At 39.2% G+C, this 70,268-nt stretch overlaps 8 protein-coding genes and 2 pseudogenes across 8 annotated transcripts; 4 read left to right on the top strand and 6 right to left on the bottom strand.

The window, feature by feature from the left end:
- Positions 1–201: 201 nt before the first annotated feature.
- On the top strand, positions 202–2,382 carry LOC133709318 (pentatricopeptide repeat-containing protein At1g80550, mitochondrial-like). The gene has a single exon (XM_062135019.1). The coding sequence runs from the start codon at positions 237–239 to the stop codon at positions 1,584–1,586; it is 1,350 nt and encodes a 449-aa protein (XP_061991003.1). The 5' UTR covers positions 202–236; the 3' UTR covers positions 1,587–2,382.
- Positions 2,383–3,494: 1,112 nt separating this feature from the next.
- On the top strand, positions 3,495–4,667 carry LOC133709319 (protein PROTON GRADIENT REGULATION 5, chloroplastic). The gene is made up of 2 exons (XM_062135020.1): positions 3,495–3,880; positions 4,319–4,667. Exons 1-2 carry the CDS (start codon positions 3,602–3,604, stop codon positions 4,421–4,423), a joined length of 384 nt encoding a protein of 127 aa, XP_061991004.1. The 5' UTR covers positions 3,495–3,601; the 3' UTR covers positions 4,424–4,667.
- Positions 4,668–10,873: 6,206 nt separating this feature from the next.
- On the bottom strand, positions 10,874–13,972 carry LOC133709337 (eukaryotic translation initiation factor). Its single transcript, XM_062135048.1, has 5 exons — positions 13,710–13,972; positions 12,839–13,007; positions 12,356–12,481; positions 11,306–11,371; positions 10,874–11,224 (listed from the first exon to the last, which is right to left on the bottom strand). The coding sequence occupies exons 1-5, from the start codon at positions 13,928–13,930 to the stop codon at positions 11,177–11,179; spliced, it is 630 nt and encodes a 209-aa protein (XP_061991032.1). The 5' UTR covers positions 13,931–13,972; the 3' UTR covers positions 10,874–11,176.
- A 2,148-nt stretch (positions 13,973–16,120) lies between these two features.
- Positions 16,121–17,903, bottom strand: LOC133709335 (pentatricopeptide repeat-containing protein At5g61990, mitochondrial-like). The gene has a single exon (XM_062135047.1). It carries the CDS (start codon positions 17,577–17,579, stop codon positions 16,275–16,277), a length of 1,305 nt encoding a protein of 434 aa, XP_061991031.1. The 5' UTR covers positions 17,580–17,903; the 3' UTR covers positions 16,121–16,274.
- A 26,805-nt stretch (positions 17,904–44,708) lies between these two features.
- Positions 44,709–47,081, top strand: LOC133710664 (peroxygenase 2-like). Its single transcript, XM_062136799.1, has 6 exons — positions 44,709–45,066; positions 45,639–45,788; positions 45,920–46,005; positions 46,364–46,458; positions 46,696–46,821; positions 46,927–47,081. The coding sequence occupies exons 1-6, from the start codon at positions 44,955–44,957 to the stop codon at positions 47,078–47,080; spliced, it is 723 nt and encodes a 240-aa protein (XP_061992783.1). The 5' UTR covers positions 44,709–44,954; the 3' UTR covers position 47,081.
- Positions 47,082–47,346: 265 nt separating this feature from the next.
- Positions 47,347–48,631, bottom strand: LOC133711791 (acid phosphatase 1-like; annotated as a pseudogene).
- Positions 48,632–48,931: 300 nt separating this feature from the next.
- LOC133711790 (large ribosomal subunit protein uL14x/uL14z/uL14y-like) lies at positions 48,932–49,786 on the bottom strand (annotated as a pseudogene).
- Positions 49,787–51,985: 2,199 nt separating this feature from the next.
- Positions 51,986–53,858, top strand: LOC133711789 (uncharacterized). The gene is made up of 3 exons (XM_062137878.1): positions 51,986–52,645; positions 52,938–53,742; positions 53,849–53,858. The coding sequence occupies exons 1-3, from the start codon at positions 52,168–52,170 to the stop codon at positions 53,856–53,858; spliced, it is 1,293 nt and encodes a 430-aa protein (XP_061993862.1). The 5' UTR covers positions 51,986–52,167.
- LOC133711788 (uncharacterized) lies at positions 53,859–56,019 on the bottom strand. The gene is made up of 5 exons (XM_062137877.1): positions 55,816–56,019; positions 55,484–55,711; positions 55,178–55,413; positions 55,009–55,087; positions 53,859–53,879 (listed from the first exon to the last, which is right to left on the bottom strand). The coding sequence occupies exons 1-5, from the start codon at positions 56,011–56,013 to the stop codon at positions 53,859–53,861; spliced, it is 762 nt and encodes a 253-aa protein (XP_061993861.1). The 5' UTR covers positions 56,014–56,019.
- Positions 56,020–61,811: 5,792 nt separating this feature from the next.
- LOC133711787 (uncharacterized) lies at positions 61,812–63,996 on the bottom strand. Its single transcript, XM_062137876.1, has 4 exons — positions 63,914–63,996; positions 63,349–63,717; positions 62,010–62,156; positions 61,812–61,922 (listed from the first exon to the last, which is right to left on the bottom strand). The coding sequence occupies exons 1-4, from the start codon at positions 63,980–63,982 to the stop codon at positions 61,812–61,814; spliced, it is 696 nt and encodes a 231-aa protein (XP_061993860.1). The 5' UTR covers positions 63,983–63,996.
- Positions 63,997–70,268: the final 6,272 nt, after the last annotated feature.

Raw genomic sequence — 70,268 nt, 5'->3', positions numbered from 1 at the left:
AGAGACACATGACCATTTAGTTTAGTTTAGTCGCGTACTTCTCTATTTACACTTGAGAAATTTAAGTGAGATTATCCATAAGATGTTGTGTAGTGAAAATAATTGTTAAAAAAAAAAATACTAGTAAAAAGAAAAGAGCTTAAAAAAAATAGGGCAGTAGAATATATACTAGAATTACAAAATTCCCAAACCCTTTGATTTTTGTTTCTCATTTCTCATCCACAGTACAAACTACAATGCTTTCTTCCCTAACCTCTCAACACCTCAGACCCTTTCTTCTTCTTCATCTCTCCCACACTCAAACCCTCCTATTCTCCTCACTTCCTCACACTTCTCCCACCAAACCCATTTCAATTCCCAATCCCACAGACCCAAATCCTCAATCAAATTCACCAATCTACGACTACACCACAGTGCGTGAAACCCTTTCTTCTTACTGCAATGACTGGAAGAAAGCCCTCGACTTTTTCAATTGGGTTGAGACCCAGTACCACTTCCAACACACCACCGAAACCTACAATCGAATGCTTGATATTTTCGGTAAGTACTTCGAGTTTGAGCTTTCTTGGGACTTGGTTCACAAAATGAAGCAGAACCCAAGTTCTGTTCCTGACCATACTACATTTCGTATAATGTTTAAGAGATATGTGTCTGCACATCTTGTAAAGGAAGCTATAGATACTTATAATAAGTTGGATGAGTTTAGTTTGAAGGATGAGACTTCTTATTGCAATCTTATTGATGCTCTTTGTGAGCATAAGCATGTGATTGAGGCCCAAGAGCTTTGCTCTTGGAAGAACAAAGAGTTGGGTTTTGATAAGAGTACTAAGCTGCATAATATAATTCTTCGGGGGTGGTCGAAAATGGGGTGGTGGGGAAAGTGTAGGGATTTTTGGGAAGAGATGGATAGGAGAGGTGTTTGTAAAGATTTGCATTCGTATTCGATATATATGGATATAATGTGTAAGAGTGGGAAGGCGTGGAAGGCTGTGAAGTTGTATAAGGAGGTGAAGAGGAAAGGGATCAAGCTGGATGTGGTGGCGTATAATACGGTTATTCGTGCCGTTGGTGATTCTGAGGGTGTTGATTTTGCAACTCGGATCTTGAGGGAGATGAAGGAATTGGGATGTGAACCTAATGCTGCGACGTATAATACAATTATAAAGCTTTTGTGTGAGAATATGAGATTCAGGGAGGCATTTTCAATGCTTCGAATAATGTCTAAGAACAGTTGTGACCCGGATGTTATTACGTACCAAATCCTTTTTAAGTATCTGGAGAAGCCGAATGAGATTCTTAGGCTGTTTGATAGGATGATTGAAAGTGGGGTTCAGCCAAGGATGGACACATATGTGATGATTATGAGGAAGTTTGGGAGATGGGGCTTCCTTAGACCGATGTTTATTGTGTGGCAGAAGATGGAAAAACTTGGGTGTAGTCCTAATGAGTCTGCTTACAATGCTTTAATAGATGCTCTGGTTGAAAAGGGTATGTTAGACATGGCTAGGAAGTACAATGAAGAGATGATAGCAAAGGGCCTTCCAGCTAGGCCAAGGGTGGAGTTGGGCACGAAACTGGTGGAGTAATGGATCTGATGATGGGTACTTGCAATGTCTTTGGGTGCTTCTGAGATGCTACAGCTATCTGGAATATAAAAACATTTCTACCAGCATTTTGTGTTGAATAGCAAATTAAAGCGAAGGGATACTATCTAAATAATGCACTCAATGTTGAAGGATATGGATTCTAGGGCTGACACATACATATTATGAGGTTGTGCAGCTGAAAACTTGGTTACAATGATGAAAGAGTTTGGGGTAGCTGCCAATAGTTTTGATGACCTTTTGTGCTGGACTTGTTACGATGGATGCACGGCAGCATGGGCATAGTTTCCGTCAAAGCTGATGATTTAGTGTCCAAAAATATGCTTCAACTGGTTGAGATACAGAGGTAGGCAAAATTAATGGAAAGCATACCTATGTTGGCCTTGTTTTTGTTAATGGCATGGAAAATTTTGTGAATTTATTTTCTGAGGAGATAGTAGCTCATTCATTTTGCCTTCAACTCTGACTGAATCTGGTGGAGACTCTGTGCAAATTGCTTTGTTGTTCTTTTCAAGTCTTTCTGTCCAATACCTCATATGGACTTTTTTCAATCAAATCCTATGTGCAATGAAATTTAGGGGGAGAAACTTTTTTGCTCAAACATGTGACTGTTGGCTTGAAGATTGCTCATTCAATTCATGTATTAGTAATTTAGTATGGTTTGTTTTGTACAATTGGCAGCCTAGGGCAGATTCTGTTTACTTTTATTTGCTCTCTTTATATGTCATTTATTGTACCTGTGACTGCTGTGTTCGATATAAACTGTTAATTTGTATTCCAGACGATGCTATATTGACAGAAGTAGGTTTGCTTACAAAGAATTAGAGAAGTTGGTACTCAAGTTAAAAGAAGAGTTGGTGGGAAGAGTTTTGCTTACCCGAAACCTTCCCCTCCATGGTTTCTTGCAGCCTAAAATGCAAGCAAGTAAAGACTTTTGCATTTGAGATGTAATTTGGAGGCCTTATGATATAAATTTAATGGTTGATGCCTCTGTTTTTGCTGGATAGATACTAGTATTCGCAACCTCCAAATTGCTTTTACATTCTCACGTCCGGAGTCCAGACCAGTCGTCTGCCTTAGTGGTTTGAACTCTCAACTTTGGATGCATGTGAAAGTAATTACTCTCAATCACTAGAGCTCTTTGATGTTTTGAAATGGTTAGTCGACGCTAACCTCTCTTAACACGTGGATGGAAGAATAGGCAAAATGTGCTCGCCAAGTCAATGTCATCAACTACATTTCATTAGGCAAACCAAGTTGATACGATTTTGGTATTGTGGTCTCAAGCTGGCAAACTTGGAAACTTTGTTTGACAGCTTGATAGCAGATCCTTTCGGAGCATTTTAATCGTGTTGGTTTCAACACATTTCCTACAACGACACTTGCGATGTTCATCAAACACCGTTCTGAAGAAGCAAATTTGAAGCCGCTCTAGGAATCTTCCAATCACTTCAAACATTCAAGGTTGAAAAATTCGATAGTTCACATGAAGGGTTGGTAGGAACTTAGGAAACATTTGAAGTCCTTGCTTAATATGCACCATACAACTAGATTGAAAGTTTGGTCTCTTTAGTTTCTCTAAATGAATAGTTCAAGAAAGGTTTCTACAATGAACGGCCAGGATCATCCCATCCATGATTCCAGTAGCTACCAGGAAGGTGACAAGTGGACCTAACCCAAGAACACAGCCACTAGAAATTGATTTTCAGATGCTCCAAACAATTTGGGACCGTCCAGCAGTAATAGGACTCTTCAAATAATATACGCTTTGTTGAAAACCAAAACTAAAATCCAAAGCCACCAGTCTGTGTGGCTCTTAATGAACCATGAACCTTCTCCCGCACTGGTAGCCATTTAAAACCAGAGGCTCTCAATGTTACAACCAAAATATCCCATCCCTTCAAATAAAACCCATTGGGGAACAACTATCACAAATTCTTACAAAGCCTACAGAAGAGCCTAGAGTTTTTCCCAGTAAAGCTTCTCTGGTTTGTTCAATGGCAACTTCCATTTCTGCAACTGGGTTCCAAGGAAACTTGAGCTCCTCCTTCCATGGAAGTTGGGGAAGTTCGATTGCGGGTGAAGATTATAGCATGCTAGCCAAGTCAGTAAAAACCCAAGTGAGAGTTGCAAAGCCAAGCAGAGCACAACCCATGATGAAGAACATCAATGAAGGTAAGGGTTTGTTTGCACCTATTGTGGTTGTTGCAAGAGACATCATTGGGAAGAAGCGCTTCAATCAACTTAGGGGAAAGGCAATTGCTTTGCACTCTCAGGTAATATAGTCTTGCCTTTGTCTAAGAGCCAAAGATTAATGTAAACTAGCTTAACTATTTCATGGTTGCTAAAACTAATATGTCACTATGAAAGTACTGAGCAAATTACCTTAGTCCTTTACTAGATTTACCCTTAACCTCTTGAAGGTTAAACATTGCTTCTCTGTTGTGCTTAGTTTTGCTTGTTTCAATCCTAGTCCTTTACTAGATTTACTAGAAATTGAAGAGTTGACACTAAAAGGCTAAAAGTTTTATGAATTCGTCACTCTCTTGCTCACACAATTTTATATTTGTAATACACGGTTATGTTAAAGGTCTAGAAAACACAAGCACAGACCAAAATGATACGGATCCTTCAAACTTTAGTACTCCTTTTAAACCAAAAAGAAGTTTTGGTGTTATAGTTCTTTAAATTTTGAGACACCTATTTCTCTGCAGGTAATCACCGAGTTCTGCAAATCCATAGGAGCTGATGCAAAGCAAAGGCAAGGGCTCATTCGGCTGGCAAAGAAGAATGGAGAAAAGCTAGGGTTCCTTGCATGATACGCTAGATGCAAGTCTCCATTTTGTATTGTCAACATTAGAAATTTGATGTTAATAGTTTGAGGACTTCGACATTCATATACTCGTCCTTCTGGGACTCCCTGAAGATCCGAAAGTAAACGTTGAAGATATGTACTCCATATATATGCACTTGTCATCATCATTCTCCAGTTTAGTTGCAACATTTATTTATCAAATCATCAACTAAAACTCAGCAAGGATCACTTGTGAAAGTTAATATTTACATTTTGAGATGCTAAACCAATCCAAGTTCTGCATATTTTTGTGGAATGATATTGAATTAATCTGTGAACAGGAATGCTAATTATTATTTTCGTCCAGTTCATCTGGTATTATCAAATGAACAGCCCCTTTTACCGCTCCTTAATTTACCGCGCATATAAAATCTGAAGTTTTTTTTTTTTTTTTTTGATAAGGGTTTGGAACCCAGCCTAGTTGGGAGGCTCAGCCCCACGCCCGGTTCCATTTATTTTATTAAAAGTATAATTTTGCATCGGGGGGACATAAAACCTGAACCCCGAGCTACAGAAAAACAGTGACAATAATCCTCGTAGAGAACATCCTGAATAATAGCAGGAGTCTCATCTAACCAAACATCATCAATAGCAACAACACTAGCAAGGTGTGCAAGTCTATCGGCAACACCATTTGCTTCCCGGTAGGTATGTAGAATTCTAACTGATTGAAAAGAAGAAAAGTACTCTTTACAATCATCTAAAATTCTACTTACCTCCGACAGATTCTCCTCCTCACTTTTAAGTGCAGCAATCAGAGTGGTCGAATCGCTCTCAATATCTATGTCCGCCCAACCTTGGTGAATACCAAGAAGAAGACCAGCTCTACACGCCTCTGCCTCCATACTAAGGGCTAAGTGTGCATGTAAAAAAGGTCTAGCCATGGCCGTGATCCCCCTACCCTCATGATCTCTAATAACTACACCAATACCTCCACAACCATCGTTCACACGGAAAGCCCCATCAATGTTGATTTTCAGTCTGCCGCTAGGTGGGTTCTGCCACTTAGTTAAAGGCCTTTTTCCTTGCTTTCCAGCTCTATAATTAACCCTCTGATACTCCTCTAACTGTCTGCTACACCATTGAATCATGCACAAAGGCCGACAAACACCATCATTCCAAACCAGGTTGTTCCTTTCCGTCCACACAGTCCATAACGCCATAAAAAAATAATTCACATGTTCCTCTGCCATACCATCAATTTGGTCAAAGATCCAATCTCTCATACAACTCCCAGATTGCTCCATTGTCACTAGCTTCAATGGCCCACACATCCAAAACCCACTAAGAGCACCACACTTAAAAAACAAATGCATGCTGGTCTCTTATGCTTTATTACAAAAAACACATTTATAATTAGGTAAAGCAACTCTACGAGATTTTAAGGCTGACCTTGTAGGAAGAATATCACGTAGAAGCCTCCACATGAAGACCCGTACTTTGGGTGGGACCGCAGCCTGCCAAATCTTATTCCAATAACCTCGGAGAGCACATTCATTCTTGCTTGATGATGCTACTGATCTTGCAGCAACCTCCATAGAATTCAGAAACACGTAATAACCACTTCTGACACTATACTGGCCTTTCTTATCAAAATGCCAAACATAACGATCATTGGCATTACGAAGGCTCAGAGGGATAGCAGCAATCCTCCTTACCTCATCCTCCGTGAATAGCTCCCTTAACAAGTCACACAACCATTCTTTATTTTCTTCGTCAATGAGGTCAGCCACTGTCCAGTCTTCAGTACCTTCCATAATTGGTGAAAAGGGTTTAAACGAGTACGGCAAGGGCACCCATGGATCCCTCCATAGCGAGATATTTAAACCATTTCCCACTGGAATCCGAAGGCCTTTCTGAAGCACCAACCTGCCAGACATGATGCTCCGCCAAGTGTAAGACGCTCCTCCCTTCAAAACAGCTTCCATGAAGGAGCATTGAGGATAATATTTAGCTTTTAGGAGGCGAGCAATGAGAGAGGCCGGTTTGTGTATGAGTCTCCAACCTTGTTTTGCCAACAACGCCAAATTGAAATAATGCATATTCCGGAATCCCACACCTCCTTCATTTTTAGGGCGGCACAACTTATCCCAAGAGAGCCAATGAATTTTCTTGCTATCAGTGGAATCTCCCCACCAAAATCTAGCCATGATCAGTTGATACATTCCATCACACAAATGTTTCGGTAATTCAAAACATCCCATAACATACGAGGGAATTGCTTGAGCCACAGCTTTTATTAATACTTCCTTTCCTGCAACACTCAAACTTTTCTCCCTCCAGCCTTGAGTTCTGGCACGAATTTTTTCATTCAAAAACCCAAAGGCCTCTTCTTTAGAATAACTAATCTCCGTTGGAAGCCCCAAATATTTATCATGCTTCTCCACCTTTGAAACACCCATTGCTGCAGCTAACTCCTCCTGAAAATTGAGTGCAACGTTTTTACTAAATGATATACAACTCTTCTGGTAGTTTACCTGTTGTCCCGAGGCAAGCTCATATTCCTGCAGAATTCCTTTCAACGCAACACAATCTGCCATTTCAGCTTTGAGAAAGATAAAGGAGTCGTCGGCGAAGAAAAGATGGCTTATACTTGGTGCACCGACACAAATCTCTATTCCATGCAGCAAGTCAGCTCGCTCTGCTTGCATAATCATCCTGGATAGGGCCTCCGCACAAATAAGAAACAAATATGGGGAAATAGAATCCCCCTGCCTCAGGCCTCTAGAAGGAACAACTTTCCCCCTAGGTTCACCATTAACAATAAAAGAATAGCTCACCGCACGCACACAACACATGATCCACTGCACCCACTCCCTACAAAACCCCATTTGCAGCATCACTGCCTCTAGAAACCCCCATTCCACCCTATCATACGCCTTGCTCATATCCAACTTCAAAGCACAATACCCTTTCTTCCCACTGCGACGCCTCTTTAGACAATGTGAAATCTCAAAAGCAGCCAATGCATTATCCGAAATTAATAGTTAGAACAAGTTTAACTTTCTTTCATAAAGTACAACATCTAAACTAGAGCTGTCACTCGATCGGTTCGAATCGATTATAGGTATTACCAACTTCAAAATCAAAGTTTCCGGTTTTAAAATTGAGCTACCAATTATCGACCAAAATTTTCAGTTTTTAATCATTATCTATCAAATTCGGTATTTCGGTTTTCAGTATTACCAACTTTAGAACAATTATTTCTTTGTAATATAAATTAGAATAAACAATACTAGGTTTTTCAATGTTATAGTCATAAATTTTGTATTTATCTACTTATTATAGCTTATATGTACAGACATCAAGTTTTAGCCATTTTCAATAAACTAGGTTATTTAACCATCTTTTTTTGAAAGAAGAAGTCAGCCCTTTATTGCAATGGAAAACCAATCAAACCATACAAAGTTCCGCTGCAACTACAGCTAGAAGAAAGGGAGGAGTAGAGAAATAAAAACAATCTTGCTGCAAAGAGCAAGCATAAGCTGCTAACTGATGGGCTACACCATTAATTGCCTAGCCGGCCTACATGAGCCACCTTCACAAAAGAATGAGACTGCAACATGATCACCATATCGTCATATAATCGTCCCAGAACGGACGTATTGCCAGTAGTAGAAACACTCAACTGACCTTGGACTACCAAAGCATTTGTTTCCAAGATTGCAGGAAAGAAAGTATGGTCCACTACAAACTCCATTGCCTTCTTACAAGCTAGTACCTCCCCGTGCTCTGGTGACAACAACCCAGTGAGAGGGCAAGCACCTCCCGCCAACATAACACCGAGTTCATTGCGAATCACAAACCCCGCTCCACCCTTTCGAGTCACATGATCGAAAGCCCCGTCGACGTTAACCTTCAAGAAACCCACATGAGGTGCAACCCACCGCACCACCCTGCTTCGTCTAACCTGACCACCCCCATTGTTCAGAGTATGGAAACGAAATTCCTGTAACCTGGACATAGAACGAATAACCACATCACTTGCTTCCCCCTTCTTTTGGTCCCAAACCCGATCATTTCTCTCCTTCCAAATCCCATACAGAAGAAACAGAAAGTCTTCAAAGCTTGTTTGGGACAACTCCGTTGCACATGCATCCAACCATTGAAGCAAATCACGGCCTACATGTTGAGGTCCATAGCAAACATGTCTCAAGACCGCATTGGACTGCAACACCCTCTGAGTGAAAGAACAATCCTTACAAAGATGTAAAGTGGATTCCTGAAGTGTCCCGCATAACACACATATCAATGATTCTAACTGCACCCTTCTCGACTCCAATTTAACAAGAGACGGAAAAATATCCAAACATACCCTCCACATATGAATCTTGGCCTTATTGGGAATAGATGATTTCCAAATCTTCGTCCAGAAAGATGCTCCCACAGAAGAGCTGATGGGATTAAAATTAGAAGAAGGGCTAAATACTGGTTATTACCCTGTGGTTTAGGTCCAAAATAAATTCAGTCCCTGGACTTCTAATTTCATCAAAAACACCCCTGCACTTTCAATTTTGATCTAATAGATCCAATTCGTTAATATTCTGTTATGGGTTCAAGTTATAGTTGGATTATTTGTTGAAAAACTATTTATTTTTAATAGTAGGACTCACTCCTAAATTGACTATGCAGACCACCTCGACGCCACATCATAAAACATAGGCCATATATGAGCCACGTTAACAAGTTAAATAACTCAATTGTCGGAAAACTAACAAATTGGACCTATTAGATCAAAATTGAAAGTGCAGGGGTGCTTTTGATGAAATTAGAAGTTCAGGGGCTGAATTGATTTTGGACCCAAACTATAGGGTAGTAATCTGTATTTAGCCCTTAGAAGAATTAGCAAACGAAAAACGGTAGGCTGAGTTCACTGAAAACTGACCATCCTTGGTCAACCTCCAAATCAGCCTATCATCCACCACCCTTCGACTCAAAGGAATATTAATAATCGCCGCCGCTTCCTCCACCGAAAACAGCCGAAAGATTTTAGCTTCATCCCAAGATCCCGTCTCCACAATTAAATCCTCCACCAAAGCTACCTCCCTTTGAGCCAAGACTGTAGCTGTAGGTTTCCCATTAGGTAATGCCGGAACCCAATTAGTAGAGAAAATCTCAATGTCCTTCCCATCCCCCACTTGCCAACAACAACAATCCTTGAGCAATTCCCGAGTAGAAAATATGCTTCTCCAGGAGTAGGAAGGCGAAGCATGAGGAGTAGCCTCCCAAAACGAGACATCCGGAAAATATTTTGCCTTATACATACGAGCAACTAGAGAAGAAGGATTAAGAAGTACGCGCCATGCCTGTTTTGCTAACATAGCGGAATTAAAATCAATAGGACTCTGAAAACCAAGACCACCAGTCTCCTTTGGATTGCACAATACATTCCAAGTTTTCCAATGGATCTTCTGCTTGTCTAGAGTGCTTCCCCACCAAAACCGGGCACACATTTGTTCCATATCATCACAAAATTTTTTTGTCAGCTTAAAGACACTCATAGCATAAGTAGGTAACGCCGAAGCCACCACTCTGATAAGAATATCTTTCCCTTCTCCACTAAGCAATTTTCCTTGCCAACCCGCCAGTTTCTTTGCCAACTTTTCTTTTATGTATTGAAAAGTAGCAGTCTTCTTATGACCTACATAGGTAGGCAAACCCAGGTACTTTTCATGTACCTCCACCACTTGTACCCCCAAATAACTCGAAACTTCCTCCTGCATCTCCACCGAAATGTTCTTACTAAAAGCCACCGAACTCTTCTCAAAGTTAACAAGTTGTCCTGAGGCCCTCCCATATGTCTCGATAACATCCTGCAACTCATAGCAAGCCTCCAGAGAAGCATGCGCATAAATCATACTGTCATCAACGAACAATAAATGATTTATGGAGGGAGCATTGCCACAAACCTCTATCCCAGGCAAGAGACCCAAAGCTTGCTTCTGTTGCAACAACGCAGAGAAACCTTCAGCCCCAAGCAGAAACAAATAAGGTGACAGAGGATCGCCCTGACGTAAACCCCGACTAGGACAAACATAGCCCCTCGGTTTGCCCCTAATCAAAAAAGAATACCGAACAGAATTTAACCATCTTTGACCAGATTACTTAAAATACATGTACTATTAATGTAGTATATGTAGTAATGTTCATACTGTTATGAAATTTTTTATGCTTATTTCTTAATATACATGTATGTGTATTGAAAACCATAATATATAAAGTTAATATTTAGATAATCGATAGATTCGGTATTTACCAAAATCAAAATCAACTTTTTCAGTAATTTTTTATTTCGGTTTTATCAGTCTCGGTTACCAAAAAATTGGTATACCAAACCTAAAACATCGGTTGGTACTCGATCGGTTTGGGACTACAAGTGGCAGCCCTAATCCAAACCAATCAGAAAGCACAGACATCAGTGAATGCGAATATTTAATGGCTCATCGTCTACACAGTATGACAATATTCATCCATCTCTGATATTTTGAAATAGCAAAATATTTTGATTGTCAATTGAAGTAAATCACAAATGCATTACAAACATACTTGGTCAAAACATGAAGAACAAAATCATATTACATCGAGCAAAAAGAGAAAGTTGTAAGATGTATCCTCTAGCTTTTCTCAATAGATGAGCGGACAGCGGAAAAATTGTGACAGTGTTGACAAGCTTGGTAATGGAGTGCTGACCCATTCCACAAAACAACTGAGAAAATGATCACACATTGTATCGAGGCTTCGCTGATCTTTCCCTTTTACTATCATCCTGCAGTATGAGAAGAAGTGAGAAATACAATTAAGAGTACTCTGCATCAGATAACAGTTGGAAACACCAACTAAGACTTACGTGGAAGCTGTAAGTGATCTTATCAGTAACATCGATTATCTCCTTCCACTTCCTCCCAATGCTCATCTACAAGACAAGGTAACAAGACTGCGTCACTTGCCCGCATTTCAAATTTGCAACAAAAAATGCAAAATGTAACAGTCAGACTGTAACCTAAAAGGCAAAATCAGTTTCTGAGACCAAATAGTCTATAACTCACCTGCCCACATTTCAAATTTGCAACAAAACATGCAAAATATAAGGTCACACTGTAACCTAAAAGACAAAATCAGTTTCTGAGATCTACTAGTCTACAAAACTAAACAGAGGAAGTGGCACATAAGCAAGGGGGATCAACCATTCATGCCAAAAACAACACCTTTGAGGAACATGCAACTAGGGAATGCAGAACTGCAGTCAAGCAGAATGATAACCATCTAATCCATTAAGCATTTAACAAGAAACAAATTATAGAAACTAGTTCTAGAAACACTGAGAGGACAACTACATATGGGGAAACCAAAAGATATTTGAAGCTCCATCTGCTTTTCTCAAAGGTTCCTATTAACCACTAAACCCAAGAACATCTGTTATTAAGGGGAAAATAGTCGTTTAGAAGTGGAAGCAGGACACCAAGCATGGGAAAGGCTCTGAATCAACAATAATCAACTGAACCTAATGAAATGGTTGATTATACATCTGACAGGTCAATTATTAGCATCCGTTGGCATGTGGATAAGAAAATTATTTTGCATGGTAAAACTGTACGCTTTGCTATTCAGAAATCTAGACAGTACTAACAGAGTAACAGGTCAATTGTCTCAACTCTGATCTATCATTTTTTTTTCCCCTCTTTTTCTTAGCTTTTTTATTTTTCTTCAGGGAACCCATGATTCCTTTAATGAAATATCCAAACAACAACCATGAGCACCCAGAAGCAAGTCTAACACCAAATAAAAGAGGTCGACAACTATATTTAATGTGCCAAGGTGTAACAATGTCACCATTTGACAGCACAATAGATGGAAAAATTGTTTGAGGCAATCCAAATTGAAGTGTAAATTGTTTTACCTGGGCAGCCTCGTTTGCAGCATTCCTAGTCCACAATGCAAGTTTGTCTTGCCTCTGGCGCACACTTGCTACCACTCCACAAATCTCATCACCCTCATCAAATTGCTCTCCAATCAGTGCCATCAACTACAACATAAAATAACAGTCCAATATCATTGCTAGAGAAAAAACCCAGATATAACAAGAATACATAGTGCTTATTTCAACACAAACAGTGAGCAAGAAACAGCTTGACGCTCACATAACGGTCCTTACAATTGAGGAGACCATGACTATATATACAAAGAAATTTTCTCTTGCCAGACAGTTTGGCATGTTCTGTTGCACTGTTAATCAAAACAGTTATTTGTTTGCCTATCTCTGAACATATGATGTTGATTCAGTCCGGTAACAGAGCATGCCAGTGCTTAATACGAAATAAACATACATGCATACATATACAGATCAATAGGAAGAAAAATGAGGAAGAAAGTGAGATCTCACAGTTTCTAGCCACATGGTATCAAGGTTGGCCTTCCTGCTGCTTGTGACAGTCCACTTCCCTCCATTAGCACATTCAGGATCCTCCCATTTCGGTTCAACCCCAGCCCTGAACAAGTGGAACTCAGCATTTGCTGGAAACTTGCTCGGCTTGAATATCTGATCATACAAACTGCAAAATTAAAGAATCTGAATCAGATTAAATTTCAGCACTTACACCAGAAGCACTTGCATATAACTGTGATTCGTATTCCCAGCATCAGAAACTCATATTCAAACTATGAATTCCAAAAAATTCAAACACATCTCTTCTTGTATTTTCTACAGCATTCTTTATTTCGAACCAGTCTCTTTCTCTTCGCTCCCTCTCACCCCTCTCTCTTTGTTAACAAACCCTTAAGTACCAAAATGAAACTATAACAAGGAAGGGAAGCAACCTAAGAAAATGCTATAAAACCAAGAACCCAAAAACATGCAGAAAATCAAAAACTTACAAACCCGTAAGTACCAAAATGAAACTATAACAAGGAAGGGAAGCAACCTAAGAAAATGCTATAAAACCAAGAACCCAAAAACATGAAGAAAATCGAAAACTTACATATCTGTATCAACACTGAAAATTAAAGCATAAATTCAACAACTTGGAAACAACAGAAAAAAATAAAACACCAAAATTTTGGGTAAATTATACAAAATTTCACAAAACTTTTTCAGCAACCAAACATTAGGTAAAGAGCATATCACCAATCAACAAGAAGAAAGATCAGCACAGACCCACATCACCAAGAACAGTTAAAAAACCCTAAAAAAATTACCAAAAAAAAAAAAAGGAGCAAGATTTATAGAAAGGAGGAGAGATTGGAGCTATGCGTACCACCAAAACTCCTGGACGGTTTCAAAGGTGTAGGCTTTTTTGAGAGAGGAGCCCCAAGCAGCGCCGCTTTGCTTGGGCTTAGATTGGTTGTCGAACCAGAAGGTCCACTTTCTCTCCAGCTTGTGGGGCCCGCTGCTCTTCGTCTCTGCTGCCGCGGCGGCGGTGGTGTTGTCCTCCACGTCGGATAACGGCGGTGCCGGTGCTGCTACTTCCGTCGCCATTTACTCTGGGTTTTGGAATAACGATGAGAGGAGGAGGAGGAAGAAAAGAGAGGCTTTTGTTTTGGAATCAGGTATTTATAGCTGAAGGATCGGGCATTGGATCTGCCCTGGTTTGACCCGATGGGTCGGGTTGGGCCAGGGAACTCATCTAGAGTGTTAAGGCTGGATTCGGCTTCTCTGCTAGAATTCATTTTGCTAGGATCTGCTTGGATAACACTCTCAGCTCGCCACGTGTTACTGGTTCAATCTAAGGGCTATAATGCTTACAACACAGAAAGTCTGAACTTCACTAACGATCTCCAAATAGTTCTTTAACGTCAGTGTTGAATCGAACAAGATCTCTACCCCTGGACTCCTCGCATCTCCCTCTCTCTCTTCGCCCAATTTCCTCCTTCCCCTCATCATCTAGTCGTGAACTGAAGCCGAGTCCGATCTCTCGACGTACTCCTCACTTAACTCTCAAGATTTTCCAGATGATGGGGAAGACTCATACCGTGGTGATGAATGATTTGACCTCAGAGTTCAATTTCTTCTTCTTTTTGCCATCTGTGGTGAAGCATATCACAGAATCGTGTAGATATTAGGCTTTGATAATGAACTATTTGATCCAGTTTTCAGCCGATCAAAGGGGCATTGAGTGGTCTTTAATGGAGAGTATGCCAACCACAGTGGCAGACGTCGAGGCAGAGCAAAGCGGAAGACTTGAGACGCTAAAGCGAATTCAGGGAGGGTTTCCTCTGCCGGCGAGAAGAAGCAAAATCGAACTGCAGGGGACTACATGTCCAATCCGGAGTAATCTCCCACTGTTTCTACGAAGAATCAAGCGCAATCCCCAGGAAGTAATTATTATTTCGTTGTTGGTACTCTGTTTGCTCGTGGGTCATTCTGTTGAGCTTTCATAAAAAAAAATTCTGAGAATATGATATATGCCCACAAGGTGTTTGATGGAATGCTTGAGAGAAATGTTATGTGGAAGTGATATATGCAGACCTGGGGGACAGAACTATTAATCCTCATGTTAGCGCGTCCCTGAGAGATTACCAGAAAATATCAATCCTCCTTGGTCAAGTGCAACGAACAGAGGTTTAACATTTGCCTAGCTCACGCTGGGAGGCACACTCACGTTCTGATGTCCAACACTAACACCAACGCTTGACTTGATTCATTCCAGACTTCAAAACTGTGGGGCACATATGGGGCAGAGAATATAAGCCAATTTTCACAGATTAAGATTTGTTAAAGTATCTTAATATCACTGGGCTAATACTAGTGGCCTTAAAAATTTTCTGAGTTCAAGAAGAATTTTTGAATGATGGTGGGCATCTCAGGTTGTTGACTCCAGTTACATACTTACATGAAGTCTCTAAATTAGATACGAAACGAGAATGTGAGTGCCATAGAGGAGTATGAACTCGCGAAGTGAAGCTACCAAGAAATTTTCAGAGTTTCCCCTCACAGTAGTCTGTTATATCACACTTTGCTTTGCATTCATGGCTGAAGCACTATTGGAAGACGATCTAGCTAAACCAGCAAGTGGCTTTAGTATATGCCAAATACAGTGGCTATAGTTGCAGGGGAGAAAGCATAATTGATTCACGTTAAAGGATCATTATTTCTTTTTGTCAAAGGAGTTGCATATGAAATAGTGAAGAGGTGATTTTTGGCTTTATGTGCTCAAAATGTGCCACACCTGGTGGTTATGTGTCGGCTAGCCAAGCTAGTGGCAGAAAGCCTCAATCAAAGTTATCATGCTCTTTGTTATTAAACAAGGATATTGCAGGCTTTGATAATGAACTATTTAATGGACAATGATTTTCCAGTTTTCTGCTCTATTTGATAATGAACTGTACAAGTTTTAGTTTTCTGCAGAAAGTTGCAGAACTTGAGTAATTTGACCATCAGTTTTTAGTTTTCTGCTCAATTTTTTGTGTATGTATGGGAGTTTTGGTTAGCCACTTTTGAGTTTCAAAGTGGAAGGAGGTAATCACTCTGTTGTGTAATTTGGTTAGCCACTTTTCTGCTCAATTTGTTGTGTAATTTGACCATTAGTAGCTTAACAAGGAGGCAATCACTTAAAACTGGAATTTTTGTTCTTCAAACCTGCTTCTTTGGTACACCAATTGACAAAGCTACTTACTTTACTTCAAGAAGCTTGAGAACTTTGAATAACATGGCTGGTCATTCACCAAGTTAAGATAAAAAATGAAATTCTCATATACTCTGCAGAATTTCTTCATACACAGAAACTTTTCATATTAATTCACTCCAAATTGGAGTCCTGCACAACCTTTTCATACATAGAAACTACAAGATGATGTTATTAATTGACTCCTCACCCCATAACTTACAGCCTTTGCTTCATCTCATTAAGTAATGCATAAGCCTTGTTTACATTTTGCTCCCGACAGTACCCATCAATTAAATAGTTATATGTCTGGGTATTAGGTTCAATTCCCATAGCATTCATCTCATTCAAAAGAGATTCTGCCTTCTCCATCTTACCTATTTTACAGATCCCTGCAAAAATCACATTATATGTGACACCGCACAACTTAACTCCTCGAGCGACCATCTCTTCTTTGATCCTAAGGGCCTTATCCACGTTATTTTCTTTCAAGAATCCATCAATCAAAGCAATGTACAAGGTGCGGTCAGGATTCAAACCTATATCATACATCTCGTTCAATACCAACTTTGCTTCTTCTGATCTCTTCTGTCTGCACAATCCATCAATTAGTATTGAATATGTATACCTATCAGGTGTCAATCCCTTCTCAACCATCGATTTTTTCAACTCAATGGCTTCATGAACAGCCCTACTTCTACACAATCCATCAATCACCACATTGAAGGTACTCAAATTCGGATTACAGCCCTTCTCTACCATCTCAAACAGTAGCCTCTTACCCTGCCTAACATCCCCAAACTTACAAAGTGCGTTGATCACATTGCTATAAGTGTAAAAATCCAGCTCAATCTTAGCCTCTAACATCCCATCATACACTTTCCAGAACAGCCTCATCCTATTACCCTTCAACAACTCATTCAACAGAGAATTACAGCATTCCAATCTCGGCGAAATCCCAACACTCCTAACACCCAAAAACACATCAGCAGCCTCATAAAACCAACCCCCCATCGTAAACACAGTAATCAAAATCTCAAAAACCACCATATCAGACCCCTCAAACTCTCTAAAACACCTAACAACACAATCCAAAACTTCTAAAGCCGGCTTCCGGGTCCTAACCATTCTCTCCAACACACCATGGGCATGCCCAAAAAGCTTGGAATTACACAAAACAACAGCCATAATCGAAAAAGAATGCAAATTTGGGAGCACACCCAATTGGGCACCAGACCAATCAAAGAAACTTAAAAGTCTTTCTGGGTCACCAACCTGGTGGTGTTGTTGAAGAACGGATCGAACCACACAAGGGTTTAGCTTCTTGGGAAACCCTGATGAGCTCAACACGGACTCCCACTCTCTGCTTCGCTTCAGAATGGTACAGAATTCCCTCACTGTTTCATCATCCTCTTGTTTTTTACTCTCTGATTTATAACTGCAGTAGTGGACCCGAATCAAAAGCCTTGATTTTGGATTACCAATCTGAAATGCAAGGTTTCTCCCATGTGAAGCTAAACCCATTTCTCTTCTCTAAGCCACGGTGTGAGTCTTCCCCATCATCTGAAAAATCTTGAGAGTTAAGTGAGGAGTCGAGAGATCGGACTCGGCTTCAGTTCACGACTAGATGATGAGGGGAAGGAGGAAATTGGGCGAAGAGAGAGAGGGAGATGCGAGGAGTCCAGGGGTAGAGATCTTGTTCGATTCAACACTGACGTTAAAGAACTATTTGGAGATCGTTAGTGAAGTTCAGGCTTTCTGTGTTGTAAGCATTATAGCCCTTAGATTGAACCAGTAACACGTGGCGAGCTGAGAGTGTTATCCAAGCAGATCCTAGTAAAATGAATTCTAGCAGAGAAGCCGAATCCGTTAAGGCTACCCCAGTGTATGGTTTGAAACACCCAGCAGTATTGGGCCAATGAAAGGAGATCAATGAAACTGAATTATTTATTTATCTTTATACTAATTAGCTTGATTCTAGGTTTTTTGACTTTGTAGTAATTACTGTCATTGATGTACCTAGACTTAATTTGTGTAATCACATGGCTACATGTCTATAAGTACCAATGCAATCTCAAATTTGAGGTGCGCAACACAATTACAAAATCATTATCTTTCATGGTAATCAGAGCCCTAGTCTAGCGACATTAACAGATATATTTTTTTTCTCCTCTCTCTCATTCTCCTGTTGCGATGGCCACCTCAAGCACCACTTCTAATATCATCTCCTCTTCCATCTCCAGTACCACTTCCAATACCATCTCCTTCAAACACTGCTCCATTCATTACCAACTTCTTGAATATTGTACATACCTCCAACAATATGGAGTAGTAGTCACCAAGCATAAGTAACACCCTCTTTGGGACACCCACAAGCCGTGGTGAGACCCAACCGCTACTTGCATCTTGTAGCCCTATGTTCAAGCTACGCTACGGTATCCGGAAGTCGCAAATCCGTCGCCGGGAAGCCACCTTTCCGGCCTTGCCAAGTTGCCTCCACAATATGTATTTTTATACTAGAATAGTGGGTTCTTGTCCCACATCTAAGAAAATGTAAAGGAAGAGCACTCTTTCACCTATAAAAAGAACTCTCCTCCCACTTAGAAAGACACTCCATTACATCTCTTGTAATCTTGTTAGGTCGCAAGGCTCGACACACTAGTACACATTCAAGTGGATGTAGTCTCCCGCTAATGCGGGAGGTGAACCACTATACTTCGCTTGTGTCGCTCTCTCTCTCTCTCTCTCTCCCTTATCGTTAATTAGATCCCCACGGTTCCAAAGTATTAACATTGGCGCCGTCTGTAGGAAGCCAACACAATGGCTTCGTCACGTACCATGAACTTCGGTAAACATCAAATTAGGGCTCGGTCAACGCCCGGCGGGGTCGGTCAACGCCCATAGGGTCCGGTCAACGTCTGGTCAACGCTGACCAGGGATAGTCACCGCTGAACTTCAAAAAAAAAAAAAAATTGGCGGCAAACTTCTCTGGACACCCAGCCACTTCCGCCAGATCTTCTTCTCCGCTGCAACTTCTCCGGTCGACGCCGTTGCACATCCCTCCGCCCAGTGCTGCGCCGCCCGACCCCCAACCGCTCCGGAGCTCCTCCGCCCAGTGCTCCACTGCCCCGCCCAGCGAACTCGTCACGCTCTACAAGGCCTCGTTGCAGCTCCGCCGGGGATGCTCCGCTACACTGCTGCGCGCCAATCTTCCCTCCGCCCAACTCGTTGCCCAGCGCCTTCGCTCCGCTGCTGACCCACTCTAGACGCAAGGCACCTCTAGCGGCACAGCACCTCCGCTGGCAAGTCACCGCTGAACTCTTCCGCTAGCCAGGCCTCCGTCGAGCAAAACTTCCGCTAGCCAAACTGCTCCTTCACCAACCATCACCGCCGAGCTGCACCGCCGGAACTTCACCGCTGGAAGTTCACCGCCGAACTTCACCGTCGACCTCCGCTGCAAGTTCACCGCCGGATAGCTCCGCTCCGCTAGCAGGCCAAGCCTCCGCTAAACTCCGCTGAGCAAAGCTCTGCTCCTCCGCTGACTCCAACTCCCGCTGGCATTCTCCCCTGAGCGGTATTCACCGCTGAACATACACCGCGAGACAACCACAGTTGGCCATGGTCCGCTGGTCTCCATCGCTGAGCACCCCCTGAGCTTCAACATTGCATTTCACCGCTGGTCTCCTCAGCGGCACCGAGCATGATGGCAAGATCATCCCCATAAATCCATCTCTAACGATAGGCACTCACCGAGCATCGCTTTTTAAGCCACCAGCCATGAACCGATGAGAACTTGGCCCAGTATCGGACAACACCCCAAAAACTTTCAGCTTCCTCTGAGCAAGACAGATGAGTATTCAATCTATACACTGTTCTCTAAAGTCAAAGCATGCATTGTTTGTCTCTTGCTTTAAAATTTTAAAACCTGTTCACAGCGTACAGCTCCTAATAGATAAGATCTGCATTCTGCAGTGCTTTCCTTATTAAACAATCTGGTATACTTTAAATAGCGCCACATATCTAAGTGCATGCTATACTTGTCTCCTTGTGTACATGACCATGCTGCCTCCTCGCACATGATTCTATCAAATACCACATCTATAGGTTAATTACATGGCCAGCATGATTTTACTCTTGGTTCACACCTTTATATGCTAACGCACACGTGGCTCTCCATGCTAGTATATTGTTGTAGATTGACTAGCTGTTAATACATGGCTATAGCTTCACATGACGTCATGACCAGCTTATATAATCCTGTAGAGACACACCTTTACAATATTATATCATGCATATATTACTAGTACACATGCACATGTCGGTTACCACAACCACTCCCACTTGAAATTGTCCGTTGAATCACAAAGCATGACATTGCATATACATTGTGCTACTATATTCGTACAAGTGCATTGTACCATTTTTTATATATGATAATTTCCCTTTTTATATGATCAAATTAATCACACTCCTGAAGTACAATATTTTCTCATGCTTTTCCCCGTCTAAGTGCAAACAAATAATCCATTTTGTTACTTGGTCGATTTATAAATATGGATAAAAAGCTAATCATTTACCTTATGTTAAGGGGACGCCGTCACTTAGTACCGCATCAATTAACGAGGCTTCTACTAAGGAACTTCACCGGAGCAATGGACCGTCACACTCGGCCAACTCCGCTAGCCTCCAAATCGCCATAAGATAAGTCACTATACCTTATCTTTTACGCTCTTGCAATTAGAGCTACTACCATGCCAATACCATGCTTTTACTACTTCTAAGCATGCCTACAATATATCACACTTGATATGCTTTTACATGCTTCCATAAACTTTTAAGCATGCCAACAACATTTTGTAGATTTGGCAACACTTTCTAGATCTCACATACTAGATATGCCATGCTTCACATACCGATCTCAATGATCCTTTAGCATATCTACAAAAATGCAAAAAATGTTATTAGCAACTTTACTACAAGTACATGTATACACATATGCCATGCTTCTATTTTAATTGCAACTCAATTAAATAAACATGGGACACTCAAACAAAATATTATTACTTGCTCTATGTGATTATCATTTTTCATTCAACCGCCAAGCGGTAAGGCAACGCCTCATAATGACAATGACCGCTACGCGGCATTGCAGTCAAGTTTCTCCTCCGAGAAATAGCAAAGGGACTAGTTAACACAGCCCACGGTAGCCATTGATCCAGCAGTTAACCCCGACGCTTGGGTACCAAAGATTGGGCTCGCTACCCAACACCCTCTGCTCCGCGCAGCTCCCCTCATCAAACAATTTTCCGACCATCCGGAGGTCTATAGCCAGGAGTGGGGGACTCCTCGCAGGGCCTGGCAGGGGCCCACCCGAAAGGGCAAAAGCGTTCGCTCCAACCAATTCTAGATGGACGACGCACTCGCACTAATTATGCTTGATATACGGCACAAAGCTACGCTTTGGTATCAACCCGCAAGAACACCCTCCTTGACTGGGGACTTCGGGGACTTGTACATACAGCCCATCATAATTAGCAACGGTCACGCTCATGCCTCAGGACATCACCTCGAGCTACCCGTTAAGGCACCGCCGAGCTTTTCGCGCTCGTGCCTCAGCGGCACCGCCGAGTTTTTCGCGCCGTCGAGCTTTCACGCTCTCGCCTCAGCGGCAAACGCCGAGCTTTCGCACCGCCGAGCTTTCGCGCTTGTGCCTCAGCGGCACCGTTGAACTTTTCGCGCTCGTGCCTCAGCGGCACCGCCGACTTTCGCCCTCGTGCATTCCCGGTACCGCCGAGCTTCCCTCATGCCTTCCCGGCACCATGAGTTTCCGCTCACGAGCTTACCGCTCATGCCTTCGCGGCACCCACGAGCTTCCGCTCATGCCTTCCCGGCACCCCGAGCTTCCGCTCATGCCTTACCGGCAACCCTTGAGCTTCCGCTCACGAGCTTCCCGCTCATGCCTTCCCGGCACCCCGAGCTTCCGCTCATGCCTTCCCTGCAACCCTTGAGCTTCCGCTCATGCCTTCCCAGCACCCCGAGCTTCCGCTCATGCCTTCCCGGCAACCCTTGAGCTTCCGCTCACGAGCTTCCCGCTCATGCCTTCGCGGCACCCCGAGCTTCCGCTCATGCCTTCGCGGCACCCCGAGCTTCCGCTCATGCCTTCGCGGCACCCCGAGCTTCCGCTCATGCCTTCCCGGCACCTCGAGCTTCCGCTCATGCCTTCCCGGCACCTCGAGCTTCCGCTCATGCCTTCCCGGCAACCCTTGAGCTTCCGCTCATGCCTTCCCGGCAACCCTGGAGCTTCCCGCTCATGCCTTCCTGGCAACCCTTGAGCTTCCGCTCATGCCTTCCCGGCAACCCACGAGCCTTCCGCTCATGCCTTCCCGGCAACCCACGAGCCTTCCGCTCATGCCTTCCCGGCAACCCACGAGCTTTCCACTCATGCCTTCCCGGCAACCCTTGAGCTTCCTCTCATGCCTTCCCGGCAACCCACGAGCTTCCCGCTCATGCCTTCTCGGCACCCCGACCTTCCGCTCATGCCTTCCCGGCAACCCACGAGCTTCCCGCTCATGCCTTCCCGGCAACCCACGAGCTTCCCGCTCATGCCTTCCCGGCACCCCGAGCTTCCGTTCATGCCTTCCGGGCAACCCACGAGCTTCCCGCTCATGCCTTCCCGGCAACCCCGAGTTTCCCGCTCACGAGCTTTCCTCTCATGCCTTCCCGACAATCCTCGAGCTTTACGCTCATGTCTACTCGACACACCACACGTTAATGGAACATTGAATTTTTCTACCATTTGTCGTTTACCGACCGCGACAAATCAAATTCTTTTCGCGTTCCATTAATACGACCGAAAACCAAACAGACACAACCGTACGCACGGTCATCGTTCATGAGTTACAAATGCATACCTTCGCAGCACTCATGCAACTTACATCTCACGAGCGTAACCCCGTCAAACTCGACCTCGTTCATCTCCTTGCGCGCGTAACACATTTATCATATGCAATCCATATGCTCACACGACCATGTATCACGCACCTCATACATTCGTATATGCCAACGCATATCAATGCAACTCACATTTGTTGCCCAATGCAACAAGCATTCTACTGTTTCTACATATGCCTATTTTTTGTCTTTGTTGTGCAGGTTAACGAGTCCCTTCTTGCTTACGGAGTTCGGGGACTTGTAGGGGCTCCGTGCCGCCCGGTTACTTATGCTTGGTGACTCCATGTTTATAACTCCCCAACCAAGAAGCTCCTCTTACTTGGGGACTTCGGGGACTTGTACATACCTCCAACAATATGGAGTATTTACTACATCACCAAGCATAAGTAACACCCTCTTTGGGACACCCACAAGCCATGGTAAGACCCAACCGCTACTTGCATCTTGTAGCCCTATGTTCAAGCTACGCTACGGTATCCGGAAGTAGCAAATCCGTCGCTGGGAAGCCACCTTTCCGGCCTTGCCAAGTTGCCTCCACAATATGCATTTCTATACTAGAATAGTGGGTTCTTGTCCCACATCTAAGAAAATGTAAAGGAATAGCACTCCTTCACTTATAAAAGGAACTCTCCTCCCACTTAGAAAGACACTCCATTACATCTCTTGTAATCTTGTTAGGCCGCAAGGCTCGACACACTAGTACACATTCAAGTGGACGTAGTCTCCCGCTAAGGCGGGAGGTGAACCACTATACTTCGCTTGTGTCGCTCTCTCTCTCTCTCTCCCTTATCGTTAATTAGATCCCCACGGTTCCAAAGCATTAACAAATATCAAACTAGATAGGACCAACTATTCCCTATGGCTAGCTCAACCTGTTCCCACCTTGCATAGTCGCAATTTGATGGGTTTTATTGATGGCTCTAACAAATGCCCTCCTCGTTTCCTTAAGGAATTAAGTTAATGACAACCTCAATGATTGATGCAATCAATCCCAACTATAATATCTTGATCCAACAAGGTCAGATGTTGTTCAGCTGGATCAATGGCTCTCTTACTCCCTATATCCTTGCCATTGTGGCTCGTTCAACTTCCATTCATGCAACCTGGTATCTTGAAAAGTGATATGCCTCTTAGTCTCAAAATTGCATTCTCCAGCTTCAAAGCAAGCTTCTCCGTGCTACTCGTGGTGATCTCTCCATCTCCGACTTTCTTCATAAAATCAATGATATAGATGACAATCTTGCCCTTGCTGGTCATGCATGTTGTTTTTGAAACTAATTTGGTTGCAACTACTATGAACAACGTTGGATCAATGTTTGAAAACACTTTTAGTTCTGGTCAAGCACAAGACACACACATTACTTATGATGCTTTGGAGACTTTGTTACTTAATGTTGAATGCAAGATGCAAGGTCAAATTGTCAAAAAATATTTGGGAATAATGTGATAATTTTATTCATCTCTCAAGGAGACTTTTATAGCATACATCGATGTACAAGTTGAGTAAGTAATTATACAAAATAAGTCAACTATTCTAATTGATACAAAAAATGAATGTAAATAAATGAAAATTGATACAATGAACCTAGACTAATAACAGCTCATGTCAACACTCTCCCTCAAGTTGGTGCATAGATATCTCGAATGCCCAACTTGTCAAGTGAGCTGTGGAATACCTTACTAGAAACAGCTTTTGTTAATTAGAATATCTGCAAGTTGATCTCCAATCTTCACATGAGGAACATCAATGATATTTGCCTCCAGCTTGTCTTTGATGAAGTGTCTATCAACTTCAACATGTTTTGTTCTATCATGTTGAACAGGATTATGTGCTATGTCTATGGCTGCCTTGTTGTCGCAAAATAGGTTCATAGCCTGTTTGGGATTGAACTCTAAATCCTTCAGTAAGTTACGTAGCCATAGCATTTCACATACACCTTGGGTCATTCCTCTGTACTCTGCCTCTGCACTAGATCTGGCAACTACTTTTTGTTTCTTGCTCCATCATGTAACAAGGTTACCTCCCACAAAAGTGAAGTATCCTGAGGTTGATCTTCTATCAGTCATACATCTAGCCCAATCTGCATCAGTATATCCGCCATCTCCAAATGATTATTTTTAGAAAACATGATCCCCTTGCCTGGAGCTAACTTCAAATAGCTGAGAATATGATATGCCGCATTCATGTGGTCTTCACTTGGAGAATGCATGAATTAGCTCACCGCACTCACCGCATATGCAATGTCAGGACGAGTGTGGGAGAGATAAATGAGTCTGCCAACTAGTCTTTGATACCTCTCTCGGTTAGTAGGCACCTATTCAGGATATTCTGCTAACTTATGATTGTGCGATTGTGCTCTACCAGTGTATCGGCATGCTTGCAAGCTAGCATACCTTTTTTAGTGAGTAAGTCTAAAACATATTTCCTTCGAGATAAGAAAGTGCCTTCTTCTGATCTGGCCACCTCAATGCCAAGGAAATACTTTAGTCCACCGAGGTATTTCATCTCAAATTCAGATGATAAGTAAGCCTCCAGTTTCTTCACTTCTACCTGATCATTTCCTGTCACGATCATATCATCCACATAGATAATCAAGGCAGTTATCTTATCCTTTCTACGCTTTAAGAAGAGAGTGTGATATGAGTTACTCTGCTTGTAGCCAAATGCCTTCATGGACTGTCTGAACCTTCCAAACCATGCTCTAGGAGATTGCTTGAGTCTGTATAGAGATTTCTTCAATCTGCACACCATTCCTTCCTGTGAAGGTATAATGAACCCTGGGGGTAGATCCATATATACTTCCTGTAAGACCTCGGAAATTTGTTATTAATTCCTAAATGTTTCTTGGGATTAATAAAGTGTTCGTTTGTACGATTTCGTGGTTCGAGGGTGGAGTGGAATTATTTTCGGACGAATAATTATTCGAAGTGCATGTTTTAGGGGGTTACGAAGTTTGACTTTTTATACGTTTAGATTCTGTGAGATCTTCCTTCATGAAAGTCGTAAAGTGCGTCGATACGAGTTTGTGGATATGCGGAACGCGAAAATCGGAGTTCGTATGAAGAAGTTATGGCCATTGGAAAAAGTTTCCATTTTGGTTAAATAGGAAAAAAATCCGAAAATATCAAAAAATGCCAACTTTCCATTTTCAGAAAGTTTTCTCTCTCTTCAGTCCCGAGCCCAGTTTCGCCTCCTCCCTTCGCCGGCCGATTTCTCGCTCGTCCGGCCACCTTTTGCTTCAATTCCAACGGGGTTTCTGCTTGCCTTGATCCCGCCTACAAGTCTGTGGTGTTAGTTCATCGAGGGAAGCACCGTAGGCGGCGCTGCATGGCCGGAAAGCCACGGGTTTGGGTTGGAAATTGCCCCCGTGGGTTCTTCCTCCTCCGGCCACCATAGCTCTTGATCCTTGAGGGCTTTTCTAGCCCAGAAGACGTAGATTCTATACCCAAGACGGCTTGCAACGATTCAAAGTGTGGAGGTCGAATTTTGAAGATTGTGATTCTAGGGTTCATCAAGTTTCAGAGATTGCGAGGTAAATTCCGGCCAAATGGCTTTGATTCTGACTTTGTGCTAGTTATGAAAGTTTCAATTGGAGTTGAGATGAAGAACTTTGGTGTTGGAAAGTTTTGCCAAATTCCGACTTTGGGCCGGTGGCGGTGCCGCCACTGTGGTGGTGTTTTCCAGCAGTTTCCGGCCACCCCAGGGATATTTTCTATTCCTGATTTCGATCTACTCGTCGATACGAGCATTTCGATATATTGTTTGTAATTTTTGGAAATCGTATGAGCATGTTATGAATTTTCCAAGTTTTAGGGTTTTCGGTTCGATCGGTTTTATATCCGTGAGGATTCGGCTGTCTGATCGACTTGTAGTTTTGATATAGTGATCGTAGAAGTGTTCCGAAGACGTTGGATGGTCTCGGATGAGGATCCGACTGTTGGATCGTCATATAATTGTGTGTTGTGAATTGTGTGCTTTGTGTTGTATTGAGTGTGACATTGATGTGATTAGATGATTGACGGAATTGTGTGAGCGGAGTATGGATGATTTTGTGCTTGTCTTGGTTTTGTGTGAAGACGCAGCAGGATTTGGAGGTGAGTAAATCTCACATGGTTCATTTACGAACGGATTTATTTATTACTCGGAATTACTTGTTTAAGTGTTAAGTCATTTTCGAAACAAATTATTTGTTTTAAAATATATGAACTTGATCGACAACGGTTCATGGGTAAGTTAAAACAATGTTTTGATATAAAATGATTTTCGAAAAGTATAATTTATAAAACTATAGTTGGTATTAGTGGTCATTCCTGCGTGAATGACTACGTATATCTATATATATATTTACGTGGAATATATTTATTGGATGGTGTGACATTGGTGAAGTAATGATTGAGAGTTGATTGTGACATTTTGAGTCAAGTGGACTTTCAAATGTTTGGTTGAGTATCGTTTATCACATTGGTGATCGAGGCAAGTATTATCGTAAGGCTGAACCTCGGCCGAGGTGACAGGTTACTATATATTCAGTTAGAGCTCTAGTCTGTCTGCCAATGTATTGCTTAGGGGATAACTTTGTGTTATCGTATGCCTTTGAATACAGTGTACTGCTTAGGGGATAACTTTGTGTTATCGTATGCCTTTGAGTACAGTATACTGCTTGGGGGATAACTTTGGGTTATCGCATGCCCTTGAGTATAATATACTGCATGGGGGATAAATTTGAGTTATCGCATGCCCATGAGTATATATTTATAAAAGAGAGTGTTGGTGTCCTTTCTTTTGTCGTCCATGTGGGACTTGATTTCAAATGAATTGTGATGACCTGTGTGGTGATCTATGTGAATTGGCGTTATTAATGGATGTTTTTAGTAAATGTTTCTATTTATTTCTATTATTGTCTTGTTTGTTTTCTTGGTAATCTCCTGAACTAAATTCTATGCAGGGATTACTATTTCTGAATTGATTGTTTTAATGTGATCTCCTGAACTCTGAACTAAGTTTCTATGCAGGGATTACTGATTTTACTTAATTCAATTGTAAGTGCGGATGTAGTTTGAGATTTGTAATGAGTTGTGAAATGAGTTGAGAGTCAGAGCATGTTGATTTTGATATGAGTTAACTTACATGAGCATGATATGATATGATATGATATGAACTTGATGTTTAGTTGTGTTTTGTGGAGTTAAATGTTGTTGCTTTAATTATCTCACGAGTTGAGAAATTATAAGCATGCGTGACGTGAGTTACTTTAATTGAGTTTACTCATACGGGCTTAAAAAGCTTACCGGGTTTGTTGTTTGCAATCCCGATGTACTATTCCATGGTGTAGAGGTTATTGTGCAGGTCAGTGTAATCATCATCGAAGCTGAGGTTTTGTTGCTGTCGTAGCTTGGACGTAGTATGGTATCTTTGTTCTAGTCTTCCGCTGTGTTGTGAGTGTAGAGGGTGCGTTTACTTATTGAATTATTATTCGGTTTAATTTGTAAACACTTGGTGATGTGATATTTGACTCTAGAGAACGACTCGGTGTTGACATTGTGAGTTCAGTTTGTTTGTTGCTTAGTTTTAATGAAAAAAAATTTTATGTGTTTTTATTGTGCTTGTTAAGTTATCGTGTTTCGGATTTGAATTTAATTATTCAAAATTCGGGGCGTGACACTTCCTCTTTTAGATCTCCATGCAAGAATGCACTCTTCACATCAAACTACTTCAGATGTCAATCTAAGTTTGCGTCTAGAGACAATAGTACACGGATATTACTAATCTTGGATACTGGTACAAATGTTTCCTAATAATCAATACCATATGTCTGTGTGTAGCCTTTAGCAACTAACCTTGCTTTGAACCTGTCCAATGTCCCATCAGCATCATACTTCAAGGTATAGATCCACCTGCACCCCACAGTTTTCTTTCCTTGAGGTATTGGTACTAGCTCTCATGTATCATTCTTCTCTAAAGCTTCCATTTCAACATTCATTGCCTCAGTCCATCTGGGATTTGCTAATGCTTCCTGCACTTTATTTGGAATGACAATAGTAGATAATTGAAACACAAATGATGCATATGACTCAGACAACCTATGAGTCAACACATAATTACCTTATGGGGTATTTGGTTTTGGCTTTAAGATTTGGCTTATATTGGGCTTTAGGCTTCCCTCTCGTTATACAATCTGGCAATTGATATTTAGGGGGCATACTCGTTTTGGTATTGGGTCATGTTTCAAGGTTAGCCTCTGTCACACCCTAACTCGAGCTAATTTTCTAATCTCGAGTTAAGGTGTGAATCACATCTTAATTATAGAACTAAAATCTCTATAACAAAAATGTGACAAAAAAAAAATATATCGTGAACTAACAACTAGATAACAGGATCTCAAAATTCCACCGAAAGCATATATTACATTGTCTTTATAACATAACTAGTACTCATTCTTTATTCCAAACAAACATAAAGAAAACACAAGTTTCACAACCCATTTGACATTATATACATATCGGAACTTCTTGCTCTAGTATCTCGATTCCATACTTGCAAAATCTGTTAAGGGGTGAGCTCAACCAATGGCTTAGTAGGGATATAAAACTTCCTCATGGATAATTGACCAAAGATAATACCATCATGTATTTCGATTATAACATGCATATCAAACAATATATGATGCAATCCAACTCCATTAATTAATATTTATTTACCTGTTAATCCATCTATCAGAATATGCAAGCCTACACGTCCCGTACCGTGTACTTTATAGTTTTGCAACTGTGACTTAAATATCCAAACATATTAATTAACTCCCTGACTCAACCAAATCCCCTAAACCCCTTTTGCTAGTCATCTTGTCTGAAACATTGATCTCCAAGCCCAAATCACCCAAATATATCGACAATTACACCGTCGATATTCTAAACCTAATTGTGCACACGGGCTCGCCTAAGCTTGATCCCTACAATGTTTAGACTCAACTATACAAAAGATAATTCCCACAGTCACCAAATAACTATAATTATCCCCAACTCCTTTACACTTGATAAATAACAACCTCCATGAAAACATGCACTTACATCGATCAACGTACATTTAGTACATGTAATTCAAATATCATCAAAGAAATCATCCAAACATAATATTAACAAGAATAACATATACACGAAGCACATGAAATCAATATCCAATCATAAAAAGTTTCGCCGAGATCCCCCTACCTTATTTCCGATAATCGTGGACAATACAAAATAAAATCAAACCTCCTAGGTCGTCAAAAAAATAGTTTCACCAAATCTGAATTTTCTTTCCACCAATAGAAAGAGCTCGTCAAGACGAATCCGTAGGCGAAAACGGATCCTAAATCGGACTTACGGTTCAAAAGTTATGCCAAAAACAAATCCTAGAAAGAGAAAATGGAAAGAGAGAAATGTAGGAGAGAGAAACTCCGAAAGTTGTGGTGAAAATAGCTGAAGCAGGTTAGCCTATTTATAGGGTCGGGTAAACCGACATAGGGTCAGTTTTATGATTTTGGTCTATGTATGAATGACACTTGTCAAGGTATCTCTAAAATTTCAACACATGGGCGCCACGTTTCTTAATCTGATTGATCTCTCCTTCATTATTTGCCACATGTCAAACATCTGATATACATATTCCCACTTGCAACACGTAGGGCTGCTATCATTGGTCACCAAGTAATGCATACGGACCAATAATAATGTGACATGTGTCCAAACTAATGTAATTTCCACTCAAACTTCAAAAAGTCATTAAAAATAGCTGGAGAATCCGAAAAAAATCACCGAAAATTGCTACGAGACGCAATGACAGGACACATGGAAAAGGCTTCTTGCAGGCAGGGGAATTAATTGATAAGGCTGCTGGGTGGTGGAGTTTTTTTGTGCAAGTGACACAAAAGAAAGATGTAAATAGCGTGGAAGCAATTTTGTTGCTGCTACTTCTTCTATGCATTGGACTGGCTCACCTCTTGATCATGTGAAAGTAAATTTCGATGGTGCTCTGGACTTCAAAAATGGAGGCTTTGGGACTGGAACTGTTTGTAGGGATGAGGAGAGCAATGTATTAGGTGTGCTTGGAGTTCTTGGCATGAGGTTGCCAACGCCTATGGCTTGTGAGTCTGTTGCATTGGTTAATAGTCTTTACTTTTATCTCCATGCAGGCTTTACCAATGTGATCATAGAGGGTGATGCAAAGAACGTGATTTCAGCATTAGACGCGGGGGAGGAGGATTTAAGTCATGATGGTGCTCTACTTGACGAAGCAAGAGTCTAGTAAGTAATTTTCAGTCTAGTAGTTGGGTTCATGTTCCTAGAGAATGTAATAAAGCTGCCCATTGCATGGCTAAGGCTGCTATTGAGTTACAATTTCCAACTTATTGGTGGCGAATGACGCCACTTTGGCTCACGTCTACCATTGAGAGTGATAGAAGTATGTAAGTTTGCTAAATGGAGTGTGTTACTCTTCCCAACTTTAGTCTTTGGTTAGGTTTAATGAGGTCACTATAAACTCCTTGATTGTAAGTTATTCAAGTTGAATGAATCATTATTTGATCCAAAAAAAAAAAATTGAAAAAGCATTTTTAGTGTTTAGACAAATATACCCTCAACTTTAATAGCTTCTAACGAAAGATTTAACGACAGTAAGTTATGTGAAAGACAGATTCAAAAGTGAGTGAGGTTAAGTGATATTTTTGAAAATATAATGAGTTAAATGTCGAACAGGTCATAACTCAATGACCATTGGTGATCTTTTCCCAAGAAAAAAAGGAATGTGGTTGGTTTCAATGCCCATGTGGTGGTGCCATCCCCACTTACAAGTACAACCGGTTCGGATGAGGGCCCTACGATTCCGACTCTAGCCACTATGATCTCGGTTGCATCTTCTGCCAACAAGAAGAAGAGGGGCAGTCCTTCTAGGGCTTTGAATATTCTAAAGGATGCTTGTGGTTCATCCATGATAGCGGAAAACAAATACCGGGAGGAAATCATCTGTGGTGAGATGAATATGTCTCATGTGGTTTTCTGGGAGAAGAAGGGGGGGGGGGGGATTGGGTTCTCCTTCGATCAAAGGGAGCCGAAGAATGCAATTTTGAAGAAGGCCAGTTAGAGCAAGTTCACCCGTGGGTCACCAGGTCACCTACTATTCACTACTTTTTATGTGTATTTTACTCTCTGGGTCACGGGCACAGTGTATTTCGTGCCCTGGATCACCCAGGGTCTCTTTTTGAGTCACCTTGGTGACCTGCAAGCTGACCTGATGACCCAGGTCTTATTGGAAACTGTGCCCGTGACTCAGAGAGTGGAAATAAACACTAAAAAGCAGTGAATAGTAGGTGACATGGTGACCCAACGGGTGAACTTGCTCTTAGATTACTGAACAATGAGTCTTACTGAGAAGTTTTGGTAACCACACAATTAAAATTAAGTATCAGGATTTGGACTTTTTAAATATTGCTATATATAAAGGGTCATTCCACTAAGGGATCCCTTTTTTTTGTCTTTTCTAGAGATAGGGCATTAGACCAACTTTTCGATCACATTTCGTCATCTCAATCGTTCAGTTTTTAGGTCATACTGTGTAGATCATTTCTGCAAATTTTCAGCCAAATCGGTGATCGTTAAGATATCAAACTAGATTAAACAATAGACGAACCAAATCTGTCAAACTTGAACCGTTCATACTTATAATATTAAATCGCCATTTTGAATGTCTTAACTATAATCAATTTGGCTGAAAATTTGCAGAAATGATCTACACATTAGGACCTAAAAACTGAACGGTTAAGATGGGAAAATATGATCGAAAAGTTGGTCAAATGCCCTATCCTTAGAAAAGATTAAAAAAAAAAGGGATCCCTCACTAGAAGGTATATATATATATATATATATATATATATATATATATATATATATATATAGACACAGTGCGGCTACACTAAGGACGTCCTTACCTAGCTTTAGGTACGGATTTCCGGTTTTCACCCACTTTCCGATCACATTTTTACATCTTAACCGTTTAGTTTTTAGGTCCTAATGTATAGATCATTTCTGCAAATTTTCAGCCAATTTGGTGATCGTTAAGGCATCAAAAACTTCAATTTACGATTATAAATACGAACGGTTCCGGTTCGACAGATTCGGTCCGTTCGTGTAAATTGCAGTTTTGGACGCCTTAACGATCACCAATTTGGCTGAAATTTTGCAGAGGTGATCTATACATTAGGACCTAAAAACTGAACGGTTAAGATGTGAAAATGTGATCGAAAAGTGGGTGAAAACACCAAATCCGTACCTAAACCTTAGGTAAGGACATCCTTACCTGAGAAAAATCCTTTATATATATGTGGAAAATACTTAACATAAAACTACTAACTAATATTAAAACTGAAACATAAAATTACTAATATTAAAACTGATTATTGAATTGACTAAGATTGAAAATTAAATTACAAAACATAAACTTACTAGTTTGAATGCATGAAGGGTTTACAGTGAGTACAGAAGGGAAAGGGAATGACTAAAGCAGAGGCTACTCAACACATGAGTTGCTCCGCTAAAACTAGGGAGAAAATGAAAGAAGGAAATGAACTTGTAAAAATGAAAACTTGTGTTAACTGAAGGAGGGATGCTCCTTATATAGGACTTGACGCTCCGACATTTGGGTCAGGCCATCTGCTTTTACTCGGAAAATGCCAAAAATAGGAAGCAGCACGATTAGCTGTGTTTTTGCCTCGTGAGTGAATAGTAAAAAGTTACTATTCATGAATAGTGACTTGTCTGATATTGGCTTTACTCGAAATCTTCATATGGATCTTGACTATCTTAGTAATCAGCCCATCTGGCTGTTTTACCGGGAGTGTCTGGATGACTGTGAGAAGAGGATGAGGAGCGAGAAGAGGCTTCTTCTTCTTCTTCTTCTTCTTCATCTTCATCGTTACTGAGGTTAGCAGCTTGTTCTAGGAGTTTCTTGGCTAACTCTTTCAATTCTTCTGACTTGGATGATGTATCGGATTTTGCTTTCCCCTTGGATTTTGAAGAGGAAGGTAACTTGTGGGATTGTGGCTTTGACTGAGAAGTGGATGCCAGTTGGGTTGGCATTGGAGTGACTGGAGATCTTGACTGAGAAGGTTGTGCTGGAGTGACTGGAAATTCTTCATTGAATTGGGAGATAATTCTTTCAATTTTGAAATTATCCCACCATTTGACTAGGAAGTGTCTGGAGACTACATGTTCTTTGACTTCGTAATGCCATTTAAAGATCCAGGGGAGCTTGTATTTGGCCATAAAATGTAATGCGACTGGAAAATTCAAGTCATAATTTGTGAAATTCATGACTGTTGAGAAACAGGTGACTGCATTCTTGATCTCTTGTGGGAGGATATCGAAGGGGCAACCATGAGCCCTCCACCATCCAAGGAACCACATTGGAAATTGTCTGTTGAATTTGAAATCGAAATTTAAGAACCATGAATGACTGGAATCATCAGTTTGATGAAGGAAGATGGTATTCCATGCTTCTTCATAATCATAGTAATTGAATGAGAGATCTCCGCATTTGTGGTAGGTGAAAGGAGGATCACCCCATTGAGAAAGAGAAATGATGCGAACTATGTAGAGAGAATGGTACAGGATTTTGGTTGGGTCTTTTTTGTCAGGAATAGGTTTAATGGTGATTGACTTAGTTTCAAAAATAATATCTCTATAAAACTTTAATGACTTGCTAGGGTGACTAGGTAAAAAGTGAAAACCAGGAGGGTAATAAGTTTTGACTAAAGACATTGGATTTTTTAGATGACTCATGGTTGGTTCAACATAAAAAAGTTGGTGAACAGTTCGCTGAATGTAAGGAGAGGTTTTTTTTGTAATTTGTTTGTGAGTCAGATTTGAATGGGTCATATTGGTTGACTAGAGCTGACTGGTAATTGGGACGATTAGTACCAAGGGTGCTACCAATGGTATTGAATCTATTACTGGGTGGTAATGGTAGGGGTGGATGTCCAGCATAAGGGACTAAACTGGAAGATGACTCTTGTTTGACTGGTGTTGATGATTCTGGTTTGACTGTGTTTTTGGGAGCAGTTGGGCAAAAAGGTTCTTCATTTACTGGATTTGAGGGATTTCTCCCAGTGGATGATCGGGTCTTCATGTTTTGGAACCCTGTAGAAATTCTCGGGTTAGAAAGTCTGGAATGTGATTGTCACTGCCTTTAATGAATGCAATTTCAAAATCAAAAATACTTAAAATTGCCTGCCATCTGGCAAAGATCTGTTTACTAGCAATATTTTGAACATCTTTTTCTAGGACATCTTTTGCACTTTTGCAATCCACTCGAACTATAAATTTTTGATTTAATAAATCATCTTGAAATTTACTAATACATAAAACAATAGATAAAATTTCTTTTTTAATAGTACTGTAATTGCTTTGTGATTGATTCCAGACTCCGGAATAGTATCTAACGATTTGCTCAGGATGAGTAGGAGAGATTTGTTGTTTTAAGACACCTCCATAACCAACTTCAAAAGCATCAGTTTCGACAATTTTGAAGGAATTGGCGAGGGGAATGCCAAGACATGGAAGGGTTTTGACATAACTCTTGATTTCTTTAACTAAAGAAGTATGAACTGGTGACCAAGGAGGGGGATTGGTCTGTAATCTATCAAATAAAGGTTTGCATTTCTTCCTTAGATTTTGGTAGAAGTCTACCACATAATTTAATGATCCTAAGAACCTTTGCAATTGATTTTTGTCTAGGATGACATAGGGAATTTGTCAGCAAACTGGATTACTCGATCTATTGGACTAATTTGGAGATGATGGATATTGAATCCTATGAATCTAATATTAGTTTGAAAGAGTTTAATTTTGGAAGCAGAGACTACGAGACCATTGTTTTTTATGATGGTGAAGAATTGGTGCAAATGTTTCCAATGTTGATCGATTGATTGTGAGAAAATAAGGACATCATCAATGTAGACTATGGAAAAATGACTATATGGGTTGAAAATGTCATTCATAATATTTTGGAATTCATTGGGGGCATTTTTAAGACCGAATGGCATGACATTCCATTCATAATGACCGAAAGGGGTGACAAAAGCAGTTTTGTATTTGTCTTCCTCACTAATTTGTATTTGCCAGAAACCAGATTTCATATCAAATTTGGAGAAAATGACAGCATTATTTAATCTGTTAATGAGATCTCGTTTATTGGGGATAGGATATCGAATCCATTCTAGAACTGTATTGAGAGGTTTATAATTGATGACTAAGCGTGGAGTTCCTCTTTCTAATTCGGCATTTTTCTGCACATAGAAGGCAGGACATGACCACGGGGATTTACTTTGTCTGATGATTCTTTTGTGAAGTAAATCTTTAATTTCTTTTTGGGAAAAATTCACCAACGGTGTCTGGACACTTAGGGGACTTTCAGAATGATACCTGAACTTACAAAGTTATCAATGTGATACCTGGACTCATTTTTTCGTATCAATGTGATACCTACGGCCAATTTCCGTCACGGAGCCGTTACGGAAATTGGCCGTAGGTATCACATTGATACGAAAAAATGAGTCCAGGTATCACATTGATAACTTTGTAAGTTCAGGTATCATTCTGAAAGTCCCTAAGTGTCCAGACACCGTTGGTGAATTTTTTCCTATTTTGCACGTGCGATGCACGTGAGTCACTTAATGAAGACAAAAGGACCGATTTACCCTCAAATTCTTTTTTTCTTTTCTTTTCTTTTTTTCTTTATTCTTCTTTCTTTCTTCTTCTTCTTTTCTAGTTTCTTCTTCCCCTGATTTGAATCATCAAGATTCAAATCATCTTGCTCGTCTGATTCCTACCGCCGATCGTCGATCAAACACCGCCGCTGCGTCTCAATCCACCTTCATGCACCATAGATGTTTCTGGTTCCCCCAACTTCAAATCCTATAGCAAATTGAAATTGTGCATTAAGGCTTCACCGCTCACTCCGAGTTCATCCTCGCCGTCGTCGCCAATGACTTGACCACAACAATCTCCACCACCGCACAACAACGTCGTCCTCCGCTGCTTCTCGATTGGGTTTGGGGATAAGGACTGCTTCTAATTCCTCCACCGCTAGCGAAATCGTGGAGGCTCAATGCCACATTCTAAGGGCCACCGACCGGAAGGACCGCCACAGCAAGGTTTGCACCACCAAAGGCCCCAGGGACCGCAGCATCCGGCTCGTCGCCCACACCGCCATTCAATTCTACGACATGCAGGACCGGCTTGGATACGACCAGCCTAGCAAGGTCGTCGATTGGCTAATCAAGAAAGCCAAGGCCGCAATCAACGAGCTTGACTAGCTGCCACTGTGGAACCCAAACTAAATTTATGTTCATACAACATTTTCTCTGACGATGCCGATATCCGCCGCGCAGGACACGCAGAACGTGAGCCTCAATTTCTCGATGGTGGAGGCTCCGAGTTCTTTGTCTACTAATCGGCGAGGCACAATGGTGGGTAGCAGCGGAGTGGCGAAGCTGGTGAATAAGAATAGCTCGAATTTTCTGCAGGTGAGGATGGTGTGGAGGCCGAAGTTGTTAATCTTTGTCTGCCTAAAATTTCCTCTGATCGAAGTTGGGCTAAACCGATGAAGTTGCAGGTGAGGATGGTGTGGAGGTGGTGTTGCATGTCGGGAACGAAGGAGAGGATGGAGGGGTGGGATTGGAGCTGTGATTTGAGAGTGGAGGGCTGGCGGAGTCTGAGTTTCTGATCAATGGTGTATAAAAGGGGGTCGGAGGAGAGAACGAGAGTAGTGGTGGTTAAGTCATTGGCGGCGGCGGCGGGGATGAACTCGGAGTGAGCGGTGAAGCCTCAATGCACAATTTCAATTTGCTATAGGATTTGAAGTTGGGGGAACCAGAAACATATGTGGTGCATGAAGGTGGGTTGAGACGCAGCGGCGGTGTTTGATCGGCGATCGGCGGTGGGAATCGGACGAGCAAGATGATTTGAATCTTGATGATTCAAATCAGGGGAAGAAGAAACCAGAAAAGAAGAAGAAGAAAGAAAGAAAGAAAGAAGAATAAAGAAAAAAAGAAAAGAAAAGAAAGAAAGAATTTGAGGGTAAATCGGTCCTTTTGTCTTCATTAAGTGACTCACGTGCATCGCACGTGCAAAATAGGAAAAAATTCACCAACGGTGTCTGGACACTTAGGGACTTTCAGAATGATACCTGAACTTACAAAGTTATCAATGTGATACCTGGACTCATTTTTTCGTATCAATGTGATACCTACGGCCAATTTCCGTAACGGCTCCGTGACGGAAATTGGCCGTAGGTATCACATTGATACGAAAAAATGAGTCCAGGTATCACATTGATAACTTTGTAAGTTCAGGTATCATTCTGAAAGTCCCCTAAGTGTCCAGACACCGTTGGTGAATTTTTCCCTTTCTTTTTTGCAGAATTCCATGACTTCTTGATTCATTTGAATTGGACGGGCTTTGGTAGGAATATTTTTCTCATGGAACCCTTTAATATAAGGGAGAGTGACAATATGTTTTTTTCTATGCCAAAAGGCAATAGGAATATCCGAACATAATTCGTTAATGGTTTTTTCTTCGAATGTTTTGACTTTTTGTTGGAGAAAAGGTTCTTGGAGTTGAGTATCGATTCGTTTAAACTTGATTTCTTCTTTAAGAAATGTGATCTGCTTATATTTTGCCTGAATACAATTCAGTGTTTTTGAGATAGAATTTTCTTGGAAAGCCTTTAGGGTATGTATTTCGGGATTGGATAGAAAGGTAAATTTTACTGGTTCACCAAATGGATAGGTGATAATCCCATCATATTCTGTGGTAAAAGGATAAATTATAGTAATGAAAGGAAGTCCTAAAATTACTTTGTCGGTTAAGTTTTTGACTAAAACAAATGGTGTTTTGAAGCATACATTATTTTGACAAACATGTGCTTTAGGGATTTCGTATTTTATATCCATCTTGGTTCCGTTAGCTGATCTTAATGACTCTTTTGTTTTTTCAAAGTATTTAGAAGGTATCAAGCCTTCTTGGATACAGTTGAGATCTGCACCAGAATCAATAAGCGCTGTTGTTACTAACTGGAAATCATTAATTTTAAGTTGTACTGTGGTATACCATTTTTTGAGTTGGATTTGACGAATGATGCTGATAGTGTTTTGTTCTGATGTTTCCACATCATTTTGCCCAGGTGGATCATTATTAAGAGGGTTGTCATTGGAATGCTGTAGTTTAAGGAATTGATGTTCTATTTTGAGAATAGTTAAGTCATGTTTGATTTCTTTGTTGTCATGACTGATTTCTAAATTTGTTTTTTTGTAAAGACTGTATTTGTGTTTTAATTGTCTTTATTTCTTGTTGTAGGTCTTGGATTGTTATTTCTTTTTTACTAGTTTTAAATTTGTCAAAGGTTGAAGTAAGACAAATTTTTTCCTGAGGGATATTAACAACGTTTTCTTGTGTGATTAATTTTTTCAATTTCTTAAGATATTCTGATTTTAATTCTTGGTTATCGATTTTTCCTATTAGATCAATTAATAATTCCTCCTGTTCTTCTTGTTTAGAAAGAACATTTATAGTTTTGCAACAAGTATCGTTGCACCCGAAACAGATATCTGGTGAAGAGTGTTCATCACAATCAGTTGAGGTGGAAGACTCTATTGGCATAAAATCATTTTCACTATGTTCATTTTCTGAGTCAGTGTTTCTTAATTCTAAAAGTCGAATAAGATTTTCCTGTTCTTCTTTACTGATTTTTAATTGTTTAATAGTATTTTTTACTGGGCAGGCATTTGCAAAGTGACCAGTTTTGTTACATTTATAGCATTTGGTTTTACTTTTGTCAAAAGGCTTTTTTGAATGATGATTTGTTTTTCTGGGCCAAGGTTTTCGAAATTTGTTTGGTTCAAAATTATTTCTGTTTCTTGAGTAAAATTTATTGCGGTTAAATTTTCTTCTTGTATGATGGTAGTCAAATTCATTATTTTTCTTTTTATGTCGTCGGGAAGGAGGTAAAGATGGGAGACCATATTGTTCACAAAAATTGCCTAATTCATATTTGGCTGTTTTCTTATCGGATTTGACTTGAGAGTTTAGTTTCATATCTATACACATTTTTAACCCTTCTTTTTGGATAACGGTAATAATGTTTCCGTATGTAAGAGTATCATAATTAATGTGTCATGTTTCATTACTTAAGACTTGTCTAATTTTGTGGGCAAAAAGTTTAGGTAAACCATTTATGAATTTTTCTTTCCAAAAGGGTTGGTTACTATCATCTCTAAGCATAACTCTAGAAATAAAAACATCTTTATACCATTTAAAATCGCTTAAGGTGGGGCATCTGAGATTACTAAGTTGATCATGGATTCTAGAGGTAATGTGACTAGGTGTGCCTATGAAATGTTGAATAATTGTATAAAATAGGGTATTGACAGCATCAGAGACTCCCATTCCGATGTGTTCATCAAAGATTGGAATTCCATCTTCGTCATGTTTAACTGCTTGTTTAATGGCTGCTCTGGAATCAGGAGTGAGATGTTTTTCCCACCAGGAATGAAGCATTCCTGTGAATCATGTGGATAGGATATCAATAATTTCAGGCTGGCTGAAATTATGGTTGGTGACATAACTATTGGCTGCCATGGACATGTGATGTAATTTGTTTAGTATTTCTTGTTCTGATAAATTATTTCCATTCGTACGTTTTGTCGGAAGAGACTGAAAACTGATTACTGGGATAATTAGTGGGTTGAATATCTAATGGTAAAGGGCGTTCTGTCCAATTTTTAAAATGCCGTTTCTTTGGGTGAACTATCCTATGTAATTGGAGTTCTTGAAATGTTTGATTTATCTGAGAAATGGTATTGGAATCATTATCAGAGGAGGAGTCTGATGATGATTCGTGGGTATGGATGACTGCGATTCTACTAGGTTCAGCTTTGAGTTCTTTGAGCATTTGTTCAATTTTTTGTGCAGTGGAGATGAGCTTGAGATTAGGTTTATTTATTTCACTAAAGTGGATTAAAGGTGTTTCTGATCGTGGTTGGGGTATAATGCTTACTTTTGAAAAAATGTTATCTACTTTTGTTTCTATTTTGTCTAGTTGACTTCCTATAGTGACTAGGCTTTGATTCGTGTAATTATTTTATTCAATAGTTTTTTTACTTTCTGGATCATCTCCAGAAACTTTAAAAGGTGATGCAGTTATGAGCGTTTGTAGGTGATCAATGACTATAGTTTCAACGGGAGGATGACTGGAAGAAATAACTGTATTAGTGGGTGTTTTCCATTTTGCTTTTGTGAGGGTTTGAATATTTTTTTGGCTTTGTTGATCAATGAAATCAAGGAAAAATATTTCAGATTGGGTCTCAAGCATAAAAGCTTGCCAATTTTTAAATAATTGTTTTCGTTGTTCGATTAAGGGATATTGTTTTCTATAAAGGTTTCTTCTATGAATATTTTCTTCAGATTCAAGATCTTTATCTAATTTGGGATAATCAATTTTAAAAGGTCTACTGAGTGTACTTAATTGAGGATTTATGGGAGGGACGATTTCAAAATCAGTAGCTGTGGGAGATGTTTGTTCCTCATCTAAGGCAGGTTGAGTTTCTGCATAACTGGGGTAACTGACTTGTGAGGCAGTCCGAATATTTTTAATTTTTAGTTTTTGTAATTCTTCCTCTAATTCTCTTATTCTAATATTTTTTATTTCTTTATCTAATTCACAGTCTTGTCTAGACATAGTTTCAGCAAATGTGGATCCTGCAAAAGAATGCCTTGGAGCTGTGAAAGAATGTCTTGACGATTGACCTAATTCTGAATGTCTTGAAGATTGACCTAATTCTTGAATCCTAAGATTTTGAGTTATTCTAGGATTATGGAAGTTGATTCGTACTGTACCATCATTATATTGTTGGATACAGTTTAAGTCAGATAAATTATGTTGTATGTTGATAGGTTGATTTTCACTAGTAAGAGACCATTCAGAAGGTAGATGAACATCTGACCATCTGATTGTGTGTGGAACTCTAATATTAGCATTTTCTTGACTACTTTGAATTAAAAGAGTTTGATCTTTTGGGCTTTTACTGATGGCTTGAAAATTCATGTTTGTACCAGTGACTTTATAGTGGATTCTATAAATTAAGGCTAATGGTTGGGTTCCTTCTAGGACATTGTAACCTGAAGTTTTAATATTTAAGGTTAAAGATTTTAAGATGTGAGGATCACTAAGACTAATTGTAAAATCTGGGTAACAATCGAAATGGATTGGACCGTTAAATAGGCTTGACTCAATTATGCCTAGGGTACTGTCATTAAAGTCGGTGAATCTTGCATCTCTGAGGCATAGGAGTATAGAGGCATTTAGACCCTTTCGGGTTAATGGCTTAACGCCGATTTAGACTAAACATATATGTAAGAAATTGTGACCATCTTTTTTGTGTTTTTTAATTGACTCAAGGCTAAATAATTGACAAGTTTCATGTTGTTTACTAAGGGCATAGACTTGTTCTACCGTTTTAATATGATGTTCACTTTTGAATGAAGAAAGAGACCATTTTTTCTTATAAATTTTGTTACTAGGGACTCTGGGAATATTCCAATCATTCATGTCTATATTATCATTTGACTGATATTCAATTTGTTCTTCATTAACTATGTCAGGGATCCTATTTAGGGAGGATCTAGACGAACTGGAGGTGACTGAGTTGGATATAAATAGTCTACTCATTAGGAGAAGTGATTAGAAAGGCTGGGACAAAAAGTTAAGTTTGGAAGACTAAAATACCTTAATTTTCTACCTTAAACTAGGCATCTCTCTTCTCCGCTCATGCCGCATCCGCTCATGTCTCACACCCGGGACTCATTGTTTGGACCTGGACTTACTGTTTGGTGGAGAAAGGAATAGGCTAAAGGTGGAAAAAGAAAAGATAAAATAGATGTTTACAAACTTAAGAATTGGAACCAGACAGATAATCACTTAGCATAAAAGTAGATTAAAGGATATTAACTCAAATACCTCACCTAGGCGGTAATCCGCCACCTGGGGTTTGAGGAGTTTTATATATATACGACTCAAATACCACACCTAGGCGGTAATCCGCCACCTGGGGTTTGGGAGTTTTTAACTAATTCTAATATAATCAACTAAATTCTAATATATATATATATATATATATATATATATATATATATATATATATATATATATATAAATATATTCTTTTTTTTTTTAAAGGGTTTTGGAACCAGCTTAATTGGGAGGCTCAGTCTCACGGCCAGTTCTATTTAGTGAAATAGAGAACAACCACTGGGGTGGGGGGGAGGAGTGAACATAAATTCTGTACCCCGTGCAACAGAAAAACAATTATATATAATAATCCTCATAGAGAATATCCTATATGATAGCAATAGTCTCCAATCCTCTAACCAAACATCATCTTTAATGAAAAATACACTATTAAGGTGAGCAAGTCTATCTATAATACTATTTGTTTCACGGTAAATATGTTGAATCCTAATTGATTGAAAAACCTTCAAATAGTCTTTACGATCATCTAAAACGCGACTTGCCTCCAAGAAATTCTTCTCCAACCTTTATTTAATTTTCTTGTGTTTTTACCGTTTTTTTTTTTTTTTTTTTTGAGAAGCTTGTGTTTTTACCGTTAAGCATATGCAAGTGTACGTAATATTATGTGTGAGAAATTCACTTTTCTCGTGTCAAGCATGACAAGTTCATTTGTAATAGGATAATTAGGATAATGATAGGGAGCCTTAAATGAGATCTAAATTTAAGTATGGTTGTTCCTTCTTCTTTTTCTGGGATAAGAATTAGGACATGGTTATATAGTTATACTTTTTTTTTGACTTTGTCAATGGGAACCCAAAGGCTTCCTAGGCCCAAGATAAACCCCTTCAGCGCATGTGAAATGCTCCAACTATGCATTGCAGCACAGTGTCTGGCCACTTTGACAGCTTCGGGGTTCGAACTTAGGTTGGGAAGCACACCCAACTAGGCAAGAACCACTAGGCCACTTGCAGTGGTTGGTTATATAGTTATACTTGATAATACTTGGTTTGCCAAATCTGTAGTAGCATAGGGTCATAAAATTAACTCAAACATATGTACAGTTTACGGCATAATTGGATCCCTGGAGAATTTCTATGTCTCGTCTTATTACGTAGCTGTACTTACTCACTTTTGTCATGAAAACTATGCAATTGTTAAGATTGTTACGCATGAAGTATCACTCTAGCTAGGGCGAGACATACACCATAATGACCATATATATGAAAGGATTAGGTTTTTAATTATGCATGGAAAAATAGTCGTTATTAACTGCTATTTTCTATTTTTCGCTTTAATTCACGTTAAGAGCAACTCCAACAGTTTCTCCATATTTTGATTTTTCTCTACTTTAGGGAAAAATTAGCCTCGTTTGCTCCAATAGATTCCCTATTTTTTTTTCTCCAACTCCAACAGATTCCCTATAACTATCAGTGGGAAAGAAAGAAAAAAGAATCTATCACGTCATTCAGGTGCATCTGCAAAATCTGTATAATATGGCTTTAATCTATTTTATATTATCTTTCAACTTTTCAAGTAAGGAAAATGATTAAAATCTGTAAAGATTTTCACACATTAATTAATGCAACAGAAGGAGATGCTGAGCTAGCTAGGTATAGCCAAGTGTAGGGATGCTGTGAGGCAAGAGTTGCATGCAATTCTTGCAGAAGCCACAACTGGCCTCCAAAATCAGGTGGTGTACGTTTGCATTGCTTGCCACGCCAGTTTTCCGCTCTCTCTCCAACCCCCACCGCTCTATATAAACCAAGCAACCCAAAAAACATCGATCATATGCAAATATAGAGAGGAAGAAGAAAGACTCGTCGGAAAAAGGAGGAAAAGATCGATCATCATAGATGGCAGCTCATTTGATTGAGAATGACGCACTGGCAACAGCAGCAAAATATGCACCAGTCACTTATGAGAGGAGAGTCAGGGGGGACTTGGAAACCACACTTCCAAAGCCATGTGAGTTTGTTAATTAGCAAATACAATTGCTCTTTCTAGCTAGCTTTCCAGCTTTGTAATAAGCTTGATTGTTCTTCTGGTTCAATTTGTTTACAAACAACATGCATGATTCAAATAGCATTGAGAAAAAGCCTAGCTGGTTGATTTGGCTTGTTAGTACGACAGAAATCTTGAAAGGCTTAATTACGAACAAATAAAAAATTCATGCTGGTTGTCTAGTTCAAAATCAAGACAATTTCTTTCTTTTTACCTAGATCTAGTTACTCACTCCATTGACACAACTTGTTTCCTTTTCTTATGTTCAGGTAAGTTCTTTTTTCTTCTTTTCTCTTCTCAATTTTCACCTAGTTCATCATCTATATATGCGAGAGCTAGCCGAGATTATTACTCTAATTTGTCGCAATTTTGCTGTGTTAAACTAAAAATTCTAGTGTCAAAATGCTCATATTACTGAAAATTGTTCCGGATCCTGACATTTAACAAATATGCTATTGGGAACATGATTTCAGAAAATTTCTTCATCCACCTTCACTATACTAATTCATTTCTTTCTTCTTCGGTACACCCATCAGATCTTCCCAGAGCCCTGACTGCTCCAGACACAAACCATCCCATGGGAACACCTGGACATCACCATCGCAACCTGAGTGTTCTTCAGCAGCATGTGGCATTTTTTGACCAGGACGAAAATGGAATCGTCTACCCTTGGGAAACTTTTGTTGGTAATTATCTGCATCATGTCCTTATCTCTTGTTCAACCTCCAAAAGCACCAATAAATGTAGTCAGTTTATGTTTTTTTTATTTTTTTTTTATCATATATATAATGTATTTTGCCTTTTAATTAATGGCCAGGATTTCGAGCTATCGGTTTCAACTCAATTGTATCTCTCATCGCGGCAGTTGTCATCAATGCAGCACTGAGTTATGCTACTCTTCCTGTGAGTAATTCCAATTTAACACTCTGCAACTAGCTAATAGTAATAGCCATCGAGACATCTTGCAACCTTAATATGCTTGTTTGTTCTTCTGGTTCAATCTGTTCACACACCACATTGTAATCACTAATACTGTACATATTGAGACATCTTAGAAACCCTAAGCTGCTTAATCTCCCTGAGTAATTTTAAATGTTCTATGCTACCCTGTTTTGTAAGTAATTTCAAAATATTGAATGCTTATTGGAGTTTTCAAAGAATGATGAACGCGCGTGCATATAAATTTGACACAAGTGTATTGCGTGTGACTAATTATATTGTATTGCGCGCATGATCTCTCTGAACCTGGTACTTTTTACAGGGGTGGTTTCCTTCTCCATTCTTGCCCATATACATTCTAAACATTCACAGGGCAAAGCATGGTAGTGATACTGGAACATACGACACAGAAGGAAGGTAAGCAACTACACTTCTTTTAATATCGGTCCACCTATGTTGCCAGACCATTGATTGATCAACACATTTAATTGTTGTTTGATTTTCATATATTGACACCAGTTCCCTAACATGCCATCTATTTGGGGAGACGATATTGCTTCAAAATTTTCGAAGGGAATAGTAGAACAATCTATACTATTGCTGTGTCTCCAACAGCAACAATATTATTTTGACACAACAGAAATTACTTTCCAGGTTTTCACCAGCAAACATTGAGCTCATGTTTAGCAAGTATGCTCGTACAGTTCCTGACAAGTTCACTCTAGCAGAGCTTTGGGACATGACTGAGGGAAACAGAGTTTCATACGACTTCTTTGGATGGTAGTTATTTTAGTCTTTTTTTATATTTTTATTTATTTTACATTTCTCCATACCATTTAAGTTTTGGTTCTTCACCGTTACGATGTGGGAGTTTAAATTTTACAGGATTGGAAGTAAGCTGGAATGGGGACTTCTGTATGTTCTTGCAAGGGATGAGGAGGGTTTTCTATCTAAAGAAGCTGTGAGACGCTGCTTTGATGGAAGCTTATTCGAGTATTGTGCCAAGATGAATGCAAGTGCTGAAGCTAAGATGGGCTGAAGAATACTTTGTACTAGAATTTATGTATATATTTTTCTGCTTTGAGATGTTAAGAGCTGTAATAAATCGAGGGATGATCCTTCAGCACATAAGGCTGATGACCATCAGTTTCATGTTTCATAGAAATAGAAGACTCTACTTTATGATTTTGCATGCATATTCGAACAATGGCAGTAGGATAAATGAAAATTTACTTTTCACTTCAAGGAAATTGAATCGGATGAACATTAAAACAGAGGAAGATATAATTAATCCTGGAAGATTCTTCAAGAAACATAGTACAATGGGTTGGGAAGTTTGAATGTCCTTTTGGCTCTTGGAAGTCCCTCAATGCTGCTATATTGGTCTCCCAATATGCCCCAAACTCTGTATCCACCACCCATCAATTGTTTTCTCACATCAGCTTTGAAATCTTGCACCCCCTTCACTTCATCCTCAGGATCCCTGTACCCAAAAGCAAATCAAGCACAAGATTTGACCTCTCTATATATTATGTGATCGAGTCAAAGAAGAACTGACCTTAAAATGAGACTTGTCCATCCATAGAAGCCAACATGGAGAAGGTTGTTTATTGTGGCTGATCTAAGGTGCTCTCTCCTTGAAGAAACCAGAATGATCTGCAGCCCTCTGGCTTTGATCTCATTGAAGAGTTTGAGTGAGTGATCCAAAGCAGGTGCCTTGCCATGGCTCATCCACTCCTCCAAAGCAGTCAGGTTCAACTTCTCACCCCTAGTACCCAATAAAAAGAAAAATGTATACTAAATCAGCAGCCTTAAGCCTGAAACATACTCTTATCAAACAATCTGATATTATATGTGTATCAATAATTCAATTCACCAACAATAATGTAATTACAAGAATCTGCATCATCTGATCTGTCTGTTTTGGATGAAACTTATATGGTGGCTTACCCGAAATGATGTCCCTTGTAGTAAGGCACAGTAGAGAGAAGTGTATCATCAATGTCAAAATCCATGCATCTTTACCATCATTCTTCAAATTACAGCTAGTGCTTAGATACACAATGGACTCCTCAATAGCCCTTTCTGAGTCCACCTTGTACTGAGTCGAAGTAACATATTTTCCAACGTATCCTATGCACTCTTCAGGCACCACTTGGAACTCTCTAATGTTGTGCAGCTCAACATTCATCCTCCAGCTCTCACAGTAATTCTTCAAGCTGATCTTCATCCCATTCCTGGTTCTCTGATTCAAAATGTTCCACTCTGACTCTGCTACCGTTAGAGTAACAAAGAAACTCAAACAACAGAAGAAGAGGCATAGATTTCCGCCTATTTTGGCAATAATAATGGATTGATGCCCAAAGATACAAATAGAGGAAGATAGAGTGGGTTTATGTAGCGCTTTGCATATGGAAATTGAACCAAGAAAGTGAGGTCACACGGGGTGGTGGAACAAGTTTGTCATAATACCTTGACTTGTTCTAACAATCACATGGTGGTCAGGTTGGCAAATGCCTTCATTCCCTTTTTATTTTTGCTCATCTAATGTTATTATTTTCTTTCATCGATAGTCTGTCATACCATTCATTACAACTAGTTTTCAATCATTAGGTAGAAAAGACAAGAATGGTTAATGCTCATTATCAATAATCATTCATTACAACAGATTAGGGAGTTTTGATTAATTATGGAGAAAACACTATGCACTTAAACACTACTAAGTATAAATGCCAATTCATATGAACCAACCATGCCAGAAAATTAAAAATGAAATCTCAATTTGGAGTAGAAAACTAACCATGGATTATCCAGAGCAAAACATCTTTTCAAATGTACACAAATATAAGACCCCTTAAACAAAACTGTCAAATTTGGGGGATGTCTATTATCAAACAAAAGAAGGACAACACCAAGATCTGTCTTCTGCAGAGAGATGGCCGGAAGATGGTATCACTGAAACGATAGCATTAGCAGCAGTAGCAATCCTAGGCCACAGATCAGCACACTCCTTCCCAATAGGACCAGTAATTGCAGATCCTAAACAAACAAACAGCAACGAGCAACCAATAAGATAACGTGACTAATCTAGTCAAGTAAAAACTCGAGATTTTTATACATAATGTAGAAAGAAAGATAGGATATGCAAGTTAAATTATGACCTGTACCTTTCATTTCTGCCTTCGGATTAACAATATCAGCAGCATTATCTGCAAATGAACAGTAGCAAAATTAGGGATGAACAATCAAGTGTAATGAAAGATTATCCATACATTACTGTAAGCATCTATGTCACAGACTGAGCAAATCAACCCAACAAGAGGAGTTAACTTGTACAGAAACTTTCTACATACAAATATAATCAAGTAATTGCAAACCTAACAAGAGGAGCAAACCAAAGCACTAAAAAAGGACAATATAATCAAGAATTTGCAACCTAACTGAATAAAAGATACTGACCTTCGAAGTACATGAAGACACACTCCTTTCAGTGCCATGGCTTGCGCTGCCCCAAAATGACAGCTGGCAGGACCTTCTTCATCAGATCAGGCTTACCCTTCTTCACAGTGGCCATGACCATGTCACCAACACAAGCAGATGGCAACTGATTCAGACGACCCTTGATTCCCTTGACTTGGATGATGTACAGGTTCTTAGCTCCTGTATTGTCAGCACAGTTCACTGTGGTTGCCACTGGCAGACCCAGTGACATCCTGAACTTGTTTCCAGTGGATCCTCCGGGTCCTAAACCATATCAAACCAAAATCAAAATCACATCAAAACACAGAGAACACATTTCATTTATTACATTGCAACTGTTCCAATCAAAGAAACAGATTCGATACAATTTCATAGTAACCCATAAACAGACAAATCAAAGCTTCAAGAAGCCATTTCCTTGCATTTTAGAAGCTTATCAGATTAACCAAAGACAGATTCACAACGCAATTTTATTCTAAAAATCCCAGTTTCATAGAATAATATATGCTGGGGTTGCTATCAAATTATGAAAACAAAAGCTAAATCAACATACTGAACATGCATTTCATTATTTTGTTCAGACGATTTCTCAGTAATCAAATGAATACTTTGCACTGGATCATCAAAGATAAAAGCAGTACCATTTATAGTACCCTTAGATAGTAAACGATTCATCAGTCATAAGATGCTATGAAGGAACTTGTGTTTGTCATCTCTGTGGCTAGAGACTTCAATACACTGCATATCTCTGCTGTTCTGGGTTGCACTGGATCATCAAAGAGAAAAGCATGCACCTGATTCCTGACTTCAATCCAACTGCAGCCGGGTTGCTTGTCCGTATCACTTTCCTTCATTAACACCCCGACTCTCTCAACCTCATCCCATCTGCCTGCCTCAGCATGCATGTTCGATAAGAGTACATAATTTGAAGCTTTATCAGGTTCAAGTTCTAAGAGCTTCTTGGTAGCATACTTGCCAAATTGTAAATTTCGGTGTATCCTGGAAGCTCCAAAACACTTAAATATTGCATTGTCCTTAATGTAATTAATTAAAAGCATGCAATGAAACAAGTAAGCATAGAGGAAGGCATTTACGAAAACAAATCCTAAAATAAAAACAAAAGAGAAAAATTGAAAAATAAAAAGAAAGGGAAATGATGGAAAAGGTCACTTTAGAGAGTGAAATGATAATAAGGTCACCTAGTTTTCCACTTGATAAGAAGGTCCATTGTAAATTGTTATTAATATTAGTTTAGTCCTTATGAATAATGAGGTCATGTTAAAAAAGGTCAGTTTTTAATTTTTATCATTCCGATTCTGCCCCTAAGGTAATAAACTTTTATAACCTTCCATTTCAAAATCGGGGAGCTCAAATTTTCTCTCTCCTTTGATCAGAAAGCTTCCGATTCGATTTGATCGGAGATCTCTTTCCGAGATTCTTTCTTCGCCGCCCTCTCCGTCGGAAGCTTCCGATTTCTCTTTGTGCCTCTGCGACGATCTGAAAGTGGTTTTGGAGCTTCCTCAGCTCTTTTCTCTTTTTCTGGATCTCTGGCTTCGTCGGTGTTCGTCTTGATCACGTTATTGTGTTCTTCTTCTTCGTTGACTCAGTGCTTAGTTACAGTCTCTCTATTTCTTCCTCTCTCTGGTTTTCTCTGATTTGATCGGTAAGCCATCTCTCTGTGAATTTGTTCGTTTTGGATTTTGCAGTGTATTTTTGTTGTTTGTGTTAAATTGTTGAATTGTTCGTTTTGGATTACTGTTTTCTTCTCCTTCGTCGGACTCAGTGCTATGTTGAATTGTTGATGATGTTTTGTGCTATTGCTGTACTATATTTGTTCTATACTGTGATTTTTTTATCAGTGACATGGCCAGTTACATTTTTAATACTGCTGTTTTGTTCAGGAATTATCATTTATTTTGCGAGTATGATGTTGTTCTTCTGTTCAGGCATTAACAGTTACTTTGGCAGTGACTTGTTTGTGTTGATTCTGTTGATTTCCTTAGTAGTGACATGGATAGTGATTTGTTTTATTCTTGTGCAGTTGTTATGGATACTAGCTATGTTGTCAAGTTTATTTATTCTGGTGAAGCAGCGACAGTTCCATTGTTGCATAATTGGTCGTTTGTTGACCTATGCAATTCCATATGCTCTCTTTTTCCGGATTTGATTCAAGGCAATTTCATGTTGAGGTACATTATTCCTCCGGATTCTACTTCATGTTTTCTAGAGAGTGAAGTTGATATGAGAATGATTTTTAGGAATTTGGTTCGTTACAATTCTGATTTTGTTGAAGTGTTTGTGACTGATTTGCCTTCTATTAGTGAAAGTGTGGTGAGTAACACAGTGTGTGAGGATTCTAGTACCATGCTTGAGGAGAATGATTATTTGGGGTGTTATAGGGCAGAGGCACCGAAGAGTTATATGACGAAAGGTTGGGAGAGTTATATTCATTCTTAAGGCCAAAAGTTTGAGGGTGGGGTTGTTGAGTTTAGGGATAAGCTGCGTAAGTATGCTATAGAAATTGGCTTTTCATATGAGTTTGTTAGAAATGACAAGGTTCGTGTTATTGCTCAGTGTTCTAAGAAACATTCTCAAGGCTGCAATTGGCTGGTGAAGGCTTATTTATGTAGGGCTAATGGTTTCTTTATGATTAAAAGGTTGGTTAATGTTCACACTTGTCATGGTGTGATTCGTTTGCAGAAGAGTAAGATGATGGGATCCAAGGTTGTCAAGTCTATTGTGCTTGATAAGATTCGTGCCAATCCAAACAAAAAGCCAATTGATATAGCTGATGAGATCAAGAGTGATTATGGTTTGGATGTTGCTTATCGTACAGTTTGGTATGGTACGGAGTTGGCAAAAACAGCCCTACATGGTGATGAAGCTGAGTCTTATGCTCAGCTACTTTGGTTCAGTGAGTCTGTTATGAAGTCAAACCCCGACTCTAGGATAGTGGTTGAGTTTCATCGAGAAACACACAGGTTTCAGCGTATGTTTGTGAGCTATGGTGCATGGATGAAGGGTTTTCAATCTTGTAGACCTATTCTTTTCATTGATGCTACATTCATCACCAACAAGTACAAGGGGCAGATTATTGCTGCATCGGCAAAGGATGCCAATCAAGGTTGAATCTCCTTCATTACTTGTAGTTTTTTATTTTTCTTGTTTTCTATTTGCTGCCATGTCTTGTTTTTTTTTTTTGTAATGTAAGTGACATGGTTAGTTACATATATAGCTACTGACATGGTCACTTACATGTTCATTGACAGTTACATGTCCAATGACCTAAATGTTCTGTGATTTGAATGACATGTCTCTGGCCATGTCATTGTCAAGTAATTTGCAGTTATGTCAGCGACATGGTCAGTGACATTAACAGTTACATGGCAGTGACATTATTTTGTTTTTCTGTTCAGGCTTGTATCCAGTTGCTTATGCTATTGTGGATTCTGAAAATGAGAGTAATTGGAGATTTTTTCTTGAGGTTTTGGCTGAAGAGTTTGCAAAACACCCTATGAGGAGGGTGACATTCATTTCTGATCGTCATGTTGGGCTTGTTAGTGCTTTCCCTAGAGTGTTTCCTAATAATCCACATGGGTTTTGTTTTAGACACCTGATGTCTAACCTTTCTGACAAATTTCCAGCTGGATCTTACCTCAAGGATCGGATTCCTTACTTGTTTATGTGTTGTGCTTATTCTCGCACACCGGAGATGTATGAGTTCAACATGGAAATCTTGAGGAGTGCAGGCGGTGACATAGTTGCTCAATTTCTGGAGGATCTTCCCAAGGAGAACTGGTGTATGGCTTACTTTAATGGTGAAAGATTTGGTGAAATGACAAATAACTTGGCTGAGTCTTTCAATAATTGGGTGTTGCCTTTGAAGAGTCTTCCTATTCTTGATATTAATGATGGCATTAGAGTGAAGTCCATGGCTTCAATTGCTGCTCGGAAGCAGGATGCTCATGAATGGTTGTCTGAGTTGTGCCCAGTGATTGAAAAGAAGCTGAAGGACAATTTGGAAGTCGGAAGGCATTGGAGAGTGAGCAGGTCTGATACCTATGTGTATGAAGTTCACTGCCAGAAGTACAATAGCATGGTAAATTTGGAAACTCGGTTTTGTTCGTGTGGAGAATGGCAGCTGTATGGCTTCCCATGTTCCCATGCACTTGTAGTGATCCAACAACATGGTTGTTCCCCGTATTTGTATGTCAATGAGCTGTACAAGGTGGATAAATATCGAGAAACTTATTCTTTCCCAATTAATCCTCTTCCCTCTATTTCGAAGCAAGTGCATGATTTTGGTAGAGATGCTGTGATCTTGCAGCCGCCTTTGACTAGAAGACCACCGGGAAGGCCTAGAAAGAAGAGGTTCAGAAAAAGGAGCGAGAAATCCAGGGTGATCAAGTGTGGTAGGTGTGGAAAATGTGATGGTCACAACAGAAAGAGTTGTACAGCTCCGATATAGGTTCAATTCTGCCTACATGCCTTTAACAGTGACATGGCAAGTGACATAGCAAGTGACTCCAATACAGTTTGAATATTTGTTTTGATTTTTCATTTTTTTCAATAAATGATAAGAAGTGCTTGTAAGGTGCTTACTCATTGGAATTTTTTTTTTTGACTATGAGACAGTTTTTCTGCTTTCTTCTTTTATAAATCCTTCAGTATTCTTTGTGTCTACAGGTTTTAATAGTTACATGTACAGTGACATAACCATTTGTAAACTAATTGACTTGTCCATTGACATTAGTTTTTAGTTATCTTGTCGGTGACTTGTTCTATGACTTGTAGTTGGATTACTGCATATAGATTTGGTCATTGGCAGCGGAACGCTGCCGTTGCGGTGCAGCGGCACGCTGCAAATATTAATGAAAATTAAAAAATGAAGTAGCTACAACAACTTTGGTTTATTAATTGGCAGCGGAACGCTGCCGTTGCGGTGCAGCGGCACGCTGCAAACTGAAATAGGAATATCATTTTGGCTGTGACTTCTCTAGTGACTTATAGTTTTAATGTTTTTTGTCCAGTTACATATTCAGCTACATGCTTAGTTACATGTTCAGTTACATGGTCAGTTACATATATTGTAAGTTACATGGTCAGCTACATTATCAGTGACTTGGTCAGTTACTTGAGTTTTACAGTAACTTGCCTAGTGACTTGGCCACTGACATTCAGTTTTCTTTTTACTTGGCCAGTGACTTAAGCAGTTACATAATGGGCAGTAGTGAATTTAACAATGACACTTTCAATTATATGCGTCCTTCATATTTACATAGTCAGTGACTTGCCCTATGAATTCAGAAGATGCATTAAACTTGAATAAAAAGATCCATACAAGTCATAGTCTGAACTAAACAACAAATTTCTGAAATTCTGAACTAAACAAACAAATTTATAAAATTCTTAATTTGCTGAGTTCCAGCTCTGCTTATGTTCTGCAAATTTTTTGAATATTTGAGCTTTGAACTTCCTCATCTGAGCTTTGGTGACTTTGTTTGGCAGCTTCTCCTCTTTTGCCATTCTGTCCATGTAATACATTACAAAAGGTCCGCAATCTAATCTGTTGACAATTAAAAATTTCAAGTTAATGATTTTGACCAAAATTAGTAACAGTAAAGTTATCATTTTAAATTTTTGAATATAGACTTACGATCCTTGGTCTTGTTGGGGGCAGATTCTGGCATGGTTCAAAGGGATCCTTCCACCATCATAATTTTCCTTTATCCAGCTTATTGTTCTTATTTCGTCATCGCTCAAAATACTTTCAACCATCTTTAATTTTGTGTGAGTGCTTTGACTCTTGTCAAATTTCATTCGGCAGCCTTGCTGCAGCATATCATCTGCTTGATCTTTCACTGCTCTCATCCACAGCTCGACCATTTCAACCTGTAGTTTTTAACAGATTAGTGAGTGATAGTTACATGGTAAGTTACATGGTCAGTAAGAAGTTTCTTACCAATTTTTTTATACTTTTAAAGCACTCCCCTGTTCCTGCTCTTCTTGGTTTCATTGAATCAAAATGCAGCCATTGCAGTATGTCCTTGTCAAAGACCAAGAGCGTGTGGTGAAATTCTTCATTATGGGTAATTGGGAAGAAAAGCATGCTGCATTTTCCCATGTTTTGGAACAGCGGCTCACACAAGTATTGATGGAGGTTTCTCACAGTTAAATGTATTGTCGAATACTATTTAAAAAAAGAAAGAAAGAAATACATAGAACGAGTTATAAATAAACAAAGAATGAGAGATAAGGATTCAATGTTTATGAGAAAGTGCTCGTCATACTTACCCAACACATGCTATGCATAAAAGCAGATCTTCCCAAACTTTGTGAACTTTCGTTTTGCAGTTCATCCTTCAACATTTCCCCATAGCAATCAATCCAGTTGTTTGCTATTGATTGATCGCTTATGAACATTTTGACATCTGCCCTTGTGATTTCGCTTCCAGGCTCTTTTCCCTCCCAGAATAATACGCTGCATAACATAGAACGTTGTTAGTCCTGTGACTTAGCCAGTTACTTTTCACTTGCCAATGATCTGGACAGTGACTTGGTCAGCTACATGGCAATTGCCATGATCTGGACAGTGAGTTGATCAGTGACTTAGCCAGCTACATGGCAATTGCCATGATCTGGACAGTGACTAGGCCAGCTACATGGCAATTGCCATGATCTGGACAGTGACTTGTCCAGTGACTCAGACAGCTACATGGCAAGTTAAGTCACTATCTTGTGAGCTGTAACATGAAACATTACCTTTGTTCTGCCTTGTTCCAGTACTTCTCTAGTTTGCTTTTAGTTAGGCTGTCAAGTAGGTTGTACAGTTGTCGTTTTTGCCAATCTATCACTTCAATTTCGTTTTTTTCTGTTTGTTCCTCGTCATCCACATTAATCGTCAAATCATGTATCACTTCCTCCTGTGGTTTCTGTTCAGCTGTCTGTCCTTTTTTCTTTTCCTGTGCTGTGATTCTGGTCATTTTCGCCCTCTGCCTTTGCTCTTTCACCTCGTCCCACCAGAAAATATGATGTGTTTTTTGTACTCTCTCCTTTCTCTTCGTCCTAACCACATAACAATAGAGGCCAATAGATTCTGAGTCCTGCCCTGATATCTCCTCTAAAATTGGCTTGATGAACTCAGCTCTTGTCATCTATTCTGTAGGAGAAATGTAATTGACTGGTTCGACGTCAAAAACAGGCTGAACCTCTGGTGATATAATGATCTGATACTTGTTTGGCTCTGCTTGCATATCTTCCAAACTGACTTTTCTTGGAGGTGGAGTTTGAAACACGCCCGGAGGTGGAAACACAAACAATGCATTAACCCAAGCAGTATTCGGTGTGCAAGCATCTTCCGTCATTCTCAATTTAACCTCAGGAGAGGTTGGTGAATGAATCTGTGCAGCTGCTTGGGCAAGGCATTGAAGTGGTGACTGATGTCCTTGGTCGGTTGAGTGAGGTGCTGCAGATGCCATCTCAGATGCGCTTGCTGTGGAGCAGGCAGGTTGTGATTGAGTTCCCTGACTACCACCTTGAGATTTTGTGTTTTTGGAGTGCTTGCTGTCAGTTGGCTTGTCCTGAGGGGCCTTTGGTTTTGGCGGAGGGAAACTAGGTGGTGGGGGAGGAGGAGTTGAGTCGTTGTCATCACCTGGACGTGCTATTGGCGACTCAAACTTCTCAGTTAGTGCCATCACTATGCCCTCCAAGTGCTTCACTCTGTTAATTAGTGAGGCTTTCTCAATTTTCAGCACCTCATTTTCCAATAACACATCCTCATTCTCTTCTTTTATTCTGCCAATTTCCTTTTCTTTCTCCTCAACTTCTTTTTTCAAAGCACTTAGCTCTTCTTCCTTTCCCTCCAGCTTTCTCTATAATTCGTTCTTCTCTTCATTGGTCTTCCCTATCTCTGTCTCCATCTTCTCATCCTTAATGTTTCCACTGGTTCTATTTTCAACAATATCTTCTTGCCCATCATTCTTTTTTTCTTTACTTTCTGTGTCTGTATTAGACTCAGAATCTTCTTCCTCTGCATCTTCTTTAACTTTATCAAAGATTTTCTGAAACAAAATTACAAAAGTTGTCAGTGACATAAGCAGTGACAGAAATAAAACAACAACACAATCATAGACATGCAAAGATACATGCACTGTGACATGAAAATATAACAATAACATGAGCAGTGACATAGTCAATGACTTGGTCAGTGACCTGACCAAGACCAGGTCACTGAGCAAGTGACAAGACCCAGTGACAAGACCAGTGACCTAGTTTATCTACATCAAATTAACATACCTTCAACTTTCCCATGGTGTTGAAATCCCTTTTTTTTTCTATCAGGGTCTTTAATTGCCACTTTCTTATTCCGTGTTTTTCGGTTTCTCTTCCAGAGATTGGCGGCACTACTCCTGTCTTGTGGCAAAACCAATACTGTTTGGAAAATAAAAAATAAAAATAGAAAACTAGTTAGTTATTTTTCAAACAGCTGCTTACCCATATGAATATCACAAACATAACCAATGACATATGCAAATACAACAGTGACATTGTCAGTGACAAAAACTTGACAGTAACATTAACAGTGACCTAGCCAGTTACCTGTCCAGTGACCTTAACAGTGACATGACATTGATCTAGTTTTTGTAGTTACAACAGCATACGACAGCAAAATCATGCATAAACAAATTTTTAACAAGTTACGGGAATTTACCATCACCAATATCACGCAACCTGCCATGTTTTGGGATTCTTTTGCCTTTCGTTTAATTGATTTTTTAAGGAAGTCGCCAACTTCCTTTGCCCAGCTATATTTTCCCAGACTTTCCACCTCTTCACATACTCTTATATAGTCCCAAGATATTGTTCCTCCAGAGTTTGGGAACAGGAGTTTGATGAAAAGGTTCAAGAGTACTAATACGGCAACATTTCTGTCCCGTTTCGTTTTTTCATCCCCTGTTTCTGCCAATGCCTTCTTCAAAGCTTCCTCTGCAGCCGCCTTGTTGATCCTCTGCTTTTTGTCAAAGTATTTAGTCACGAACTCAGATTTGTATGCCCCGTCTTTGGTCTTTGGTACTGATAACCCGGATGCCGGCACTCCTAAAATCATAGATATATCACTTGTTGACATTCTGAATTTCCTGTTCCCAAACACAAAAAGGTCTGTGTCACTGTTGTATGCTTGTAGCAGAAGTGTGATTAAATCATCTGATTTCTTTGCATCCTTTTCTTTAATTGAACCTCCATGGAATGCATCTATCAGCGTTGCAAAGGGTGTTTTCTGCAGCAGCTCTAAAGTACCTTCAGTCAGGTTATTTTTGTTTTCTGCAATTGTTTTCAGAAAAGCAAGCATTGTGCAGCGATACTGCACATAACCCTCTTTTACATATCTTTTCCTTTTCCCTGGGACTTTTTCCTCTTCATCATCCTTTGTATCTTCTTCCTCGTCAGTTTCTTCCTTCTTCTTTGTACTCTCTTTTTTGGTCTTCCTTTTATCCATTTTCTTCTTCTTCTTTGCACGAACTTCTTCTTCATCTTCATTTTCTTCCCTTTTTCTTCTTTTCTCCTTTTTAATCTTATTCTTCTTCTTACTGCGGACTTGTTCTTCATTAGATTGTTCTTCATCTTCAGTTCCTTCCGGTTTTCTTCTTTTCTGCTTTCCAGTTTTCTTCTTTTTATCCTTCTTCGTCTTGTTACGCCGGACTTGTTCTTCATCAGATTCTTCTTCATCTCCAGTTGTTCCTTCCTCATCTTCACTTGATTCTTCTTCATCTTCAGTTTTCTGCTTTCGCTTTTTTCTCTCTTTCAGTTTCTTCCATTTTATCACTTTCAACTTTTCTGCAATTGTTTCTTCTGGACTTTGTCCTTCAGATTGTTCTTCTCCAGATTCCTTACTTTGTTTTCTTTTTAGTTGGTCCATTCCTCGAACTTTTTAAAAAAAATCCTGTAAACAGTTAAGAAAATTAGAATTCAATAGTTATTTTTGACAGTTACTTAACCAGTGACATATTTATGCACATGTTTATGATAGTGACATGACCAGTTACATGACCATAGCCAGTGACCAGTGCAGCGACATGGGCAGTGACAAAGACATTGAACAATGACAAAATGCTGAAATTTTCTCGCATCATCCCACATGTAATTCAAACAAAACTAACATGGAAATTCATTTTGTCATCAAATTCCACATGTAATTCAAACAGAAATCATCATTTTCTCTCATTAGATTCCGCATGTAATTTAAACAAGTCTCACCATTTTCTCATCAGATTCCACATGTAATTCAAACAAATGTCGCATGCAAATTCATTTTCTGATGAGACTCCACATGTAATTGAAATATGTCTTTTCTAATTCAAACAAAACGCAAGCTATTCAAATCGAAATTATATGAAAGAAGGAGGAGGAAGTTACCGGTAAATTTTCGGTAAATTTGTAGAACCCTAGAATTTGGGGCTTAGTCGGTGAATCACTCTTGCTTACCCACCGTTCACGGTGGAGGAAAGCAGTCGTTGTCCGCTGTTTTAGCCGGAGAGAAAATCTTTGAGCAGTTTCTCTGAGTTTAGGGCAAAAATCGTATAAAGTTTCTCTGAGTTTTGAAATTGTGAAAATGAACCAAGAGAAATAGTCGCGCTCGGGTTAGATAACTGCCACTGGCAGTTTACTTGTAGTTGAATGGTTAGATAGGTAATTTCAAACATAGAAAGTGACATAAGCAGTGACTTTAATTTTTACAGGTACTTGTACTTGTTCTATTTATTGGCTCATGACATTAGTTTTTAAAGTTACTTGGCCAGTGACTTGGCCAGTTACTTTATAGGGTACATAAGGACATGAATTTTTTTTACAGTTACTTGCTTTATGTATTGGTTCATGACATTAGGTTTTACAGATTTTTAATTGAAACTTAAACTTTGTTTGTTGTTGTGCAGCGGAACGCTGCAGTTGCGGTGCAGCGGCACGCTGCATTTAAAAATAAAAAGATCAGTTTGGTAATGTCTTGTCTTTTGCTAGTGAGTGACTTTGTCAGTTACTTTGCCAGTGACTTGGCCAGTTACTTTATAGGGTGCATAAGGACATGAATTTTTTTACAGTTACTTTGCCGGTGACTTGGCCAGTTACTTTATAGGCTACATAAGGACATGAATTTTTTTACAGTTACTTGCTTTATGTATTGGCTCATGACATTACCTTTTACAATTATTTTTGCCAAATCATGGCTGATTACTTGTTCAGTGTCTTGCTATAAGATCTGTAGACTTATTGATTGACTCGTTTAGTGTCTAGGCTAGTTACGTTGTCAGTGACTTTGCCAGTTACTTGAGACGTACAGTGACTTGACCAGTGACTTGGTCTATGACATACAGGTTGCCATTTCCAGTGACATTCAGTGTCTCTGTAACTTAGCCAGTTACTTACTTTAAAAGGTACCTAAGTACATGAATTCGTTTCAGAAGATCATATCAAACAAACTTTTATATACTGAAGCAATATCTGCAAGAAAATATTAAAAAATTGAAATTCCGATTGAACAAATGAATGGATATATATGATGAATCAATTCGAAAAAACTATATAACCTATCCTATTCCCTAAACAAATTTCTACGATTCTTCATGTGTTGAGTTCCAGCTGTGCCTACTTTCTGCAAATGACTTTACAACATGAGCTCTAAACTTCAAAATATCATCCTTTGTGAGCTTCTTTGGAACTCTCCCTTGTTTCGAAATTTTCTCCATTGTGTACATTACAAAAAGTCCGCAATCCAATCTGTTCATCATATAAAAATTGAAGTAAATGAATTTGAACTTTATAATGATTATATTGACATTTTTAAAGAGCTGTGTACTTACGAATCTTCTCCTTGCTGAGGGTTGTCTTTGAGTTCTGTCACTGCCATTTTTGTTTTATAGTTATTCTTGATCCACTTTATGCTTTCTCTCTCGGTTTCAGTCAATGGAACTTCCATCATTTTCAGTTCTTCTTCTGAACTGTTCTTTTCATCAAATTTCATTCTGCATCCCTGTTCCAGCATGTCATCGGCTTGTTCTTTTACTGCTGTCATCCAAAGTTCTACCATGTCAACCTGCATTTCCAACATCGCAACATAATCAATAATATGCTTTCTGCTTAAATTAAATATATGAAATTAGTATGACGAAAGTGTTCCATACCATTTTTTGTACATTTTTAAAGGATTTTCCAGTTGATGATTTTTTCGGTCTTTTTGAATCACAGTGGTACCAGTTCTTTAATTCCTTGTCAAAAATGAGCAGTGTATGATGAAATCCTTATTCATGTGAGATTGGGAAGAATATATAGTTGGATCTTGCCAGATTCTGGAACAGTGGTTCGCATAGGTACAGATGTACATAATACACCGTCAAATTTTCTGCAGAATTCTGTTTGTAAGAAAAAAAGAAGACAAGTTATTATCAATTAAGAATCATTTGCTTTGATTGTAGATTGATAATCGTTCCACTACTTACCCAACACAAGGGATTCATAAAAGTTGGGACATCCAAGCCTTGTGATTCTTTCTCCAACAGCTTGCTATCGGTTCGTCCATGATCATGTCTTTTAAATCCTGTCTTGAAACTTGTGCTCCATACTGTCTTCCATCCCAGAAGTATACTCTGCAAAGAATGAATAGTGTAAGTAACATAGATAGTGATGTCGTTTATTTAACAATCACATGGCCAATGACTTGGCCTGGCCAGTTACTTTGTCAGTTACATGGACAGTGACTTGGCCAGTGACAATAAGTTTAAAATAGAACTTTCGTCTTGGCCAGTTACTTTGATAGTTACATAAACAGTTACTTGGCCAGTTACAATAAGTTTAAAATAGAATTTTAACTTAATTAAAGCATTACCCTGATGGTGCATTTTGCCAGTATTTCTGGACTCTCCTCTTTGTGTCCTGGTCCATAAAATTGTATACTCTGCTCTCCTCCCAGTCTACGACCTCAGGAGGTAGCTGTTTCTCTTCTTGCTCTTTATTGATTTGTGCATTTTCTGCAGCGTCCATCTGTCTTATTGCTTCCAGAACATCCTCTGGTAGATCGTCCAACTTCTGTTGTGCTACCATCTGTTCTATCCTTTTAATTTCAGCCTCTGGCAGTGAGGCCTTCATCTGCTTTTCTTTTTCTTCTTTTTCTTTATTTTCAGCCTCTTTCAATCTCTCTTCAATCTCCTTTGCTTTCTTCTTTCGTTTTGCTTTCACATCCCCCCACCAGTAAATGTTGTCCTTTTTCTGTATTCTTCTCCTATTCTTTAATCTCACAACGTAAGAGTAGAGACCCATTGATGATACAGTTTCACCAGAATGTTGCTCTGTAAGGCGCATTGTTAACTCTCCTTTTTTGTTCTCCTCTGGTGTCTTCTGCTCTTTCTCTGGGCTCAACGTACAAAGTGGAAGGCCACGCGCAGCTACAGGACTTTTTACTATCTGAAACATGTCAGGTTGTTTTTCCATTTCTTCGACTGTGAGCATGCAGACTGTGGGGCTCTGGAACAGTGAGTCCTTTTGCGATGGAGTTGTCGATTGAGTTTCTTCTTGCACTGTGCAGTGAGGTGGAGATTGAGCTGCTGCTGCTGCTGCACATTCTTCGACTGTGCAGATGCCATGGGACTGAGCTTCCTCAACAGTCAATTGATCTTTATTTTCTGCGTTTTCAGCAGCCTTAGATGCAGCTCCATTTGATTCATTTTTTTCTTCTGCAGAGGTAGGTGGTGGGGAGCTGTGCTGCTGAGCTGCTGTTGAGGTGTGAGTCTTTTGGCTCAACATTTGCTCCAATTCCTTCAATTTTATCTCTAACTCCTTCACCGATGATGCAAGGCAGAAATTGTCGGTCACAAGTGTAGCATTTCGTTCCTCCAGATTCATCATGTCCTCCGTGATTTTCCTTAGTTCCTGTTCCTTTTCGTTCAGTTTTGTCTTCAAATTATCTTTCTCCACAGTGATATATCTTATCTCCTCCTCCTTTTTCTGAAGCTCTTTCTCCCACTTGTTTTTTTCTGAAGTTGTTTCCTGTTCAGCCACCTCAACTTGTAGGTTATCTTCTTTGTTTTCACAATTCTGATCATCAGTTCCTTTTTCCTCTCCTTCCGGAACTGTCTTTGCTTCATCTGATCTATTCTCCTCTTCCTCGGATTCTGATTCCTCTCTATCCTCCTTCAGGTTTTCAAAGATTTTCTGAAAGAAACATATTCAATATGTCAGTGACATGCTATGTGACATGAGCAATGACATGTTTACAACAGTTATGAAGGCCAGTGACATGAAGTGTGAATTGGCCATTGACATGCAGTGTGATAGTGACTTAATCGGTGACTTTTAACCAAGATAGTTACTTGGCCAGTGACAACTACTTTGACAGAGAAGAAAATACCTCTAGTTTTTTCAAGCTGTTAAAACTTGTCCAATTCTGTATCAGCTTCTGGATGTCCCATTTTCTCATCCCATGATCTTCGTTCTCCCTTCAAGATATTGGCTTGATTTTTCCAGTCTTTTGACAGAACCAGTACTGCTTGCACAAAAAACAAAAAAAAAATTAGTCATAGTGACTTGACGAATGACATGCAGTTTGTCTTGATCAGTGACTTGACCAGTTACATCTCAGTCTGACAGTAACTTACCAGTATTATCAGAACGCAGCCCCCCGTATTACCATATGAGCTGCTTGACTCCTTTTTCTTTTTCAAAGTCTTTATAGACTTTTTTAAGAAGCTTCCAACTTCCCTTGCCCAGTCATAAGATCCGATCTTATCCAAATTTTCGCAAGCTTTGACGTAGTCCCATGAAATTGTTCCTCCTGCGTTTGGGAACAGAAACTTGATGGACAAGTCCAGCAAGATTAATCTTGCCACATTTTTGTCCTTCTTCTCAATCCCATCCTCTGTTGTTGGATTGTCTTTCAGCGCATCTTGCAGAGCTTTCTCCACGGCTTTCTTGTTAATTCTCGCTGTGTTTGAAAAAAACTGCTGGACAAAGTCGGACTGATATGCACCCTCAGAAGTCTTTGGGACCAAGTCACCTTTTTCTGGCATTCCTAGGATCTTTGAAATATCTCTTGTCGAGATCCTGAATTTCTTCTTTCCAAAGAAGAAGAGGTCAGTTTCATGGTCGTAGGCCTGCAGGAGGAGTGTAATGAAATCATCAGATTTCTTGGCTGACTTCTCCTCTATGTAGCCACCATGGAATGCATCGACAATATTTCCAAATGGTGACTGCCTGAGCAAATCTAATGTTCTTGCACTGAGATTCTTCTTGTTATCTTTAATTGTGTTCAAGAAACTTATTAATGTGCACCTGTACTGCACATGTCCTGGTTTCACATTTCTCTTCCTCTTTGGTGCTGCTTCAGTTTTTTGAAATAGCACCAAAGAGGAACCCTTGTTTGGTGATTGTTCTACTTTTTCTTCTTCTTCTGTTTCTTCCTGTCTTTTTTTTTTTGATTTCAAGCTCTTCTTGAGAATCTGCTTCAGTGATGGTTCTTCTTCTTCTGTTTCTTCCTGTCTCCTTTTTTTTTATTTCTTCAAGCTCTTCTTCGAATTCTTCTTTCTGTGTATCGTTCGATCGTGTTCTTCATCTTCTGATTCCACCTCTTGGTAGTCTTCGTCATCATCGCTTGGTTCCCTTTCTTTTCTTTTTGTTCTTGCCATTTCTGATGTTTAAATTCTGTTGAAAAAATAAGAAGGTTAGCATTGAGTTTGCAGTTACATAATCAGTTACGTAGTCAGTTACTTGGCCAGATACATATATTGTAAGTTACATGATCAGTTACATGGTCAGTTACAGCTCATTTCAATGACAACGTCAGTTACATGATCAGTTACTTGGCCAGTTACATATGTTGTAAGTTACAACGTCAATTACATGGCCAGTTACATGATAAGTTGCATGCATTGTAAGTTACATGGCCAGTTACATGGCCAGTTACATGATCAGTTACATGATCATTGACAGGAGTTTAACACACGTTGCCAATGAGTTGGCCTTTTCCAGTGACTTATCTGGCCTTTGACTTGTCTAGCGACCTGGCCAGTGACCTCACTGGCCAGTTTCATTATCTGAGCCTATAAAATATGTATTTGCACTAGCAGAATTTCCATTCAAGTAAAGCCTAAAGCCTAAACAGCATGACACACAGTCATTATCTCCATATAAATTGTTATGTTACTGTCCATGTCTCTGTATCAAATCACACCAAAATGGAAACAGAGTCCCTCCAAAATCAAATGATACCCAGTCAGTAGCCTATGTCACTGCTATGTTACAACATCAAACTAAAATTTGAAGACAGTCATTGATCATCTCCACTCAAAAAAGCTTTAAATCTTCACTCAAACCAAAACTTTGAATCGAATTGTTTTGTTTCAGAATCAAATGCAGAAATAATTATATTATATTCGACTTATAATTCCAAAACTAAATACTATATCAATGACTCGAAATTAAGTAAGAGAAGTTTCTGAGAATCAAGGCTGAAAGATTACCCGGTCGAGGTAGACGATTCGAGTTCTGCAATTCTTCAAATCCCTAAAATTTGGGGCTTTTTCTGTGAAGTACTTTTCAGAGTCGGCGCTGCTTCACCGTTGAGCAAAACAGTCGTCGGAGAAGGTATGTGTCTAAGAATGTGGCCGCCGGAGATTAATATTTCTCTATTTCGGAGTAGGTTTGAGCGATTTTTTGAGGTTTGAATTTCCGAAGTAATGTGGAGAAGACGAAACAATAGTGTCGTTTTAGTCTACCTCTTACAAACCGCCAGAGAAAACTGACGGTGGCAGTTTTGTAATTAAATTGAAGTACAGTGGTAGAACGTGAACAGGTGACCTTAATTATCATCGGGACATTTGTGCTGTTTGAATTATAATAAGGCACTTCAAAATGACCTTTTTTATCATTATCCCTAAAAAGAAATGGGGAAAAAAAAAACGAATCTTATTATATTCTGAATTGGGTTGTCTCCCAAGCAGCGCTTGTATTTTACGTCTTGCAGCCAGACGATACCTACATTAAATAAAGTTAGTAACTATAATTAACAAAGAAATACAAAATATAAACAAGTAACTATGAAATACAAACTACAAGTATAATTAACAAGTATATTGTACATAAGACACAAGTTAAGTACACAAGTGAGTATAAAACGTGAAAAGTATTTTTACAAGTATAAAGTGTGAAACGACAAAATAATTTACACGTATAGAGTATTCACAAGTATTTCTTTTTCTTTTTATAATTTAAATTATTTTCAACACTTAGGTACGGGAACAGGGAGTCTCGATGTGCAATGGGACTGAAACAGCTACCATTTTTCAAGACTATGTTTTATCCAATATACCTTAGTGTATCACAACATTTTCTTTGGTTATAAACATTATTGATATCGAATCAAATTCCAAGCGGTAAATCAGTGGCGTAGCCAAAAATCTCACTTAGGAGGGTCAAACTTTATTAACTAACAAATTAAACTCATTTTCAGTCATCCTCTAAAATGACAAAAGATTTATTAAAAATAAATAAATAATATATTAGTATAAGAAAATTTTAGTGTAATATTTCTTGTATTAATGCGGAAATTGAAAGACCCTTAAATCATGTTGAATAAATTTTGGGATTTGAGATTAACGATAAATATAGAAAAAATTATGTGTTACTTCGGTTTAGCATATTAACAAAGAATCGTAAATATTCACATATGGGCATATATCGATCAATAAGGTAAGAAAACCTTGAAAAGATTCATATTAATTGGATATATGTAGTGTATTAGTATTGTAAAATATTATTTCATTCCATTAAAGTTCAAGGATAATTAAGACTAATTAAGATAAATTTATATCAAATTTTAAAAATTAAGATTAATTAAGGATTTTTCAAAAATTGAGAAGGGTCAATTTTATTTCATTCCATTAAGATTAAGACTAATTAAAGATTTTCTAAAAATTGAGAAGGGTCAATTGACCCTTCTCGCCCTAGGCTAGCTACGCCCTTGGGTAAATCAAGTGAACGTACGGCTCAAGTATAGTCGCCTAGACACAAATTTCCTTTAGCATCCTTTGGGCAACCTTACTGAAATTGCCAGGTGGGGGAGGACGAACACGAGAGGAAAAATCCATTTTGGCATGAGCTACTCCCACATAGTGGTTTAGGCCCATTTGCAAGTACTTCTGGATTCAAAAACCCGTCATGAACGTTGTCCCCTTTCTAGACACCATTTCATATAGGCTATGCTTACTAGGATGAAAAAGGTCATAAGTGTGAAGACAATTCAACGAATGTTAATAAAGGCCGCCCTCAACCTTAAAGGACCTGAACTAGGTACCAATAAGGAGTTTAGGCCAATATTAACAAAAGAGATTTCACCTATTCCTCTCAATTTACAACCTACAATTAAAATTCGTGTTCAATAATATAAATAATGTCCTAGTTAATTTAAACTAAGTTTCAAACAATTTATATACAACAATTATAAATAAAAACAAGTGATTTTTCAATTCCCCGGCAACGGCGCCAAAAATTGACAGGCTCAAAGTAAGCGCGCAATTTAACCCTGTAAAATGTCATCGTTAGTATATGATAAATAGAGATCGTTCTATCCGGAGATTGAGGGTACACCTGTAATTGTATAAACAAATAAAGAATTAATAAAAATAAAGTATTATTTACAAAAATTACAAAGAACAGGAATATAAAAGTAAATACAAATAAATATTGCACAAACACAAAATCTAAATAAAAACTAATTAGAAAAACACACATGAACTGAAACTAACATCCTAAAAACTAAACAAAGTTCGCGAATTTTTTTAAGGTATTTTCATATTATATTTGAAATATTTACAAGTACGAAAAGCTAAAAACACAAATTTATATACAAGAACACATATCACGAAATCAAAGAAATGTTTTGGGGGGTTTTGGAATGAAAATTTTAGAAAACAAAAATAGAACAAAAAGTTGAAGATGAATGGAATCATGAACAGAAACTTTTGGTAACAATTCATCCACCACAATTCAAGATCAATTTGTTACATGCATCCTTAATCCTTTACTAATGCCATGAAAAGTTATCAACCAAGAAACAAAGTTAAAAGCAAACAATGTCCCTTATTTTACTTCCCTTTACACAATTGATCAAGCAAAGCACCTAACCAATATATTTCGAAAACAGGTTTCACACAATCAAAGCAATCATGCAAACTCAAGTTTCAAATCATTAAGTTCATGTGAAAGTTTGGTTAATAATTATGCAAATCCAAGTACACAAAGCATGTCAATTCAATGCATAAACAATCTGATTTCGACTTATGTCCTAAGCCTTTACTATTCATTTGAATTAGGATTACAAAGCATAAACCTAATTGCTAGCTCCAATTACATGCAATCACTCTATGTTTCGAACCAAAGAACATGCAAAAACATGTAAACGTTTTCTTTAAAACAAAATCAGATTATCTTTTCATATAGATGAAACACACAAAGATCAAGAACACATAAACTAATATTACATTGAAAAGAGCATCAAAATTGTTCTAAAAATAAGATTATGAACTCATAATTTCAGTTTACACAAAGAAAATAAAAAGCAGAATTTTGTATCTACAATTACACATAACCGTGAAGATATGATGATAAAGGTGGTATGAACAACCCTTGATTACGTCCCAAAGATCCAAAGCAGCTCCAAGGTAGCGGCACAAGGTGGTGATCACAGCTAGAAGGGTGGATGGCACGGCTAAGCTCCTTGAAGATATAAAAACTGCTATGCAAGAATACTAGAAAATGGGAAGAAAATGGAGAGAGGAAGAAGATGGAAAATGGATGAAGGAATTGTATCTAAGAACTAGAACATGGAGAAAAGATGGTGAGGAAATGGAGAGACAAAGAAGATGAAACGGATGAAGGAATTGTATCTAAGAACTAGAAAATGGAGAGAAGATGGTGAGGAAATGGAGAGACAAAGAAGATGAAATGGATGAAGGAATGTGTTGTTACTTCTTTGTAGCCTCTATTTATAGGCTATCAAGCCATAGTGTTTGGCCTTAAACAAATCATGATGGGTTAGGTTTGAGCACTTAATTAAACACTGTACTTACATAGCCATTTGCAAGCATAATTAGCTATAATGAGCCACGCTCATGCTACCGCCAGCGGTACCAACTCCCGCCAAAGGAGTGACCTACGGGGACACAGCCAGGCAGGCTACCGCCCGAGCCCCGGCATACCCCCAGATCACCGCCGACGCGCCGTCACGCGCCGCGCCAAGACAGCACCAGAAGCTCTAGAAGCTGGGGACTGAAGCACATCAGTCTCACATCGAAAACATGAAGAAGATCAACTCCTTCTTTACCTATAAAAGGTTCTCTCCTCTCTCCTCATTAATTACGTATTTATTACTTACCTACTGTTACTTTGTCAACATAAATACATTGACTAACTTAGGCATCGGAGAAGAGAATACCGCCCAACGCGGTCTCCCTCTGACGCCCTTTGTATTTTACTTGACAGGTAGCGGAAGCTCTGATAACAGTATAAGTATCGATCCGCCATCGGGTCCGCGTTAGTAAAGGTTTAGCTACCGCTGAACTTTAAACATTAACAAACACTAATGAAATTATTAGGTTTAAGCACTTCAACACTAATGAAATTTGTTAGGTTTAAGCACTTCAACACTAATGGAATTTGTTAGGTTTGAGTCACTTTCTGCTCATTTTTCCTTCAATTAATTCTCCACCAAG

Source organism: Rosa rugosa, chromosome 5, assembly GCF_958449725.1.
Source record: "Rosa rugosa chromosome 5, drRosRugo1.1, whole genome shotgun sequence".
In the NCBI taxonomy this organism is placed as follows: Eukaryota; Viridiplantae; Streptophyta; class Magnoliopsida; order Rosales; family Rosaceae; genus Rosa; species Rosa rugosa.
Note: the sequence above shows the minus strand (reverse complement) of the source record. Positions and strands in the feature narration are given on the sequence as shown.

Excerpts from the sequence above, each read along its gene's own strand:
- LOC133709335 (XM_062135047.1), bottom strand. The coding sequence starts at position 17,579 with ATGGGTTTAGCTTCACATGGGAGAAACCTTGCATTTCAGATTGGTAAT.
- LOC133711789 (XM_062137878.1), top strand. The coding sequence starts at position 52,168 with ATGATTAAAAGGTTGGTTAATGTTCACACTTGTCATGGTGTGATTCGT. Across the intron at positions 52,646-52,937 it reads GGCAAAGGATGCCAATCAAG|GCTTGTATCCAGTTGCTTAT; the intron begins GTTGAATCTCCT and ends TTTTCTGTTCAG.
- LOC133711787 (XM_062137876.1), bottom strand. The coding sequence starts at position 63,982 with ATGAGAAAATGGGACATCCAGAAGCTGATACAGAATTGGACAAGTTTT. Across the intron at positions 63,718-63,913 it reads ACAGCTTGAAAAAACTAGAG|AAAATCTTTGAAAACCTGAA; the intron begins GTATTTTCTTCT and ends TGTTTCTTTCAG. Across the intron at positions 62,157-63,348 it reads ATTTCTGCCTTGCATCATCG|AGTATACTTCTGGGATGGAA; the intron begins GTGAAGGAGTTA and ends CATTCTTTGCAG.
- LOC133709319 (XM_062135020.1), top strand. The coding sequence starts at position 3,602 with ATGGCAACTTCCATTTCTGCAACTGGGTTCCAAGGAAACTTGAGCTCC. Across the intron at positions 3,881-4,318 it reads CAATTGCTTTGCACTCTCAG|GTAATCACCGAGTTCTGCAA; the intron begins GTAATATAGTCT and ends ATTTCTCTGCAG.
- LOC133710664 (XM_062136799.1), top strand. The coding sequence starts at position 44,955 with ATGGCAGCTCATTTGATTGAGAATGACGCACTGGCAACAGCAGCAAAA. Across the intron at positions 45,067-45,638 it reads AACCACACTTCCAAAGCCAT|ATCTTCCCAGAGCCCTGACT; the intron begins GTGAGTTTGTTA and ends TACACCCATCAG. Across the intron at positions 46,006-46,363 it reads TGAGTTATGCTACTCTTCCT|GGGTGGTTTCCTTCTCCATT; the intron begins GTGAGTAATTCC and ends TACTTTTTACAG.
- LOC133709337 (XM_062135048.1), bottom strand. The coding sequence starts at position 13,930 with ATGGCGACGGAAGTAGCAGCACCGGCACCGCCGTTATCCGACGTGGAG. Across the intron at positions 12,482-12,838 it reads ATACCATGTGGCTAGAAACT|TTGATGGCACTGATTGGAGA; the intron begins GTGAGATCTCAC and ends TTTATGTTGTAG. Across the intron at positions 11,225-11,305 it reads AGATCACTTACAGCTTCCAC|GATGATAGTAAAAGGGAAAG; the intron begins GTAAGTCTTAGT and ends CTCATACTGCAG.
- LOC133711788 (XM_062137877.1), bottom strand. The coding sequence starts at position 56,013 with ATGTTATGCAGCGTATTATTCTGGGAGGGAAAAGAGCCTGGAAGCGAA. Across the intron at positions 55,712-55,815 it reads TTATGCATAGCATGTGTTGG|TATTCGACAATACATTTAAC; the intron begins GTAAGTATGACG and ends TTTTTTAAATAG. Across the intron at positions 55,414-55,483 it reads TTAAAAGTATAAAAAAATTG|GTTGAAATGGTCGAGCTGTG; the intron begins GTAAGAAACTTC and ends TAAAAACTACAG.
- LOC133709318 (XM_062135019.1), top strand. The coding sequence starts at position 237 with ATGCTTTCTTCCCTAACCTCTCAACACCTCAGACCCTTTCTTCTTCTT.